Source organism: Merops nubicus, unplaced genomic scaffold, assembly GCF_000691845.1.
Source record: "Merops nubicus isolate BGI_N331 unplaced genomic scaffold, ASM69184v1 scaffold6335, whole genome shotgun sequence".
Lineage (NCBI taxonomy): Eukaryota > Metazoa > Chordata > Aves > Coraciiformes > Meropidae > Merops > Merops nubicus.
In genome coordinates, this window is record NW_008608884.1 from 1 (window position 1) to 72089 (window position 72089).

The 72089-nt window shown below is 39.1% G+C and overlaps 1 protein-coding gene across 1 annotated transcript; it reads left to right on the top strand.

Annotated features, from left to right (window-relative positions):
* Nucleotides 1-2816: 2816 nt before the first annotated feature.
* Nucleotides 2817-29564, top strand: LOC103773039 (E3 ubiquitin-protein ligase Midline-1; the record flags this gene model as incomplete). Its single annotated transcript, XM_008940390.1, has 6 exons — nt 2817-2965; nt 6522-6649; nt 16985-17128; nt 24867-25028; nt 27155-27362; nt 28936-29564. Coding segments are annotated over 6 exons (1140 nt in total), but the record flags the coding sequence as incomplete, so codon positions are not given.
* Nucleotides 29565-72089: the final 42525 nt, after the last annotated feature.

The following is a 72089-nucleotide window of genomic DNA, read 5'->3' on the forward strand; positions in this document are numbered from 1 at the left end:
CAACCTAAAGGATTCTATGATTCACTTTTGCAAAGTATCATAACATTTGATATCATGGCTGTTAATTATCTACATGAATATTTTAGTCTAGATACTTTACTTATTTATTAAGATACTATCTCATAAAGAATTTGTTTCGATCATTGTCATTCATGAGAATAGGAAGTCTAACTTATTTACAAAGTTATTAAAAAACATGTGGTAAATTAAATGAAGTATGCATTTCTAAGTACTGAAGTATTAATTATTATTATTAGTGACAAACATACTGAGAAGGAAGAGTCTCTGATATTCAAGTTTCACTGCATTTTGCTAGCTACTTGTTAACTCAGAAACACATTAGAGTTGAATTAACGTTCTTATTTTCTAGGTATGTGGTGTTTACACTTTAACTGCTAAACTAGCTAAGTCAAATATAAACACTTCTTGTGTGGGAAATTCTCAGAACAGGAACAAAGTCAAGAGCAGGTTAAATGGTTCAAGCAGCTGTCAGGACATTCCATTTACATTGAAATAAAAGGCCTGGAGGCAAGGGCTAACTTAAGCATGTTTGAAACTACAGGCCCTGTACATTGTGTGGCAGAACTTGAATTTCCTCATAGTGTTAAAAAAATATAATTCCCTTCAAAATGGAAAAGATGACCTTCTACATTAGTATTTCAAATCTGTTTCTCTATACAGTGAGACCAGCTATGCTTGCAATTAAAGAAAATTTTTCAGTCATTCAGATTTGTGCTATACACATCACTCATAAAAAAATCTATTGCTTACAAAGATGTATTCTCATGTCCATTAGAGCAGGGAAGATTTATAATACAATTGATTGCAAATTTCTTTGAATAAGGATGATAACAGAATTTGTCCCCATTCTTAATTCTTCTTTGTTTGACCAACAGTAATTCCAGTGGAGGTCCAATAAAGATCTGGGATGCTTTTCCCCAGATGTTATGTATGTTGAAAGATATCACAAATTCAAGAGACCCATGTGAAAATCCACAGGTAATTCTGCCCAGTGTACCTTCTTTTAAGAGGGTCTGTGGCTAAGAGTCTTTCTGGAAGGTAGGGTATCGCAAATTTGTCTATAAGAGTCTATATTATGGCTACAGAGCTGGAAACACTCAGGTGCAAGGCTGCAGATCCAGACACATGGGTCTGACTGTGGTACAGCTACATCTTTAATCTCACCTGTTACTCAAATACTGTAAAATCCCACAGAGCATGTAACAGGGAAAAGAAAAAGAATCAAACAGATAAGATCATTTTAATGCATATGTCACTCCTGCCACTGGGGGGGGTGAGTGGGGAGTGAGTGAGATAAGACTTTTAAAGTTTATCATGCTGTCCTCTTGACGAAAATATAAACAGGAATCAACCAAACAAAACTACCTAGTTCATAGGTGGACTGCACAAATCATGACAAGCCACCTGATTGCTGAAAGCTCACAAAGTAACATTTATTTTAGTTCATTGTTTGTTTTGTTAATTGATAAGTAAATAAAGAGATGAGCTACTTAGTATAGTAATGAACCTTTCCCTGGTTAGACTGGTGTAGTCCAATTTGCAACCTTGGCAAATTCACAGTTAGAGAAAATATTGTGGTATTAGTTCATCCTAGAAGCAGATCAGATCATCAGCATTATCAGAACCTTTATGTGTTCCCATTAATAAAGGGAGCATTTTTCTCCCTTTATTGTTTCTATCTTCAGAAGAAACATCAGTGTTACAGAACATTAATCCTTTGGCCAGTACTTTCCTTTTGAAAGGTTTCCAAAAGTTTTACTTTCCTACTGGTTTCAGGTTGTTGTTCAGCATTGTTGTCAGGTAGGTGCACTAAGACACCCTTATCTCTGCTTAGGATGTAATTATATCTGAAATTCAACTCCACAACTTCATAGTTTGTGCCTTGGTTGCTGAGTTGGGGAATATTATCTTGATCATAAATTTGAATATTTTTGCCAGACCACTTGGATGTTATTTTCCTTATTTTCCATGTAACTCAGTTTTAATGTCTTTCTGAACTCCAGAATTATTTCATTTCCTTCCTATTTCATACTCCTGTTCAAACTGTGATCCTGATGTGATAGCAATAGGCAGGACTCCCAGACCTTTCAGGAACTAGAAGTTTTGTTAGCCAACATTGTCTTTAAGTGGAGGATTGACTGTGCCCCTCCCTTACCTTTGAGCTAATGATCTACTAACATCTACTGTGTTTATCTCCAGCACGTATGTTTGCAGTAATAATAATCAGCTCTCCAGCACTACTATGCTTTTGTCCGGTTAAAGTTATCCAAAAAGAAAACACCTTGTGTTTCTGACTAAAAGTGCAGAATGGAAAGGGTAGGCATGTATTGTTAGGAGAATTGAACAGCCTTTTTCTGTCAAGTTTTCCTTTCAGATTATGTTTTATGAAACACACCTCAGTAACAGGAAAAAAAGTAGTTAATCTGTAAGCTGCCTTTAGCACAGATCTCATCACTTCAGGGAAACTCTTTTCTAAATAGCCCTTAGTTATCATGTAAGCAGAAAGTACCAGGAAATGATGTTTCTTCTGTTGGAAAACAGGCCAGCTGTGCTTGTTTTGGCTCTCCCCTGTTGTATGGAAAATACTGAGGGAGAAAGGCTATGCCTGTCCTTGTATTGAAAATGTTACATGACTAGATTGAGCTCACCATCAAGCTAGTGTGACAGAAGTTCTTGTCAGCAAAGGCATTCATCTTTAACTCCCCCTCCACATTCCAGCTTTGCTTCAGAAGTGCAAATTCAATCGTGATTTGTGACCTTAAAGATGTGACTGCTTTCTTATGTTTCCACTCAAGGTGGTGAGGTTGAGAAAACTGGCTCAGCAGATTGCAAACTGCAAACAGTGCATTGAGCGCTCAACATCCCTCATCTCTCAGGCTGAACAGTCACTGAAGGAGAACGACCACGCTCGCTTTCTGCAAACTGCTAAAAATATCACTGAAAGGTAAAGCAGACGTCCCCCTTGCAAAACCTCAGTTTAAGGCAAATGGGTTGTTCCACCACAGATGTGATCAGGTTGTGGGCTGTGTGGGGTGTGTGTTAATCGACATGTTCCCCCAAAACGCTACTTTGGGCTGTACCAGAGTAGGAAGGACCTTACTGTAATGCTAAACCAAAACATCCCGTTGAAAAGAGAAGTCAAAAAAGGATGCAAAGTAAGAGTTACAATAGTAATAGTATGCACAAATGAAGCAGACAGCATGGATGCCAAGCAGATATCTGGTGCTAAACACAATAAAAAAACAGGTTTCTTGAGGCTGCAATTCCTAGTCTGTGAAAAATTCTGAGATTAAGAAAGAAATCAGACAGTGAATACATTCCTTAGAAGAAATTTGTTATGTTCTTAATGAATTCATATTCTTCACAAAATATCCAGCAGCAAGGTAATGAAATGTGTAACTTTGGGAACCTGCAACGTGCATCTCTGAAGTAGCCCACTCAAAGAGTTGGAAATTCAATGGCCTGTGTGTCTTAGGGCATCTGCTGTGTTTGGTCCCGGGATGCAGGGAATTTTTACTGCTTCTGGGATCCTAGCTCCTCTCCCACATGTCAGATATGTCAAGGACCCAAAGACAGGGGAGTGAGTCTTTCCAGGAAACTGCTCTCAGGAGATTTGGCCTGATATTCAGTGCAACACTGTGAATGGTGGTACATTCACCCTGACTTTCAGCAGTATTTTCTGATGAAAAAATATTCTGTTCGCATTATCAGATATTTAGCCATCAGTCAGAGAAACAAAAAAAGAATAAAACTATAAGAAGTATGCTCGTTCATTCAGATATTTTTTTTATCTCTGGGTTCACATTATGTCTTCACACAGTCCAGCCAGTTTTCAGAAAATCCAAAGCATGAAATCCTCTTCTCTTATTTATTTTTTTAAAGTCTGTCATTTACTCTGGAGTGCTGTATGCAGATTCTCTAAATATCTGGCTTCAACATAGCTGTTTAATCAATTTGTAAATAAGCCAGCACTGCTGGGATGCTCATTACAGGTTCAGAAAATTGAAAATCTGTTGAGAAAGGCAAGGCAAGGCAAAGGGAGGCAATGGATTACATGTGATCTGTCAGACACAGACCCTGGTTTCTATTCTGTCACCAAGCTGCATTGTGGCAGCCCAGCTGAGGCTGTAGTGAAACTAGCTCATGAGTATCATGAGTAAAAAGCTGAAGGTCTGCCTTTTTCAGCATTCAGTGGAACAAACAGAAAGGCAGAAACCTCTGGAGACACAAAGCTTTTTAACTGACTGTGAGAGACTATTCAGACAAGTTCCATCTTGAACTTGTGAATATGAACAGTTGCATCATAAATGCAGTCACAGGAGAGACATTCAGAGAGCAGAAATGAGACCAGCTGACATTTGTGCCCAATCAAATCTAATCCTTGGCTATCACAGATGGGTGTCTGTAATAAGATGGCTGTGAATGCCCTGAAAATCAGAGAATTATTTCAAGTAGTGAATAAAACAGAGAGGAAAAAAAACCAGAAAGTGCTTGTAGACAAATTGCAAGTGGGAAAAAAGACTAAATCTGATTAATAAATTATTCCCCACAAATGACTCTCTTAGTTCTCATATGTAAGCAATACTTTGTTTGCTTCTAGACTGCTCATGTAACAGTCTCACCAGGGCCCTGGGCTCCAGCAGCTAAAACAGTCTCCTGAAATTATGTTCATTGCCTTTCTTCATGCACATATTTCAAAGTAATTGCAATATAATAGCCTCTGTTGTAAGCACAACAGGTAACTATGTATAGCAAAGACATTACACACACTACAATGATTTAGGTCATGTAGTATTTACCGTGAGTGAAATGCACTTATCCTAGAGAAACCCTTTCGAACCAAGTGCAGTATCAGATAGAGCAGGTAGAAGTACAGGAGGAAATTCAATCTTCTGAACCTCATGTGGGGGCATGTTGTCTGAATCTGTGAACTGTTGAGCTCGCCAAAAACTGACTTTGAACACTTACTCACAGTGCACCCTTTCTGTAGCCCCAAATAACAGTCCAAAGAGGGGTGGTGATATGTTCTCACAATAAATATGTGTTTTATGGAGGTATCCAAAGAAGCTCTTAGTCTTAGATACCCGCTTCCTGGTTTATTAGCAAAGCCTTTATTAGTTTTGTAGAGGTGTATTTCACCCTGGTTTTACCCTAACACAGGCCCTACAGGAAATATATTTCTTTTTTTTTCCTCTAGATGTAAAAACACCATAGTGTGACTTCAGATGAACTACTGGAGGGTGGGAGGAGAGGGGGAGAAAAAAAAGAAGAGAGAATTTTTCCCTCTAAGTACCTGGGGCAAAAGACACTTCAATTGTCCGCTCTAAAAAAAAAGACCCTAGGATCTACTTTAAGTTCTGCAACTGCAATTGCAAGGAAAACAATGCTGAAAACTGTATAAGAAGAATTATTGACTAGGAAACCTCTTCAACTCAGTTTTTGACTTGCCCAACAGTATTTCCTTAAATACTACACAAAAAAAATATATGAAAACTTAGTTCTTCATAAGCATTTGACCTGGAGCCATTTGAGTCCTATCTACAGAGATATAATCTAATTAGGAAAACTGCTAATTGAAGAACTCAAAATATTTTGATCTGACATGTCATAACTGACACACATTATGTACATGGTTGTGTGTTTACATCCAAACTGAAGCAATTAACAAATTTCTTTTGAATAACATGAGGTTTAATAATCTCTTTGCTTAAATGGACTGAACCTTCTGTAAAAATATCCAGTATCCCCCTCTCCAGCAACATGTATTTTTAGATACTGTGTTGGAGGATCTGAAAATCTGTCCTGATGGCAGTTTTCTCGTGAAAGTTCATCTCTTTATATTAGTACAGCTGGATAGACAAAAAATTGGATGTAGCTCCTGAAATAAAGTAGGCAAGGAAACTACAGTTTTGAAGGAAATGTAAGTATGCACACATGTTTTGCAGTAAAAAAAACTTTTAAAAATAAACTGTGCTGGCATCTATTTGTTTTATCTCCCCGCTGTGCTTTTTGAAGTTAACAGCAGGGTGCTGTGCTGAACAGCTGAGGAGGTGTGGGGATCTGCACCAAGCCCTTGGGACAGCAGTGCCAAGGAATGCCTGGAGCAAGAAACTGCTTGGGGAAACAAAGGTTGGGAGAGATGCAGCTTCTGTCAGGATTGCTTAAAACACAGATAAACATGGCGCTGTTGCTACTTTGATTCACTGGTTGACTAGAAAGAACAAATCAATGTATATTGTTGCTAAACCAATATTTTGTTAAAAACTTATCTGACACTGCATGTTAGGCAAAAGCTAAGTAATAAGAGATTTTTACTGGAGACTTCACTCACAAAAATAAGAGTGGCAGGAGAAGCTCCTGAGCTAAATCGTATAGATAGAATTAATGTAAACATTTTTGTCAAGGTTTTTGAAAAGCGCTAACATTCGTAATGATCAGATCCTATCCTGATGTGAAAGTCATTGTCTTGCATGCTAAAAGACTTTTTGTTTTCATTATAGGGTTTCCATGGCAACTGCATCATCCCAGGTTCTAATTCCTGAAATTAATCTCAATGATACTTTTGATACTTTCGCACTTGATTTTACCAGGGAGAAGAAATTATTGGAATGCCTTGATTACCTTACAGGTAACTTTTTTTTTCTCACGGTTCTACTGTTATAAGTTCCTCATAAAGTAACAGTAGGATTTTCTTCATTCCTCTCTATGGTCACTTAACTGGCCCCAGAGTGTCACCAAGCCACTCTTTCAATCCACTTCCTCAGCAAGACAGGGGGAGAAAATAAGATGAAAAGCTCATGGGTAGAGATAAGGCTAGGGAGATCATTCAACAATTACTGCTACAGGCAAAATAGACTCAGCTTGGGGAAGATTAATGTAATTTCTTATCTTGGGGAAGATTAATGTAATTTATAGCCAATTAATTGCAAGAGTAGGGTATTGAGAAATAAAGACGAAACTGAAAACATTTTCTCCCCACTCCATCCTTCTTCTTGGGCTCAACTTCAGTCACAACTCTTCTACCTCCTCCACCTAAATGGGACAGGGGCACATGGAATGGGGGTTATGGTCTGTTCATCACACATTGTCTTTGCTGCTCCTTATTCTTCATGCTCGTCTCCTACTTGAGCATGGGCTTCCTCCCACAGAATGCAGTTCTTCATGAACTGATCCAGCATGGGTCCTTTGCATAGAATACAGTCCTTCAGGAATGGACTAATCCATTGTGATTCCCCATGGGCCATGGTTCTTGCCAGAAAACCTGCACCTGAGTGGGCTTCACTCTGGAGGCTTCAGCTCCCTTCAGGACATAGCCACCTGCTCCAGTGTGGGTCCTCCACAGGCTGCAGCATGGATATTTGCTTCACTGTAGTTCTGCAAAAGCTGCAGGTGGACAGCCTGCTTCAACATCATCTTCTCCACAGGCTACAAGGGAATCTGCTCCAGGCATCTCCTCCCCCTCTTTATTCAGAGACCTTGGTGTCTGCAGGGCTGTTTTTCTCATATTCTATCACTCCTCTCTCTCCCAGTGGCTGTGTAGCTTTTTTTACACTTTCATAAACATGTTATCACAGAGATACTACCAGCATCAGTGATGGACTCAACTTTAGGTAGCAGCAGGTCTGTCTTAGAACTGGCTGTGTCTGACATGGTGTCAGTTTCTGGTCTTTTCTCTCAGAATTCACCCCTGCAGCCCAACTGCTTCCAAAACCTTGCCATACAAGCCAAAGACATTCTCCTTCTTGATCCTGAATATATTTACTCCAAATAGCCCCAAAAAGCCCCAGAAAGCATTTGGTGCCACAGACCACAAGTGGGAGGCATTTCCTACCTCCTCTTCTTTCATTCCTCCCTACCAAGATGGGGCAAGTGGGTGTGAGAAATGGTTAAAAGCCACTGCAGCAAAGTGAAATGAAAGAGCAGCTGGGGCTCATCCTGGAGAAGCCAGAAGAGGGAAAGCAGGGACCAAATCCCATTTCCCAGGGGGGACAGAGGCTCCATGTGTTACCCTCTCCCTTGGGGGTGTCTCCTTGCTGTGGCAGATTGCAGCCTGGCAGATTTCCCATGAGCAACCAGAAGTCATTCAAGCAACCAACATGGAGGACTCAGCAATGAAAGCTGTTTTCTCACACCGGTGACACTGGGTATTTCTCCCACCACAGAACTGGAGGACCTTGCTGTATCTGGGACTAGAGAGCATGAAGCACGCTCGCACCAGGGCATGGGCTGGGTTGTCCACAGACCAGAGCCCCAGCTTGCTTAACTGAGAGCTTTGGCCTGAAGAAGCTTACAGGATTAGACCCTTACTGAGGGCCTGAGTACTGTACAATGTCAGAGTATATAATGACTCACAAAGAGAAACAAATTACTGTAATTCAGGGTGTTTTGATTTCAATGCCAGAATTAGAACAATTCATTCCAGTTCAATTGAAAACAGAAAAGACACGAGGTAGGTTTTCATTTTGCAGGGTCTTTAAGCATCTGCCGTTAACAGCAAGAATTTGCAATGAAAGGCACAAAGCACTGTTAGAAAAGCACTTGAAAACACTTCCTGGGCCCGTTCTCTTAGCCTGGTTTGGGGGAGGTATACCCATGTTATTTCAGAAGAATGCGAGAGTGTGGAGTGTCCTCATTGGCAGCCACTAGAATTTTTCCACAGAGGGGGCTGGATTCTGGCTTTTCTTCAGAGGAAAGGCTGAGAGAGCTGGGGTTGTTCAGCCTGCAGAAGAGAAGGCCCTCAGGAAACCTTGCTGCAGCCTTTCAATACTTAAAGACGGTACATAAGAAAGATGGGGACAGACACTTTAGCAGGGCTAGTTATGAGAACAACCAGAACAAGAGGTAATGGTTTTAGACTAAAGAAGCGTAAATTCAGACTATATAGAAGGAAAGAATTTTGTGCAATGAGAATGGTAAAACCCTGAAATAGGTTGCTCAGAGAAGTGGTAGATGCCCCATCTCTGGAAACATTCAAGGTCATGCTGGACGGGGCTCTGAGCAACCTGATCTAGTTCAAGATGTTGCTGCTCACTTCAGGAGCGGGGTTGGACTAGGTGACCATTCAGGGTCCCTTACAACACAAACTATTCTATGACTCTATAAATAAGTGCACAGATTAATACTAGAAAGAGCAAGGCTGCCTGCATGTACAGGGTAGGTCCACCATTGACTTATAGAGCTGTGGGGTTCCTGCCATATCTCTAAGAGGTATTTTATCTGCAAGAAATTTCTGTATCGCTGTGTGACTTGTGAATAGAGTCAATGTTTAATACATACTCTAGCAAATAATACACAATAATAATGTGGTGAGAGTCATTTGAACATTTTATACAGTACCAGTGAAATGTTATGGTGTCTGCCTCTCCCCAAAATATGCTGCAATTTTACCACCATGTCGAGTATTCACCCCAAAATATGAAAAGGCAAAGAAATGAAAGTAAGGATTAAGAAAAATCCAGACTTATTTTCCCTAACCTAGAATCTACTGTAAAATCTACCTGTCAGCCTCAGCTTCCTTCATATTCAAAGAGGAAAACCAACCTCATTTTAAGGAACATTTCTCAATTGACTCCATTCTGGAGGTGCCTATTTTTCCCATCTGGTTCCAAACAGAGTCTAGAGAGACTCATTCAAATACAGATAATTGTGGTTTAAATATTTAAAGTCATCCGAGGTGAATTCTACCTAGCAGTCTGTTCCCACACCTGCCAGCTCTTCTCCCCTTTGTACATCATATGTTAATATTACCAGCATGATTTCTGTACACGTCAGAAAATGAAGGTTGTATCTGTGCCAAAATGAAGGGTAGTCTTGCTACAAAGATCTTTTCCATAGTCTGTTATGATGGCTGTGTCATTTACACAGCTCCCTCTCTGCCTTCTTCCTACTTCATCCACAGTCTTGAAAAATTGCTCACAGTGCAGTCTAAGGGAACTTCCAAATCAAGCAGTTTAGCTGTTTGTGCTTTTTTTTTTTTTCTTAGTCTTGTTTTTATCCTTACCCATGGTGACCAGTGAAGAACAGTTTTAGCTGCCTCTGCTTTTGTACTGTTTTTCTTCACATTAACAAATAGCATATAGCTGCAATGGCAAAATCCAAAACACATGTCCAAATTATCTGAGCATAAAAGACAACCTATGCAGACAGTTAAAATGCATTTGTGTAAATATATGCATATGTGTAATGTATATGTATAGTCCCAAGAGTCAAATGCACTTGATTATTCTCTATTGCTGTTCAGAAATTCCAGAGGAAGATTTATTTTGCTTTGCCTCTCTCACATTGGTGCATGGAAACACCACAGATCTTAAACTGAAAATTTTGTGACAGAGTGAATTGGTCTTTGCTTTTATCGTGTTGCACAGTTAAGTCAAACAAAGACCATTTGTAAGTTCCAGCGGTACATCTGTGCTGTGAATTAAGAAACCTATCTTGTATCTATCATCTGTACTGCTTCCGAACAAAATGTCAAAGCCTAAATTCCAGCTTCATTTTCTCTGCTGTGTTGCCTTTGAAGCAATTGACCTTGGTCATCTTTTGGAGATTTTCTTCTCCTTGGGTTCTTTCCAGTGTATTATTTGTCAGGTCTTCTTCATCATTCGTCTCCCTATCTCCAGTTTTCTATGTAGCACATTAAAGCTTCTGTCTTTCTTCCTAGATTATTTCTTTCCCAAACTTAAATTTAACTAGTTTGTGCCTATTTTTTATGCAGCTGTCAGTCCAAAGTTTCTGCTATCCTGATATCTCTGATATCTTTCTGAATGTTGCCAGACAGATATTAAGTTATTAAGCTCAATATATACAAATAATACCCTTAATCTTCCTCTGACTGTTCTATTCTCTGTATATATAGCCTTGACGTTTTTTGAAAGCTTTCTTATCTTGCCAGTTGCTCAGGCTCTTCATCTGGAACTTATCTTTTTCTAAACATGTTTCTAGATAGATCCAGGCAATCCATGTGACTTGCAAACGCTCTGCACAATATTACCAACATAAGGGTTTTTTTTATTGTGAATCAAAAATACTTGTTCTGTGTCTTAATACTTTGAAATCAGTTGCAGGAACATCTATAATTAGACCTTGCAATTTTCCCTGCTTCAGAAATCCCATCTGAAGAATTATAAGTTTTCTTCAGGGAAGAATGAACTGACAGCTGAATAGGAGCCAGCAGTGTGTCCAGGTGGACAAGAAGGCCAACAGCATCCTGGCTTGCATCAAAAATAGTGTGGCCAGCAGGAGTAGAGAAGGGACCATCCTCCTGCACTTGGCACTGGTGAGGCTGCACTTGTTCAGTTTTGGGGCCCTCATTACAAGAAGGACATTGAGGTGCTAGACCATGTCCAAAGGAGGGCAACGAAGCCCGTGAGGGGTCTAGAGAACAAGTCTTACAAGGAGAAGATGAGAGAACTGGGGTTGTTTAGGCTGAAAAAAAAAAAAAAGGAGGCTCAGGGGAGACCTACCTAAAAGGAGGTTGTAGAGAAGCAGGGATCAGCCTGTTCTCCCATGTAACAAGCAATAGGACAAGAGGAAATGACCTCAAGTTACACCAGAAGAGGTTTAGATTGGATATTGGGAAAATTGTTCCCCGAATAGGCTTCTCAGGGAAGTGGTGGAGTCACCATCCCTGGAAGTATTTAAAAGATGTGTAGATGCAGTGCTTAGGGATGTGGTTCAGTGGTGACCTGACAGTGCTGGGTTAACAGTTGGACTTGATGATCTTAAAAGTTTTTCCAGTTAGAACAATTCTATGTATTGCCTAGCATATGCTAACAGGTTTTTTTCACACACTAAGAGCTTCATTTTGGAAACACTTCACAACCTGTCTTTCCTCTTAACACTTTCAGTATTGAAAGATCAAAAAAACACCTTCAGGTAGCTCAGTCTCATGCTTTGCGTGTAATGTCCTCTCATTCTGTTGTTTTCAAACACTTCTGGTCTACCCAAAGATGATGTCTAGATGGTTATATGACTGAGCACTTGATATCTGCTCATGTATGACATGTTACTGATATATGAAATCCCTGCGTGCTGGTTCAGTCCAGTGTCATGATACACCATGGAGCCAGTAAACGAACAGCTGAGAGAGGTTAAGAGCAGCTTCCTCAATGCCTTCATGTTCCTGTCAGCAATATGGATATTTCTAGCACCATTAAGTCAAGGAGATGGCTTATATCTTCCTTTTTTACTCAGCATCAAAATCAGTAAGGAACCTTTACAACGTCAATCACCCAATGACAGCAGGGAGATGGAGACTGAGCAATCAAAAGAAAGTGGAGCTGACTTTAGTCAATTTCTGTGACCTTGTGCTAAGAGGATTTAGATCTGGTCTCAATAATCACCAAGAAGCCACTGCATTCGTGCTAGGATTCACCAATGAAAGATGGCAATTTCCCTAAACTGCCTCTCAGGTGTTTGGAATATGTTAGTGCTTTCAGTCTGCTTCAGAGCAAAAGCCAGGCAGACAAAATTGAAAGGAAGATGAGTTAGACTAACTTGCTTGAAAGGGAATAGATGTGCTCACAAGATGAGTTATTTCTGGGAGAAAATTTAAGAAACTACTTTTCTAATATTAGTTACTGCCTTTCAGGCAATTCAGATGTGATTCTTGACTTTTTAAGTGTGTCTGCTCAATTTTGAGTCGAAGTTGTACAAACGAACTAAAACAGCCTTCAGCAATGATTTTCTCTTTTGTCAGAGTGTTGATTCATTACTGCAGGTGGATGAAAGTTCAGAGTGACTGAAGCAGTTACCACTCCCAGATGTTTGTCCTGGTTCTCTGTGGAGATTGCCCCATGACTAAGGAGAGCTACACATGCTAGGGAGCAGTTCCTTAAAGAGCAACCTTTGTGCCTTGCTAAGTCTGCTGCCACTGATTCCAGGTTCCCTCACTGCTAAAGGGTGTAAATCTGGGTTTTTCAAGACCTGTTTCACATTCTTTTTTCAGTTCTCCCTGACACTGGGTAGCAGTTTGTAGACAGGAGGCTGCCAATAACTACGTATTAATAGCATCAGTTGTCAAGCTTCAGTCTGGTTGTGACTCGGTGGTCTGTCCTCACCTTGAAATGAACTGGAAAAGCTCACAGGCAATCACTTCTTCTCCACTGGGAAACAGGACTGAAGGGTGGATATGGGGCTTTACACCTTCCACTGCTGTGTTGGAAGCATGCTGCTCTTCCCCTTCCTGAGCAGTGGTAGAGCACACCTCTGTCAAGGCCAGGCGGGGGAAAGTTTCTGGTACAGCCTTGAGATCCGTCTGGAGTCTCTGCAGAGCTTTCCATGGGGCACTTGAGCTCTGTCTGCATCAGTACTAGTAAATTTGTTAAGCAAATTGCACACTATCAAATGCAATTATGAAGATAACTGATTAAGGTCGATCCCTTTAATTGTGTTATGGACTTACATACTCCAAAGGAGTATGTGCCGTCAAATGATGAAAATTGTCAAATGTTGAAAGTTGTAACAAAGCATTTCCATATAGACTTCCTTGCCTGTCTAGGAGAAGCAGGTATATTTTGTTTTGTTCTGAGTGATTTATGAAACTAATTTTGCTGAAGAGCTGAGTTCCATGTAGTATGGTCTCAAGTGGGTGCAGGTTAATCACAAAAGCAATGAAAAAAATGTCCTGCTTAGGTCAAATCTCTTTTCTTCTGTCATTCTCATTACATGAAGGCCTGTAAATCTCCAGCCATAAGGCCAGCCAGGTGTGCATATGAATAGAGAACTTAGCCTGTCATTTTCAAAGGAGTTGAAGACACTTAGATGCTATTGAAATGCAGTTCACAGTTCATTAAACCTTCAGTAATCATTGCTTTCCATAAATGAATATTTATTATCTGTGTTGCAGTAATAACAAGTACATTTCTCAAGTAAAAGTTTTTGCTTTGTTAGGTGCAGAAGATGACTGAAGAAGACTTTAATTGAATACTACCATAAAAAAATATATAGAGGATCAACTTGTATATTTATAACTAATTTTTTTTTTTTTTCTTTTCCTTTGGAGGGTATGCATTTGATACTGACTCCTACAGCATTCTTTTAGAGAAGCTGGTGGCTCATGGGATACACAGCTGGAATCTTTTCTGGGTTAAAAACTGGACTGGAGAGTTGTGGTGAATGGAGTTAAATCCAGTTGGTGGCCAGTCACAAGCCGTGTTCCCCATGGCTCAGTTTTGGGGACAGTATTGTTTAATATCTTTATCAATGATCTGGATGAGGGGATCGAGTGCACCCTCAGTAAATTTGTAGATGACACCAAATTGAGCAGGAGAGTTGATCTTCTCAAGGGTCAGGAGGGTCTGCCATGGAATCTAGACAGGTTGGATCTTTAGACCAAGGTCAACTGTATGAGGTGTAGTAACAAAGCCAAGTGCTGGGTCCTGCACTTGAGTCACAACAACCCCAGGCAATGCTCCAGGCCTGGGGAGGAGTGGCTGGAAAGCTCTCTGGCGGAAAAAGACCTGGGGGTGTTAGGGGACAGCCGACTGAACATTAGCCAGCTGTGTGCCCAGGTGTCCAAGAATTCCAGTGGCATCCTGGCCTGTATCAGAAATTGTGTGACCATCAGGAGGAGGGAGGTGATCATGCCCCTGTACTCAGCACTGATGAGGCCACAGCTTGAGTACTGTGTCCAGGTTGGGGTGCCACAGTATAAGAAAGACATTGAGGTGCTGGAGAGGACCCAAAGAAGGGTAACAAAGCTGGTGAAGGGTCTGGGGAGCAGGTTTTATGAGGAGCAGCTGAGGGAACTGGGATTGTTCAGTCTGGGTAAGAGGAGGCTGAGGGGAGACCTTATTGCGCTCTACAACTACCTGAAAGGAGGTTGTAGTGAAGCGGGTGTTGGTCTCTTCTCCCAGGTAACTAGTGATAGAATGAGAGGAAATGGGCTTGAGTTGTTCCAGGGGAGGTTTAGATTGGGTGTTCAGATTAATATTTTTATGGAAAGAGTATTGAGCCATTGGAACAGGCTACTCAAGGAAGTGGTGGAGTCCCCATCCCTGGAGGTCTTCAAAAAACGTGTAGGTGTGGTGCTTCAGGACATGATTTAATGGTCATGGTAGTGTTGGGTGATGGTTGGACTTGATGATCTTAGAGGTCTTTTGTACCTTTATGATTCTATGACAGGAAAAATATGGAAATGGAGCCTCAGCTAGGAAAAAAAATGAAATCTCCAGTGATTGTTCTGCTGGATAAATTTTTGAATCATAGCTGGTAGGACCAATGTGGTACTGCATAGCTCTCACAACAGTTAGTTGCCCTCATTTATGCAGAACCTTGAAACTGCAGTATTAATCTTTCCATAAGACTGCAGAGTTTTTTCTCCTCCTTTTGTTTATATTCCCCTCCTGGATTACTGTTCTTGTTTTACTTCATTTCTCTCACTTTATTAATAGCCATCTATCCCTAGGGTTCTTCTGCTGAGTTAAAAAAAAAATAAAGGCATTGGTAAGCTTCCATGCTACAATATTTAGAGCATCACAAATCATGGTCACATCATGAAACAGATTTGAACATTTCCTTATGCCACTTGGTTGAAAGAAGTTGCTTGGAAATCCATCTGCACTTTAATCTTTGGGAACATACATCAGTAAACCAGGGACATGAGCTATAAAAATTCGTAATGGAAGGTAAAATAGATGTTTCAGAAAAATAAGATGTTGCAAAATTAAAGGTGGAGTTCCTTCAGAGGGACTTATTTTATTGAGGCTATTATTTGCAGTTAACAGAAGTTAAAGAGCTGACAGCAGAGATACCATCCAGAGTTGCCTTCATTTTCCTTTAATACAGGCATATTTTGGCTGTTTCAGCTTGAGTGCTCCCCTTCCTCACTCTGTGACAGCTGGGAAGAACACTATTAAGCACAACGATTTTTTTTTTATTATTATTTTATTTTTTTTTTTAGTGGCATGTAGAGAAGATGATTAGGAATGAAGCTCCCATTAAGACAAATGTGCAGGAATGTCCACCAGTCTTTCAAAGAAAGACTCATTCGTGTCTTATTTAGGTGTTTGTAAGGAATGCAAACAAGGAAAAATTAGACCTCAGAAATTTGCTTCAAGTTTCACTTCTTTAAATAGGTTTTAAAAGAAACCTGTGTGTTAATATGGCAGAAGAATGTATAGCTTGCTACAGAGATCTTTCCTGTTGAATAAAAAGAAAAGAAACAGAGGGACAAGTTTTTAGTAAAGTGTTTGGATTGTTTTGTAAAATTATTTAATTAAAAATGACATTGGAGATTAGTTTACAATAGTCATATGGTCATGATGTTAAGATAAGAAATCTTTATGTAAGGCTGAAAAAAAAAATGAGTTGGATAACCAACAGAAATTATATGCATCTGTATTAGAAGGATAGCTACAAAATAAATAAAAAATAACTTGGAGAAAAGACAAGACTGGGTATGAAAGCAGGAGTGTTTGGAGGCTCCCTCCATATTACATTTTTTAAATACCACTTATGCCAATGTCTGGTAAGATACGCTAGGCAAGCACTGTTTACAAGTCAACACTGAAGAGTATTGACTCTCCCTCTTCATTATATGAGTCAATGAAACTGATAATTTTGGTGTGATGGTCAAAACAATCCTAGAAAAAGTAACATGTCAACTGTAGCCATTTAATCACAATTTAATGTGACCAGCAACCATAATTTCTGCTATGGCATGTGAAAGTAAAGCTACTTTAAACCACAATATTTTCAAACTCTGGACTTCCTATGTGTTTGTATTGATAGTAAGAATTTGCAAGAAGGAATCTATTGATAGTAAGAATTCCTTTTGCACTTATTGCTAATCAAAGCTACAAAGTTTATTGTTACTGAAAGTTAAATTATTGAAAGGTTGATGAAAAGTCTGTTGAACGGGCAGTTACAAATTGTATTGCATACATCACATGCATCCCCTAAATCAGGTGTAAAGGGAAATATTTTATTGATTGTGTCATTAAGCCTCCTCTCTTGCATCTCACAGCTCCCAACCCACCCACCATTCGAGAAGAGCTCTGTACAGCTTCTTATGATACTATTACTGTCCATTGGACATCAGATGATGAGTTCAGTGTGGTCTCTTACGAGCTACAGTATACCATCTTCACTGGGCAAGCTAATGTTGTTAGTAAGTATAAACCTTCTCTTTTCTAGTTCTGTTTCCTTATGGTTTCTCTGTAAATCAGGTGCCTTTAAATATAAGTGTACTTAAATGCCATGAACAAAAAGAAAAAAATATTTTCTAGGAAGATTTAAGGCCAAAATTCTATATCCAAACTAATAATGATTTCAAAATATTTTAAAACTCAGAAATAATTCATGTAAAATTTATTGTGTCTTTTCTGGATGTGCCAGGTAAGTGGGAGCTTTCAAAGGCTAAAACCAATACGTATTCCCAGAGGCACAAGTGTTGTCTGTGTTAACAGGACTTGTCTCTTGAATCCTAGGTCCCTTGTCACGGATGTATCAGGGACAAAGAGCTCCGTTCAATTATCTGGGCTAGTCAGGCACCTGGAGCCTGTTGAACTGGTCATTAGTTAGAACTGCAGCCCTGCTGTCATTTAGACCAGTAACCTTGACAAATGGACCTTTTTCAGAAATACAGATTAAGTCCTTCCCTCTGATTTTTACTGCCTTCAAGGCTAGAAAGCATAGGTCTTAGTATGCTGCAGGCTAAGGCAACAAACATCAGTGGGACAACAATTAATGTGGTAACTTTTTTTGACTTACAATGACCTTAACAATCATTGCTTTACATTTTGTGTTGTAGCATATTTTCTATTAAATGCATTCTCCAGTTTAAACCTGTGCCTTTCCTAAATGAACAAATTTACTGATTATTCCTGGGATTGTTTTTTTTGTTAAATAGCTAGTCCTCTGAGAAAAAAAAAAATGTTGTTTAATCTTTGGCCAGGAAGTCAACACTTCTGTGTTCAGTTCATAGTAATCATTGAGTATGAATTTAGAGAAGTCATTTGAATTCTTCTGTGGGAATACCACTAGCTAACACATACTTACTTTATGAAACAAGGATTCTGAAATGAACCAGATCAATCAAAAGGGGGAGTCTGGTCAGTCAACATGTATTTAAATTGGGAACTCATTGCCACAGAAAGTTGTTGTGTTTTTGACTTGAAGAAATGACTGCACAGATCATGCAGGAAAAATCCACAGAGAACAATGAAGTACAGAGACTTCCTCCTGGCTCAGGAAGTCCCAGATCTGTAAGCTTTTGAGGTCTGGGAGAGTGTGGTGAGAAACAATTGCTGTGTGCTTTCCCTGTTCCTTAACACCTTCCAACACTTTTGCTTTTGTCCACCATCAGATACCCCACCCATGCAAAGCTAGACAGGCTTTGTTCTGATTCAGTGCAGAAGTGTTTTTGTTCTTACAAAATCTGGTGACATACTTTGATGGAAGTCAGTGCTGTGGACATTGCACATGCTCTATGTCAGTGGAAAAACGATATGGTCTATGCCAAGTTTCAGCACTGAGCCAAATTCTTGCACTGACTCTCCTGCTGCTGTACGCACCTCATTTTCTCCATCGCTAAACTGTAGTTAATTTTCCAAGCCATCTGACAGGATATCTGAGGATTAATCTGCTGGGATTTTAACACCACTTTTAAGTAACATACTGTGAACGTATTATGGTATTCAGGATTGACTGAAAAATAAGCTGGACTATTGAAAATTTGATTAGAGTTTTGCCAAAACCTCCATTTAGTATTTCACAAACCAGCCTATTTCTGGACAAGACACTGTAAAATTTAAGACTGCTGGAAAGACCAAGTAAACTTCAACACATGTTCCTACATGTGAGCAGGCTAGATAACAAAAAGGTCTAATATTAATTTGGAACAAGTTGGAGCAAGGTAGATAAGGAAGGAAAAGTTTTCCTGATTAATCATTAGTAAGCAGACAGGGCTTCATGATAATACAAGTACATTTTTTGTTTTCTAATCCATTTTTATCTATGGCTTGATGCAGGAAGACTCTATGTAAGTCTTTATACTTTATGCATTTGCATTACATGTGAACACACCAGCAGAAAGGTGTGTCATTTCCACACCTTGTGATGGGGGGTTTTACTTTGCTTACTAGTGAATAAATAACAAGGTATTTAATTTTTAGGCTGTATTTTTATGCTTTCCTATGTGGAGGTGAAAACTTTATCTGCAAAACATGTATCAATTAGTCTACTTTTAGAGACGTAATATGATGATTTTGGGGTATAACATGAAGTGCTCTGTGTGCAGCCTGAACTTTCATTCTATCACTTTGCAAAAATGGTATTATTAAAAGTTTGAAGAGAAAACAAATTACCACTGTAAGTAACCTAGTTTAGAAAATGCTCTGAAGCCCTTAAATGACAGTAGAAAGAAAGAGGTAGGCTCCCCCCTCTCCCCCCTTTTCTTTTTAATGCAGCTAGCTCTTAAATATCCTGGCTGTTAGTTTCAGTTTAACTGAGAGCTATAAAGTTGACACAAATTAATTTCTTGTATTTATGTGTGGAAGGGTTTTTTAAATCTTATAAAGCTTTTTTTAAATCTCATTATTTAATGTAGACTTGAGCACCTCCAATGGAGATGTTCCTGCCAAATCTAACTACTACAGATCTGCCGAACTTTCTAGTACCTGAGACTCTCCCAGTTCATTCCAGCTTCCACTGATACTGGAGATTTTCCCACTAACCTGTAAATTTTACTAAGAACACTGCTTAGATGTTTCTTCACTTTCTTGGATTATGTTATTTGTCCTGAAGAAGAGTCTAGTAGCCCAAATTCTATAAATTATTTTCCAACATTTTCCCTAGAATATCAATGTACCTTAGTAGTGTGATTGAATGCAGTTGATTGTTTCCACTGTAAGTGGCATTAACAGGCACTGCACTGCAGTATTTATGGTTTGGTGAAGTGAAGCTAGGTGATTTTTTTTTAATTCCTGGTTTAATGGAATAGATTTTGAGTTAGCATAGATTTCTTTCTATTTATGACATTTACATACTTTTGCACATAGTTATATTTTAAAATTTAGTTCCCTGTCATATCCCAAAAAGTTTCCATTGGTACTGTGTGTTGCCTGTAGCAGATAAGATAAACAGGTTCACAGACTGCCTTCAGTTCTGTGTTTTTGTAGCTATGAATTAGTCACGAGGGAGTAGCTAGAGTTCTCCATTAAACCAACAAGCTTATTTTCCCCGGAGACAATAGGAATCACTTTGCATACATACCCACCTACTGTGCTAATGGAGGCTGTTATTTTGGAATCTGTTTCTTAAAACCACATAGCCAGACTGACTGCACTTTCCACTCCTCAGTACAGTTCCCCTACCAGAGGCATATATCATTCAGAAATTTCTAAGAATTCAGTAACAAAAACAAGCAAAGCTATGTTTTTCTAGTGTATTTTCTATCCAACATAATCAACTATATTCATTTTTATTAACTGAAAAATTGGAGAGTTAACATTTGGTGGAAAAGGTCCAAACAGAGTATTTCATTTTGAATCCTATTTCATACAGGAAAGATTATTTCCAAATGTGGCCAAAGTGCTTGGCTATTAAATGCTTGGCAGCCCTCTTCTGTGAATAAGAGCAACACAGAACTTTAAATTACAGGGGCTTTCTCTAAAGCAGTTGTTCTCAGAGTTATAGCATTTACACATTTGCATTTCTGAGAGGCAGCTAATCACCTGCAATCTGAATATTGTAGAGGTTTTTAAAATTACTTTGTCACTAGCTAGCTCGCATGTATTATAATTTCATTATCTCATTTCAATAAATTTTCAAGTATTTATTAAGTATGCATTTTTTCAACATCATGGTTTTACTTTAGTGTGCTTCAGGAAGGTGAAAATTTAAACACCCATGAAAAATACATCTCTGTCTTCAAGACAAAAAGTAGGAAATAATTGTCTCTTTCCTGGTAAATGGAATTTCGGTTAGTTAGTTACATCGGCTAAGTACTAAATCACTGTATTAAGGACACAGTGTACTGTCAGAACCTTTTCAGTGTAACATAGTCTTCCAATGAGATAGGATTAAATTTTGTTGAAGGATCTAAGACAATTAGGAGCCCAGACTTCCCTGACAAACAATGAATTTATGACTCACCAATTAATTTTTTAATATTCTAGCTTCTGTCATTTCTTGACGTTTTAATTTATTAAAAAAACTTCCTTAAAATCTTCAGATTACTTTGAGGATTTCACTGAGTGTCTTTTAATGGCACAAAAGCACATTCAAGATAAAACCAAAAAAAATGACATTTTTGAAAGTATAAAAAGAGTGTATTTCTTAAATAACATGTGATGTGTTTTGCAGAAATCCTGCATATTCTATTTTCTTCCACATGAGAATGCAGAGTGGAGTTGGAGTGCTATCTGTTGCCTTCACCTACCATATTCTACCAATTTGAAATGGTCATAATTTATTTAAATAAAATACTTAAAAATAATTAAAATACTCAAGAGATTAAGTAACCTTCCCATGGCTTTTGTGCTCCTCTCCAGTTTTCAAGAAGATATATTTTAGTAAAATCTACCAGTGTAAATTTTAGGAGGATTTACACTTTAGGATTTTTCCCATCTGTTTTTTAAAGTGTATCAACAGGGAACACTAGGGAAATAACTTTACAAATTATTACCTCCAGACTCTGAGAAACTTGTTTTGAAAACTCACACATCCTGTACGGACATCACTGTGCTCACTGCACCATTCCAGGATGTAATTTAAATTCTCGACATTTTTTGTAGGCTACAGTTTTAAAATACATTGTTTTACCACCTGCATAACCCTGTAAAAAGCCCTGGGTGTTTGAAATAAGAAACCTGAATGTAGCCCGGATTAGGAGTGGGTACAATAGGAGACCCTTAGCTCCTGCTGCTGCACCAGTGAGCAGAAGACGTGTGCTTTTCCACTCAGCCTGCTGCCAGTGGCAGGGAGGTGAGAGGGCAGATGCCACCCCTGGAAGCCTGGGAGGCGAGCTGTGGCTGAAGAGGAGACTCATAACAATGCAGCTGTACCTTTACACTCCTTCATACCTCTGTTCAGATCCAAGTTTTATACTTCATTAAGGAATGATCAGCCTCTGGAAGGTATCATAAAAAGTGTAATGCAAGCCTGAAAAAATGTGCCCTTTAGAGAGTTGTAGTGACTAACACAAATCTAATTTTGATATTTGGGCATTTCTGTGTCTGTGTAAGGGTTTGTTTATGTATGGCCTATATATGTCGTATACCTTTGTTTTCAAAGTATGGTTACGGAAGGAGAAGACACTTCCAAGAGTACTGTCTGGATCCATCTCACTGTCACGTGTTATTATATACTCCATCAGAGGAACCTGAGTTAAGGAATCTTTGGTCATCCTGGACTCCCTCTCACCCTGGTGCTTCGTCTTGTTTTATTTTAACTTGATATTTATTCTGCAATAGCACCTACGAGTCAGGTTAAGTGATGGTCTAAATGCAAAATAAATGTGGTAATTCAGCTACGGAACAAATGTGCCTTTAATACCTGTGACAAATTTATTTTTTAAAAGATGAGGATTCCTCAGAGCAGTTACTGAAATATTTTATGCCAGGAAACTGCTGCTTTTATTTTCTTTCTTCCTCTTAGGGAACCCATTCACACCCATGCTAAAAAAAAATAAGTATCATTCAGTATATATGGTTCAGTAAAACAAGATGTGGATTGATATTGCTATAAGCAGTTTAATATAAGTGCTAGGCACAACTGAGGTTTTCATGGGGTGCAACACTGCTTTTTTTTTTCAGGAGTAAGATTTTTCAGGTTGATCCATATGATGTAGTTTTTCAATAGTCTTGGGAAAAACAGTGCTGCAAGGTTGTTTTTCTTTGCTGCTCCTATCCACATATAGCAAATTATTTGAATCCGTTGTAGCTGATATCTAGGGAGGCTACATGTGGTCAAAGGGTTCACTGGTTGGAATATAAGGAATATACTAGTGTTATTTTTTCCCACTTTACACCAAGAAATTCCAACAAAGGAATTTTCTCATTCTGGTAAATTGTGTTCCAAAGACCATACCCCACGTGTGAGTTCAGCCATAGGCTTAGACTTCCAGACTTCAAATCAAGGTCATGTGGGCAGGGGTTCATGTCACTTCATCTTGGATACCTGAAGTTAGAGATCTCACTTGCATTAGTCACCTAGGCTTCCTCTGTGGCCAAGAAAAGAGAGGCATTTGTGGTAGGATGTTCACACTTGGAGAAGTGAAAGAAACTACTCACTGATTTGTGCCTTTCCTCAGAGTCCAGAAAAACAGGTTAGGCTTTGCAGTTCTTCATTAGATGATGAAGTGCTGCGAGTCCCACCTGAAGCTGTGCCTCAGTTACCCATTTGCACAGCAGGATGAATAGCTGTCTGTCTCTCAAAGAATGCTGTGTAATAGAAGAGATCGTTGACACAAAAGCTACATAATTATTAATTTGAAGTTTGAGGGTTGGGTTGTGTTTCTAATGAAAAGCATATCCCAAATTAGGAAGGAAACTCCGGATCATTATGAATTGTCTGTGAGTCTGTAAACCTATATCACAGGTCCTTTTCTTCCAAGTTTTGAGTCCAATAGCCTTTTTATTTTTACTTTACATTAAGATTTTGTATTCATACTAACTTCTAAAAGATTCTCTTCACTAGTTCTTACTGTATTTCTGGTAAAACACTAGTTAAAAGCTGAAAGCTGTTTTTTAATAACACAACTTTCATGACATGTTCTATGCCCAATAAGAGACAAAGGCAGAGACAAAGAAGTCAGTCAATCCAGTCAAGCATTTTTCTTTTAAGTTTTCCAGCCTGACATATGCATACACGTGCATACACTTCCATCTGCATGTTATCTTTTTCTAGCTGTGTAACTATATAAAAGGTTGCGAGTATATATACACTACATGAATATTTAATTTGTTATTTTTGTAAATATTTATAATACGAGAGCTATCAGGTGGGGGATCCATTAGACCAGGAGCTGTTCAAAATGTACAGTAGGTAGTATGGATGATTAACTGCCATTGCAGTTATATCACAGTAGGAAAAAATTATGTAGGTAGGTTCATCTTAAAGGAGTGTTTTCCATCTCTTTTGAAGATGATATTGTTCCTCCCTTATATTACTTACTTCCTACATATTATACTTCTGTGGTAGATAATAAATGCACCCAAAATATCTAGAAAATTATTCCAATATTCTGGTTATTCAAATATTCCAATAACTGGAAAATTATTCAGCTCTTCCTCAGTTGACATCTAACCATGAGGACATAAATCAAAAAGTTTCATCCATTAAATTTACTGGCTTAGATTACAACCTGGCGAAGTCTGGAGAGTAAGAGCCAAAGCTCACTCTGAAGTCCATGCTCTGCTTGGTTTGGCCTCCCCATGATTTGCTTCAGGTCTTAAAGAATGTATACCTGGGGGCTGTCAGCAAAGGTGCCTCCCCAGCCCTCCTAGCTTTACTGCTTACGTTAGTTTTCTGAGGCTTAAACTGAGTTCATTAATCCAAAAAGTAGATTGATGGGATCTCTGTAATCCTCTAGTTCTTAAGCAATAAAGAATTCCTTGTGCTGGGATATGAAAAATCCCAGACTGATCATGCCTCCACTGAGTCATTTCTTAAATGCCCACTTTTTATGGTTGACTTGACATAGCAAGAAATTAAAAGGTACCTTGGCGAGGGCTGATGAAATGACTTAATGGCATTAAGTAGCGACTCAGTAAATGTAACAACACTTTAAAAGGTACAGAAGCAAAATTCATATGGGTCTTTGGGTGCTTGGGAGTGCTCTAAATGTTCCTCTGTTACAAAGTGTTTAGTACATTATGACTGATGTGCTCTGTTTGAAATTGCAGGTTTGTGCAATTCAGCCGACAGCTGGATGATTGTTCCCAATATAAAACAAAACCACTACACAGTGCACGGGTTGCAGAGTGGCACTAAGTACATCTTCATTGTTAAGGCCATTAATCAGGCAGGCAGCAGAAGCAGCGAGCCCGGCAAGCTCAAGACAAACAGTGAGTAACGTGAAATCGGCACACACACGCTCGTCTCTTGCTTTCCTTTTTAGGTTTGATCTTTGGAAGATACAAGATCACAGAGCAGTTCAACTTGTTAAAAGTGCTTCGCACAATGAAAGCCACTAACTCAATTCAAGATGGTCAGTCTTCAATAGATTATTTGGGGTTCTTTTGGGAGATGCATCTATAGTTTAGTCACTGGAGATATAATTTAGGAACCAAGCCATCACATGTGAAATAACTGAAAGTACTCTTTTGTGGTTTTGTTTTAATGTCCTCTCTGTTCTTTTTCCTCTACAAAGCAAAACCTTTCTTATGTTTTCAATAAAATGTTTCAATTTTGTACGGTATTCATAAGATAATTACTAGTTTAATTTTATCCTCCAAAATTATCTCTTTCTTAGGACACTGGAAAACGTCTTAACTCCACCCCCCTCAGTTTTTTTTATGGAGTTCAACCAGGTGGTAGAGTAGCCAGAGATCCCATTTTAACAAAAGAATGGTTACACAAATTATTAGCAGATGCAGTATAACAATTTTAAGACTGGTTTTCAGCCTTTTTCTTCTTGTGTCCTAGCCAATCCCTTAGTCATGTAGTCATCATGGGCAGCTCTGAGTGCTGGAAAGGTAACCCTGGCATTTGTGCACCCTCTGAAACCTGCTTTTAGTAGGGGAAGGTCCTCAAAGAGGAGAGATACTGAGTGTTGCAAGAAGGCATGTACATATTTCTGTAAAAACTATTCATACAAACCCTACACTACATCTGCTACCAAGAATCTGCATGTTTTTAAACCTCATACCCTACAAGCAAATGCATAACCAGAGGACCCGTAAGAAAATAGAAATCTTTTATCTTTTTGTCTCTGTGACCCAGTGTAGCACAAAAGCAATCTTTAAAGTGACTGTAGGAAATTATGTGACCAGATACAATTCAGCACAGAGAAAGACATCCCTCAGATACTGCTTCAGCCACGTAAGAACTACTAACCAGTTAGAGAGGCAGGCTGTAGCCATTTTACTGCTACCAGGTAGTAAGAAAAAGCAGGTAAAATGTGTCCCCAGATACTTTCCAGTGGGTTATTTTGTACTTGGTCATGATATGTAACTAAATACACATTGCAAAAGTAATTAACTGAACGATTTATGTCTTACTTGAAGTAGACGTGTCAGTACCTCACACAGACCTCACAAGAGTGCACATTTCTGTTTTCTTTATGCCATTAAATCTTCCACTTACTTTTTTCCCCCTTGGTATGAAAGACAGTAACATGGGAAAAGGGCTTTGCTGGGCCACTTGTGGAGTCATGCTTTCCTAGTTGTCTCATGGTGAAGGTAAATGATAGTTCTGCTTTTTGACACAATGACCAATCCTGTCAGAATTGTGGTGAGCTTTATATATCTACAGGGTTCAGTTTACCAAAAAGCTTCCTGTTATTGTCTACAAACCTTCTGCTACAGCCAAAGATACTTGCCAAGAGCAACAGCCTCAGTAACGTCTTTACACCATATTATTTGAACCAAGTTACAGTCACTTCCTTCTTTTTAACACACAGTATCCAGCACCGCACGGGCATCCCTCCAAAGTGAACTGTTGACTGTGCTTATTACGAATAAAGCTGTGAGTGAATGAACAGTCAAGGCTAGGGCTTCTTCTTATTTTCAAACTCATTTTGTGGGATTTGAACTCGTACTTTTTGTAGTAACGTCTTCATTATTATGAAGCTTTATCCCCAGAGAATTAATAGAACACAATTTATTCTAAATCTAATATGCTGTGAAAAAAAGCAGCCCTCAGATCTATATTAACATGTATATTGGTTTCAATTACATTCAAGAATTAAAGTATTCAGGTTACCTCTAGGTCAGAGATAATGAGTATAATGATTATGCAGGGCCCTTTTCAGGGATTACCGACACAAGGACGATAGTGCACAATGAAATTGACAGTAAACTGACAATGCAAGCTAGCTATTGCAGGGAGCAGAATAGGTTAGTGTATCTCAAGAATGCTTCAGAGGAGGAGATTAATATGGTTATGTAACCTTAGAGGCTTTCTAATCCACTCTCCTTTTCAAAATCAAAGCCAAACTTTTCTTATTCCATCTTTGTCTCTGTGTCTCTAGGTCAGCCATTTAAACTGGATCCCAAATCTGCTCATAGAAAATTGAAAGTGTCTCATGATAACTTAACAGTAGAACGTGATGAAACATCCTCCAAAAAGAGTCACACACCAGAGCGATTCACAAGCCAAGGAAGCTATGGAGTAGCTGGCAACGTGTTCATCGACAGCGGGCGGCATTACTGGGAGGTGGTTATAAGTGGGAGTACATGGTAAGTGTATAAAAATGCATGTGAAAAGAATCACTGCTTCACACCGTGTAGGTCCTTGCACAGTTTTTCTGATAGAAACTAGTAATAGAAGCACGGGGTACAGTTCAAGAGCAGGGCAAGCATACAGTTCACATAGTTTGTCAGACTGTTTTCCCAACCTCCAGCACTTTTGGACTGTGGAGCTGAATCTGTCAGATAGAGCATCTTAATATTTAGTGGCCTTTACAGGGCTTTTACTCCATGGCTGGGGGTGGTTGTTTTTTGAACCCATATACATTTTAAGATTTTACTGAACAGGGGCGGTCAGAAAGTTTCATATTGTTTATAAGCAGAGCAAACTTCATAAGTGTGGTCATTTATTTCCTAAACATGAAAGATCTTATCATCCTTCTGTAAGAAAACAGATAAATATGAGGACAATTTGATAATCCAGTTTCACAGAGGTGGAGGTCAGATTTGCTTCTGGGGAGGGGGCGTGGAGCACCAGAGCTGTAGATCTGTGCCCCAGGGTATGAAGCAAGTGGGATGAAATGGAGAAGTGCATTCCTCCCCTCCTGAATGGTCCTCTGTGCCATACAGGGGTGGATTTCAGGGGCCCTTTAGTCAGTGGAAGAGATGTCATCCTTTGGGATTCAAAAGCAACAATCATGATGGAGGTTAATGGAGTCAGAAAATCAGTAAGTTCTTCGGGTATGCCCACTGTCTCTAACAAGAAAAATGCTATTTGCCTGTGCCAGTGCTAAGTAATGGAAATAGAGTAATTTATGGCACCTTAATCTCTGTTGGTTGAAAGCCCAACAAATACTGCAGTGTCTGTAGAACGTGAGGAACTTTCAAATTTCTGTTATATATGAGAAATCCGGTATTTGCTCACAGTATCCGTTAATGAGAACATTTGCACAGTCCTTTTACTCTGCACATCTTGCCATAAATTATGGTTTGCAGAGCAAATGTCTTTACCTACAATTGCTTCACTTGGCCCCAAGCTCAGTCTCAAAATTTCTCAGTTGAATCTAAAAACCACACCAACATCTGGCAAAATCATATTTGGGAATGGCAAAAATGTGGGTCTTTTTTAATATGTCCTTTGATGTTTACTCTTGCATTCCTTCTTCTGAGCCATATATAAAGGGAGCAAGGAGAGATCAGATTAGCTGACAGATAGCAGTGTATTTTAAAATCAATGAATTCCTCTGTATTCATATGTCTGGAAGTGGAAGTTTGAGGCCCAGTGATTTAATCTCTGAGTTGCTGAGTACTTGGTAATCTTCCTTTTGACTATCAGAGATGAGTGCTCAAAAAAATTGCCATAGCAACCAAACTACAAACAATATGAGGGACAAGAGTTTCCCTGACTTCTTAGACGCAAAAGAGAGATGGGGCAATACATTAATTAAGCCTGTGCAGATATTGTGGTGAAACATCACTTAATTAGAACTTTATTTGCAGAAGTAAAAGACTGGGGCATTCCAGTGACTAACATCTGTATTCCTCTGGACTAACATCTGACTTCACCAAGGGACAAATGTGACAGGAAGCATTTGTTTCCTTAAATTGTTTTTTTGTTTTGCAGGTATGCCATTGGTATTTCCTACAAGTCAGCACCAAAGCACGAGTGGATCGGGAAGAATTCTGCCTCCTGGGTGCTCTGCCGCTGCAATAACACCTGGGTGGTGCGGCACAACAGCAAAGAGATTCCCATCGAGCCCGCGCCTCACCTCCGGCGGGTGGGGATCTTGCTGGACTATGACAATGGTTCTCTTGCCTTTTACGATGCTTTGAACTCCCTACACCTTTACACTTTTGACATTACGTTTGGGCAGCCGGTGTGCCCCACGTTCACGGTGTGGAACAAGTGTTTGACCATTATAACCGGCTTGCCTATCCCTGACCACCTAGACTCCTCTGAGCAGCTCGCATGACTGCTAAAAGGCAAAAGGTAGGACAAGATGTCTTCCCAGGGTGGCCAGGCAGCTGCCCACAGGAGCTTGCCTGGAGCTAGCGGACTGCGTGGCATCCCAGCCGTCACTGCCAAATCCAGCCAGAACTGGAAAGGGAAGAATATCTCTTTACTGTGTGCTTTGTATGGAAGGACAAGAAGTGGCTTTAATAATATCTTAGAACTTTCTTTTGCAGTTGGTTTTCTTTGGTTGGTTTTGTATTTAGTCTCTTACAGGAAGATTTATAAATTATTTATAAAAAAAAAAAAAAAGAGGGAGAGGGAGAAGGGAGAGCTTGGTGTGGACACCTGGAAAAATGACTTGTTTTGCACATTGATGGTCCTATTAACTAAATTTTCATCAAGCCTTTACATCACTTTATTTTACAGCAGATAAAAGCATGAAATTGACAGGATGAACACTGCATGGTGGACAAGTCAGTATACTGCAGGTTTTACTCGTACCAATATTAACACTCTCATTACAGTCTTACTGAGTGCAAAATCTCCTAATTTCTACTTCGTACTTGGGAGTGTGCAGACCAAAAAGAACAAAAATATAGAAGTGAGGAGGTGGAGCTGGCCAACACAGCAGAAAAAGAAAGTTTAATTTACTTCTGTTCACAGGGCAGTGCTCTCTCTGTTCATAAAAAACATGTGGAAAGTCTCCTAGAATTTGAGTGGATAAATCATCTGGAGATTTATTTTATTGATGGCAACATTCCCATCTACCAGTGCTTTGCTTTCATCTTTGGGAAGCATTGTAAAGTGACTGAGGATGTGAAAGACTGATATCATCTCTGAGAATCAGCAACACTGGAAGAGAGCAGCCGATCCAAGTTCTGACTGTAAACTAATTTCATAAAGCACAGCATCATCTAAGGATTGATTGTAATAGAAGATGTCACGGTTCTGATGGTAGACATGTGAATGCTTATATGCTTATTGTTAGTTTTGCAAGGTTCAACACAGCAAACTCAGCCAACAATTCAAAAGTGAGATTTGCACCACTTTACCATTGATTTTAAATCAAATACAAATGTTTCATTGTCATACACATTGTGGTCTCTATAACAAAGCAAGGAAATCTGTTTTGTATGGATTGTATGAAGAACCACTGCATCTGGAGTTGGGTCATAGCTATCATTGTCCTAGGTTGTTTGGGAAAGCACGGTTCTTTTTTTGAATGAGGAGTAAATAGCAAGTTTTCAGCAGCAGTAGAAATATGCACAGGCAGGCCCTGCATTCATCCTGGTGTGGGTGGATAAACTTCAGTGAAGGTAACAGACGTTCTTCCTATTTTATCTGAAAGCTGAGTCAGGTGTGGTTTTTTTTCTCTTTTCCTTCTAAAGAGCAGAAGCTCTTTGTAATTTCTACAATGTTATGTATAAACGATTATTTTGGGAGATGCTTGAGGCATATAACAACTTGAAAAGGATGGTTTCCCTACAGTGTTTTGTTGCTACTGTGCAAGTGGTGAAAATCTGCCAATGTAGAAAAAGGATAAATGGAATATCATCTTTAAGAAAAGATTCTCTCAGTAATTCATAACCATGCTTTAGGTGTTCTTTTGAAAAGGACGCCTTAATGCACTTTGTTCACTAATGTGTCCAAAATAAAACAGTCCCAAGCTCAATTTCAGATTTTTTAAATACTGATTCTCCAGGTAAAAAGCTGTATTAGAGTTTGCCTTATGATGGTGTAGAAAACTTGTGAGCAAGATGAGGAATATGTACATGCCCATTTTTTTTTTTTCTTTTTTTTTTTTTTTTAATTGAAAATAAATGTCTATCCATATTCCTTTCATTTTCCTTTACATGCCTGGCTCACTGCTGAATTAAATGAAGAAAAGCCTGGCAGTACCTTGCTGGTACCCTGTCTTTATCTGGGGCAGCATTCCATGGTTCACAGATAAGAGACACTGATCTTTTCAGAGTTGACATAAATAAGGGAAAATATATACATATAGTGAACTGCAATGTTTATCATAGTGTCTTTAATAATCATGAAATCTGTACACTCAAAAATGAAAAAAAGAAGACCCAAACATTACATTTTACAATGTTACCAATACAATCTGATGTACATTGGCCAGTTGATCTGGCCTGCTATCTTTGGGAGGTAGCTGAGATGTCATGGAAAGTCTTATAATGAATTGACAGGAGATCACTGATGCAAAACAGTGATAAAAAGATGCAGGACAAAAGGAGTTTTAATCTAGGGTTATTGCCAAGTTTCTGCCTCAAACAAAAGGGTGTATTACCAAAGTACATGTAGTAAGGCTGAGTATCTTCTCCTTTGCCAGAAATGTTAAATCTAGAAGCTGATTTAAGCAGTGGACAAACTGAAAAAAAACTGTTTAGTGTTTGGCCATACAAAGTTGGCAGACAGAGAGCTGGATGGAAGTATATACCATCAATTTGGAAAGATCCCAAATGATCTCATGTATTTTCATTGCAAAGATAGACCATGAGTGTGAAGACAGATCATGGTTTTGGCCAATGGAAAAAGAATGGTCTGTTATCTGCAGGCCTTACTGTATCATTTTTATTTTAACACAGAATACTTCATTTGGAGCTAAACCACATTTCTCCAGGGGCTTATTAATTCAGTCAGTACTCTTTGTGCATATATGTTTGTGTATATATGTACACATATGTATGGGTACACACACACACCAGTATATGGACAAATACAGTGTGTAATTTGTGTATATGCATACATACATACACATACAAGCTGACAGCAATTAGTCAGGTGTTCCTTTTTTGCTTGTTTCTTGAACAGTTTAATATTCTGTACAACTATGAGGAAACAAGTTTGCTATAAATGTTATTCTTCTGGACATTTTTTAATGAACAAAATCTGTTTATTTTACAATACTTGATTCAATACCTGATTAATCAATAAAAACATGCGTTTGAAAATATAGCTTCTGTGGTCTGTGGCATTTTGCATGGTCCATAGTTGTCAGCTGCAATACGGGGAAAGGCTAATCATCATGTAAAAATAAAACATGATACTTTAATATAGTGTGCAGTGTTAGATGAGGGGTTTTCCCTCATTTTTGAAAGTTTTATGACTGGGAATAAGGTAGCATTGTATAATACTGTGTTTAACAAAGGCAGATTTTTGAGGAATACTCTGCTGAGATGCAAGCAATGAATGTAGTAGATAAAGCCTACGTTGGTATAATGGTTGTCTCAAAGATGTATTTAAAACCCATGTTGGGATTCAATGGAGTTAGAGCAAACTATTGCACAATCTCTTTAGAAGACAGTAGCATTGCCTCAGAGTAGTCAAAGCTTGAACTAGTGGGAAGGGTGGGGACCTTTTTTCTTTCTGAGGCCAGTTAAGATTTTCCATGTGTTAGGCTCCCATGTGTTAATGCACCTGTAATGGGGAAAAAAAAATTCAAAAATGGGCTATGTGTCATAAATAATTTAGTAGAGTGTCTCCAGCCGGCTGTAGTTTCTCATTGCTGGCTTTCAGAGGGCAGCAAAGTTGCTGTAATTTCTGCCAGGAGCTTGTTCCTTGTCTGTTTTGGATATCCCTTTCTCAGCCGCTCAGTGAAGAGACCCAAGGGTAGGAAGCATAAAAGTCCCTCAGGTGTGAGTACACTGTGAAGGGCTGGAAATCTGCAACTGAAGGTGAAAACACATGCATGTTCCTCATTATATTAAGAATAGTAGGTCACTAAACAGCACTGTGCATCATGTTTTAATCCTGTGTCTTAATTGCAAGGACTATATTCCTTCCTTGTTAGGAAACACAACAGGACACTATTGATAGCACAAATGGAAGTGTCAGTTCTTTAACCAGTTCATACCGATATGGCCAGCAGTTATAACGCTATCAATAAGTATTTGTGTGGGAGCTTTCATTAAACTATTATTTGACATTGAACACAGTATAAGTGTTTCTTAATTATTCTGATAAAGAAGGTGTCTAGGAGTTCCCCTGTTCTGTTTTTAGTTACAGCAGCACAAACTGCAGATAAGCCCATGTACCAAAGCAATGTGAGAATTGCTAGCAGCTCTTATCTGTATCACCCAAATATTCATTTTAACCGGAAACACTCTCTTCGCTTCTGGCTTAGGAGCGAAGAAGTGTTGGACCTACACAGAGAGCACACACTGGGCCACATCAGTAACTGGGCAGGGCACACCTGCCCTGAAGGCCATCTGTGGGACAGCTTTGGGAAGTCAGTGATAAAAAAAAAAAACATGCACAAGCTGCTTACGTAGCGACATATTGGCAATTTTCTTACAATGCCATCTCTAATGTCTTTTCACATACTGAATTTCCTAGTAGTGGAAGTGTGTATTACAATATAGGAATGTAAAATGCAGTATTTTTCTGTGTTATGAGGTTGTTTGCCCATTTAGAAATTAGTGCAATGTTCTGAACTTCAGTCTTAATTTTTGTATTCTCCACATGGAGGAAAACTGCGGTCACTCCTAACTGCTGATGGTGAGTGTTCTACATTATGCTGAGCTGTTTGGTTTTGTTGCGTTTTCTGAAGTGAAAGAAACTCTCTTTACATTTTAACCTTTAATTTAGCACTTGATTTTCATATTAAAAAATCAAGAAAGTAGAGACAAATGTTGTTAATGATGCTTCAATGTGGATGAAACTCTTGGTTTGGACTGTGAGGTTTAAGGGATCTGTGTACGGAAATGTCTGTGTCTGGATAGACTGATTTGTCTTTCGCTTGGGAGTTGAATAGTACAGGTGCAAGTGGTTTTGTTTTGTTTGGTTTTGTTTTTTTCTGAGGTAGGCTTTTGCATTAACTGTACTCTTGGAGTGGAATATTCTGTTTCTTTAATTTTTTTTTAATTGGCTTTCTGTTTGAAGTGCAGACCATGTTAGTAAGGCTGGAGGTAATATAATCTTTCATCATGTTACTTATTTTAGCAGGCCCTGCTATGTCACACACCTCTGGCAGGTTGCTGAACACATCAGCTGCAACCATAAGCTCTGCAACATCACCTCCAGTGTGTGGACTGGCATTTAAGCTGTTGACTAAGTACATAACTTCCCCAGATGGGCTTAATCTTACTTTGAATGAAGAACTCTAGCAAAAATGGTGATACCTGTTCAAGGAGAGAGGTTCATATATTTCACAAAGATGATATAGGGAAGGTACGGACTTGAATACCATCAGCATTGAAGCCCTTGTGGTTTAGAAGCATGACAATATAGTAGGAAGGCATAAAGTCTTCTACTACAACAGTGTCATCATCATTACTGCTGCGTGAGAGAGGAATGGAGGTAGAAAAAGAGGGAGTTCTGGAGTTGTGCTGAAAGAGATCGTTCAGAGTGACAGAACAGCTGGAAACCTGCCCTGGCACCATGCTGCAGTTCTGCAAAGCAAGTGTGCACCTATTTTTCCTTTTGTTACAGCTCAGACCCAATCCACATTCCCAAATGACAGGAAAAAAAAATATTGCAATTATATGTTTGAAATCCTAACTTGCATAAAAGCAGCAGAGAAGGGATGACAGCCCCAGGCCTTGATTTTTCTTTATTCACACAGATTTTTACATCTGTTGACTTCAAAGTGGATAGTCCTGATTTACATAGAGGTAGGTACAAGCCCATGAATCTTCAGTTTCCAAAGGGTCAAATTCAAGTGAAGCAAGAGCCCCTGTGCAAACAGCTCAGAATTCCTATTAAATCATGTCTTTGGAGAAATCACATTAGCTGCTCACAAAGCTGCAGTTTCTCATGAGCTGTTTCCCAAGGCCAGTACAGGTGTGTTTTAAGATGTATGGTTCTTTTAAAATGTATGGTTCAATAACATTCTTCTTGGGTGAATTGTTCAGGCAATACTTTGTTGTTTCCTCTAAGCAGATTGGGAACAATTCTTTTAGCAAGTGCTCTCTTATTTTTAAAGAAGTCATGAGAACGGGAGATACATAAGTTAGGATATAATGCTGCAACATAAGGCTATTGTTCTTGGGCTTCCATTTAAAAATGGATAATAACTAAAGAAGTTTAGAAGTCTACTTCCTCTCTTTGTCCTAATTCAAGTAATTATTTGAATGTATGGAGTTGTTTCAAGGAATATTGCTTCATTCCTTTTTGATACACACAGACACACAGTAATTAGGAGTATTCCTGAAAATCCGTGAATTCACAGAATAGCTCATAGTCAAGCCTTTGAAAGACAGCAAATGGAGGCTTTGTGTTTTGCGTGTTAGTCGTTGAACAGAAAAACAAAGCTATAGCTTCTTAGATCACTGAAACATCTAAAAAATTGCAGCCAACAGCCACACAAGAGAATGGGATTGTTTTCATTAGCAATTTTTAATTTCTCCCTCATTTTTATTTTATATGGAAAATGAACTATTTTACTTGAAACTGTTATCCTTCCATTTCTTCACCTTCCTTTTCTGCTTTCAGTCTCATTTTCAGATTTTAAATATTAGAGTAGAAAGAAGTGTGTGTTTTAAAATGTTGGATTTATTTTTTATTTGTTTGAAAATTACCTTTTGCAGGAGGCTCATAGAAAACAAAATGAGAAGGTAAATACTAATGCAAAATGGCAACTTGAGAATATTTTTGAAGTTAAAGAAGGAATGTAGTTAAGCTTGTCACTCGTCTACAACTACTGAATTATGTGGTTTCATTATTCTGGGCTTAATAGTATTGCTGTCTAATTAAAACAGTGTTATGAGATCTGATTAAGAAGCACAAGCAGAGGAATAGTAGGTTATTTTAGGATAACCCTGGAACAGGTTCCCTTAAATAGCAATGTATATATTCAACCTCATTAATGTTAGCTTATTTCTTGGTGGATTTTTTTAATATTTTTAAATATTGTGTTTTCTCTCCAGCAGTAGTTCCAAGACAAGAAGTATATATCTCTTTTGAGAAGTACAGGGTCTAATTCCTTATGGAATTGAGAAAAATTCCTCCCTGTGACAGGTGTAAAGGTGGTGCTAGCACAGTAAGAGCAACTCCCACTGGCAGGGAGCAATTTGATCTATAGTTCTGTCATCTTGTCTGTGCAAGCAGGAGTTATGGCCAAACTGAGGATGAAACAGGTTCATTCAGATTTGTGAGTGTGGGAAAAGGTGAAAGGCCTCTCTGATCAGTCACAACCAGTGAGTACAACTAGTGACAGACTCAACCCAGAATTAAAAACCAGCAAATGGAGATTTCTTCCTTAATATAGTCAATAACATATCCTTTTAATTTCCTCAGGTGACTGTGACCTCTCTCTCAATTTCTCCATCAGATTACATCCACATGCTCACTGAACATCTGTTAAAGTTGGAGCTGAAAATATTTTTTTATTTTAACTTTTAGCTTTTTGTCAAACTACTTGGAAAACAAACATTGTTTATACAATGCCAATAGCTTATGGCAGAATTTAGAGGTAAGGAACAACACAGGAGCTAAAAACAAATACAGATGCAGATTGAGTTCAGAGCAGCATAATGCTGTTCATAAACATAGGTTCCATCAGTCCTAACTGAAATTAATCATGTAGGTGAAGAGAGAGACACACAGTTGAATTCAACCTTGGCATCTGCGTGAGTAATGGTCAGTTCAAAGTATTCCAAGGATTGAAACAACTTTTAAAAAAAAAAAGACTGTTTTCTGTAAAATTAATAGTTGATATTCTTTCTCTTCTAACAGTTGGGTCATAGCATTCCTACATTGCATATGTTTACAGAAACAAGGGGTGTTATTAAGAAAGTGCTCTGAGTTATTCTGTTAATTCTTTAAAATACAAGACCAACTGAAGATATTCAGCTATCTTTGAATTATTTAAACAAAAAAGAATAACAGAAAAAAGAAGTTATATATTCACAATCAATAATTCAAACAGCTGTACCCAAACCATCTTTTCTTATTAGAATCCTGATGCTGCCTTCTTGTATCCCTCCATGGAGAGGATGAAACAGGAATACTTTGTCTTTCTGCTCTTATGAAGCCAGTGCTCCATATTAGTGTTTCTTGGAAATCTCTCAGGATGAATAAATTTAATAGGAAAAAGTACAGAGGTCTCACTAGTCTTGGAGTCTGAATAAGCCATTAGCCAGTTTCAAGGTTGACTTACTACCGAGTTATGAATGCTTTCATGTATTTTTAACTGCAAAAAGAAACATGTAGCATTACAAAAAAAAAAAAAAAAAGTGCCCAGTTTTATGTAGATGTGGGAATAGACGTCATTCTGTCCAGCTACAAAGCTGCTATTTGCTACAGGGACAGGAAAGTATTTTTATGGAGTTGGTATAAAGCACCTGCACTTGTGCTGGTTCTCATGTGCAGACAAAGGCTGTAGCCCTAGGTCCTGGCAATAGCCCTAGGTCCTGACAACTTTTATTCTGTTTGTGGAATTCAAAAGCTCTTCAAATCATGCTGAGGGGTAGGTTGGTGTGTGGGGATACAACTTTCCCTAAAAGCACTCCCACTGGCCAAATTTTTCCTGCTTCCCCAAAAGCAGAAGAAGCAAGCCAGCTCCCAGAGGTCTTCAGCTCTAATTTCCCCCTGACCTTTCTCATGCCAGGAACAGTGAGGCCACAGGCTGGCCCTTGTCTCCACGTCTTGTGTGCCAACAGAATTAGGCTATGAAGCTTTACAAAGGCTTCTGTGGCTAAAGAACTTGATCCCGCAGGAAAAGAGGTTAAACTACCTCTACTAGCAAGGTTCAGACATTTCTCCAGTAGCTTCTCCAGCTTCTGCTTTAGTCAAGAAACGCAAGGGAAATCTGCTGCAGGACAGGGTGTGAAGATGACTCATCTTAAAAAGGCATGCCCAAAAGGCTCAAAATGAAAAATCTTAAGTGAGATTTGTTTTCATTGGAAGGTCTGCATTAGAAGGCTTGGATCCATGAAGGTATGGAAAGGTGCCTCCTGTCTCTAGGCTTACTACTGCTTCTGGGCAGGCAGCCACCACAGTTAATTTTGAAGAGTAGAAGTTGATTGTCCTGTGGTTTTATACCCACTCTCCTAAAAGTCTGACAAATAGGAAGAAAAAAATGTCAAATTCCACTGCATGAAGGCTCATGTCACTGGTCTTCATTGTCAAAATGAAGATAACACAAAAAAGCAACCAAACCTGTCTGTGCAAAATTGCTGTTTGCTGCAGCTGACACATCTGACACATTTTTAATCAAATACTATAATACTAGCAGAAACAAAGTGGAATATTGGAATATTTATAATTACTAGAACTCTGATAATGAAAGATGGAAGTTGAAGACAGAAAACTGGGGAATGTACCTCAGAAAATAAAACCAGAAAGGGTTGCTACCACAGTGCAAGGAGTCTGGTAGAAACTCATCTGGAAGACTACAAAATTCTGGTCTACCCCAGTCAAGAAAGGTGATATTCAGTAACACAAGATCAGAGAAAGGATCAACAGAAGGGAAAGCCAAGGGAGAGCCTAGGTTAGAAGGGGAGTTGTGTATGTGGTTTATTTAGTATAACAGTTAATGGCTGAATGGAGGTGAGGTTGCAGTGTCTGTAAACAGACAATTAGGTGTAGCACCAGAAAAAGAGAGTAACAGTTTGAAGTAAAAGTGAATATTGGTATGATAATAAATGTAGTCAGTCTATTTATGGACAGTTAGGTCTGTAGAAATCAAGGTTATTTCACAGGACAGTAAGAGGGAAAAAGGAATCCTGCTGTTTCTGAGACAAAGCTTTGTGGGTGAGATTAATCACACTTCAAACTAAATGCCTAAATATTAGTTTATTAGGCCTAAGTATATTTTCTAGGCATCTTCTATAATGAATAGGAAGCAAATAGTATCTCTAAATGTTCATCCCAGACGTTCTGGCAACTGAACTCAGAGCAGGAAGATTCCTGCTCCATCACTGATCTGTCATCATTGGTCACAGGAGGAGTCCCAGGCTGATGTGTGCTTCATACCTGCCTTTTAGATAGTTAAAGGCAGATCAAGTGACTATCACTCTATATATTTAGAAAATGGGATATTAATATTTTTATGGTGGTAATTATGGAGTAAATAATTTTCTTTTATACAGCTTCTGATTTTAAATCCTTGCTGTGCTCAAGTAAGCAGGCAATTTTTCACTGACCTCTGTGAAGCCCAGATTTCACCTCTTAAATGTGAACAAGGTAAAATATTGTAAGTCAAAGCTGAACTAATTATAGACACCCCCCCTAACCAAAGACTGTTCTAGCCACTCAGCTCTTGGTTTTTATAAATAAAATTATTTATAGTAATATTTCAGTAAAATGGGCATCCAGGCAAAGCCAATGAATGAAAATTTATAGATATGACCACAGAACATACTGCCTTGGAGATTATATGTGCTCGATGATTCTGTGTGCTAAGATTCTATTGCACTGTGTACACAAGTATGTTAAACTCCAAACTGGGTTGCTTATACATTGTTGCAAAATGCTATGTATAGTTATAATTTTTCTAACATTATTGTTGAAGTTTCTTTTAATTGGTGTCATCACCAGATCTCCACTGACGTTTCCTGAATGGAATATGTAACTGTAAGACTGTATCAAAGCTAGAACAGGGAGCTGACACGGCTACCCAGTAACAGGCAGGCTGCCCAGGCAACACAGCTGCATCAGTCTTTCCTTACAGTAGTAAGAATATATAGGTATGATAGAACAGGTACAAGGATCAAACTCACAGCGCTGTGCCAAATGGATTTTGTTTATAGTATCAAGAGATCCTCAGCATAATTCTCTTCTAATGGAAAAGTAGCCAACAGTTATAAGTTAAAAGGTATGTATAAGAGATAGCTGAGAAGTGCTGTCTCTTTAACATTTAAGTTGGATGCTGAGGTCGGAAGTACTTATTTTACTATGCAATTTATTTGCATCTTCTGCAAAGGAAATAGGGCTGATTCTCTGAAGGGCAACTGAAAGTCCTTTTGATATTCATGGCAGATTGTTTTCCATGGCTACTGTCCAGAAAATCTTAATGGGGAGAGAAAAATATTCTGTGGATGGATGTAAATATCCCTTTTTCCAGGGTTTTATCTTAGATTCACCTCTCTACACTGCATAGGTTATTTTCACAGGTTTCTTTTTATCTATTTCTAAACAGCGGGAGTATTTATCTAGTGATGCTGTGGTGAGGCATGATTCACCCTTCAGGTTAATAGAGTGCACAGATGAAAAAAACCTTCACACGCAAAGTATTTTTAACTGTTTATTCTTCATAAAAGGGAAGAAAATTACTGAGGCTGGAGAAATGCTATAGTGAAGGTTGTTGGTGCTTTTCAGGATGATAGAAAAAGAACTGCTCAAATAAAAGCTGAAAGTTTCTGCAGAAGAACTTTCTGGTGGGAAAAGCAGTAGAACTCCAAGAAGGATAACTAAGGAAAGCTAACAGAAAATCATCCAAACAAGGCAAATATTTTGGAAGAGGTTGGTAAAGAGAGGTTTAATGGGGTTCAAGTCACAGTGAAAAGTGTGACCTAACTGAGATAGTCTGATGTGCTTTGGAGGGGTCAGTCTGAGGATTTCTATTTTCAAAGAGCATGGGAATAGCTTGTGAAATTGCAGTAGCCCATTGTGCTTAGGGGTCTTGAAGTCAGAAGCAGCAGCAGAATATAAAGGAGCTGAAATACAAACCAAGAAATAAGAAATGGGGAACATTTTCCTTTCCTTTTCTACTCATTAAAAAGAAATCAGAAATATCCAACAGCAGGAAACAACACAGCATGAAAAACCTTTGTAAAATAAGTGTCTTTCTTTCTCCTTACCTTTGTGATTTGTAACATCAAAGATTATTGAAATGGAGACAGCTTTTAAACTGTAACTTATTTTCACTGGTTGTGGCAATTTGCTTTATTACTTTTGTTAATTTTAACTATTTGAACAAAATATTCCTTCATTTCTGCTGCCTAAAACTCAGTGAACATGTACTCCTTATTCTTGTGCAAGCAGGGCCTCACGTCCGCAGGTGTTATCTATGCAATCTATACAAACACCGTATTAATCCTATCTCCTTATAAACCCCGTGCCCTTCTAATAGCACAGTGGAAACACAGAGCCACTTTTCCCTGTATTGGGTTGACCCTACCAAGGTTTTGGTAATTGATATAACTAGGCAGGTCTTGTGTTCGTGTGAGGCCTTCTAGGTTTGGGAGATTCATGGGACGGTGTGACAGAAGTAGGGCTCTTTTGTGTTTTACACAGAAGCAGGCACTTGATTAAGTGGCTAACAGCAACAATGGATGGGTTTGTGCTGGATTGCTGGAATGGAGTATGTCTGAAGGATTTTGAGAAAGTTTGATGCTGGATGACGAGTAAGTTTTGCCAATGCATTAGTGAAGTCTCACTATCAAAGATATTAATGAAATGTAACTACAGTCACTGTAATTCAAAAGGATTTTGACAAAATCTTTAAGGTTATTGTGCTCTGAATGGTGTTAAAGTATAGGACTTATGTAAATGTAAATTAACTGATGTTTAGTTATTGGAATAAGATACTGCAGATGTATTGTGGGATATATATAAAAAAATAAATGTGTAATCTAGATGGTTTGAGTTATAAGAGATGGTGCTTTGGCCATCTGTCAGCAATTTTCTTTTACCAGGCTAAGAAAACCATGGATATTAAAAGAAATAACAACTTATTAGCAAGTTTTGGATTGTATGAATGTGTCTTGATTTTTGTAATAAAGAATGTTAACTCTACCTCTTAATTTCTGCTAAAGTAAACATGTGACTTTCAGTAATGATTTTGGTTTGAGCAGAATTGAGTTCAAGAAAAGTGTAAGTGGTAGTTAAACCTTATATAACCTCTGTTTAAGATAATGGTCAACAGACTAGTAATCTGCTCATGAATCACTGCCTCGCTAAGGAATTCGTATTGAGGGAAAATCGGAGGGCATATGCAGCTGGAGGAAGGTTTCCTGAAATTTATCCCTGTGATAGCCTTGAAGAAAACAATGAAAGCAGTAGTGAGGAAAAACATCAGGTCAACACATGGGTTTTTAGGAGCAAAGGTAGCATCCTTCATGGCAAGGGGAAGGACAGGGCTCCCAGCCTTACACCCTTGCATTAGATAAAGGTGACTCCCTGAAATAAAGCCACTCTTCGCTGCTTGCATAAGATTTCTTCTCCATGTAATTTCATAGGAATGGACTCAGCTCTGGAGCAAAATTATTTTGTGGTGAAGAAATATTGAAGTCAAGGGTAATAACAACAAGGCTAAATTTGGAGAGGTGCACAGGTAAGGTAGAGAACAAAGGAAGTTTTTTACTGGGAGTAATGAGCTGTGGGCAAGACAAGTAAAGTTCAGAGAATTTTTTTCCTCTCTCTGTCTCTGAATCAACTTAGTTTGAGGATTATCTCTAAGTCAGAAATTCCAGCCAGCAGTATTAAAAAAAACGTTTAATTTCACTTTTCGATGAAAGACAGCTTTCCATCACAATTCCACAGCCTTGCCTCAGAGTTACCCAACCTAAACTTGCTCAGAACTTCTCATTGAGCTCATACTAGAAGAATTACAACTATTTAGTCACTTTTATTACCTACAAATGAAAAGTACATGAGCCAACTACAATGCAAGAGTTGCAAACTCTACACTTTTGTCCTGCCAGAGGCATGACATGATATGTAGTTAATCATTCCTTGAATTAGCATGCTTTATAGTTTCAAGAAGGAAAACTCTCAGTGAATCCAGTGTGCCTCCAGCTGTGTCAGTCCTGTACTGGTGGCTGATCAGCTCTCACAAGGAGGGCTAGGCCAGGCCCAAGTGCCAGGAGTGATGCCTATAGCACCCTTGCCCTTCCCAGGGTATGCGTGGAACTCCGTCATGGTCTTGTGGCATATCAATACCAATAAAGATGTTTAGGTGGAGCATATATAGGCCTACTGAATGAACTTAAATGAAACTAATTCTGACGGCTAAGGCAGGTAGGCAACATTTCACTTACTGTGCTTGAAGACTGATACCACATACCCTGTGTATTTTTTTATCTTCTTTTAAAGTCCCTATTTGATTCAGTCTTTTCCCATAAATCATGTTTTTTTGACATTGGTCATCATTTGCATTGATTCCTTGTTGTAAGCACCACACTACTCACTCACTCCTCCTTTCACCCCCAAACATGGGATGGGGAGAAGAGTCAGAAAAAAAAAACAAAACTCATGTGTTGAGATAAGAACGGTTCAATAATTGAAATAAAATAAAATAATCATCATCATTACTGTTATTGTAATGAAAAGGAAGATTAAAAGAGGAGAGAGAAGTAATCCCCAAGAAAGACAAGCTATGCACAATGCAATTGCTCACCACCTGCTGACCCATGCCTGAGCAGTGATTAGTCTCTCCTGGCCAACTCCTAGCAGTTTATGTACTGAGTATGACAATCAATGATAGGAATATTTGTTTGGCTAGTTCTGTCAGCTGTCCTGGTCATGTTTCCTCCCAGCTTCTCGTGGACCTGCTCACTGGGAGAGCATGGAAAACTGAAAAATCTTTAACTTAGGATAAGCACTGTTTATCAACAACTGAAACATCAGTGTGTTATCAACATTATTCTCACTTTAAATCCAAAACACAGCACAGTAACAGCTACTAAGAAGAAAATTAATTGTCGCAGCTGAAACCAGGACACTCGTGGATTCTTTTTAATTGATATACATTGCTTTTACCACAGAAGCAGTGCCCAAAATTGGATACAAAATTCAGTGCAAGACTTCAGCAGCTATTTGGCACAGAAGTGTAAAAACAATCATCTTTCAAGTCCTCAAACACCAATATACTGCTTGCCTTTTCTCACGACACCATGGCAACGTTGAATAACATACCTGTCACAGTCACTGCAATCCCTGTAGACTTTTCTGGAGAGATACCTCCTGTCCCTCTTCACCTTGTCAGGATCATGTCTGGTTTTAATCTCACCTTGTTAGGATCATCTTTATTTTCAGTTTTGTGCTGCAATGACTTTACAGTCTGGCTTTTTGTCAGTTGCAAATGCAATAAATGTATCCTCTGTTCCTCCTCTTTGGAGTGTCTGGGAGCTAATCAAAAAGTGTTCACCCTGAGACAGATCCTCCATTACTCTAAGGAATACTCATCAGTGCCACTATTGTGGCAATTAATTTAATGACAGTTGCCCTCTGATCAGAGTGGTTTTTTAATGACTACTTTGTGATAGTTTCAGTCAGATAGCATTTCCCTTCTTTGTTTCTAAGATGGTCACAGGAGACAGTGACACAAGCTTCACTGAGTACTAACTACGTGACAAGTACTGCCTCTTGTCTCTTCCCAGACCTGGTTATTTTACAGTGGAAAGAAATAAGATATGTCAGATATATATTTTCTTTACAAATGCATGTTAACTGCTACTCGTTTTGAGGTTATTTTCTAGGTATTTACCAATATATTTTACATGAACAGTCACATAAAGAGCTGACAATCATGACTATTATTCTAAAAAAAGTCTATGACTATTCTTCCAAAAACAACTAATACTCTTTCCAGATTTAGATGTAGTATAAAACAAACAAACAAACAAACAAACAAACAAACAAAAAAGTTCTGAGGAGATGAAAGAGGACACAGGTATTGTATGAGATGTTTGGTTCAAAACTAAGACACCTAAATGCCAACATGTGACTAGAGCTTAAGCATAAACACATGGTGCCATTTTAGAGACCCCAGGGCATGGACAATATCTACAGGTTCTGTAGGAGATGTGGCTTCTCCAGAGCAGCAGGCATGGTACTCTCTATATATAAAATGGCCCATAGTTAACAGCTGGGTCATTCCTTGGTTGACCTAAATTAATTGACCTTAATTTTGTCATGTTAATCTCTAATGGAATCTCTGCTCATTCAGTTTTATGTTAAAGCTGAACTTTGATCTTCTGTTTCTGGTAGGCCCTCTTGGGTATATCATCTTGAGGCTCAGGCTAAAAGGAAAAGGAAAACAACCTAACTTTTTTTTTTTCCCCTGCCCTTTTAGAATACAGATACTTTTATGTATAGTGGGAAGGACAGGGAGAATCTTTTCTCTTTGCTATATCTTCTTCATAACGGATTTATCAGTAGTTCTATTTAACTGCTTTTCCACCAGTAATTACAGTGAGTCAGAAACCATCCCCAGCACTGCTACTTGCATTTGAATTACTGGTGTTCTCTCAAGTTTTGAAAAAAGTCAGGAAGCAAAGGAAGGGAATTAACATAGTAGTTTGAGTTCAGAAAAGTCCTTAGCGGATACAATAAATCACGAGCCTAATCTAGGAAGAAAAAAAGAACATGAAAAAAAAAAAAAACCTACCATTAAGAATCAAGACAGCACTGTGATGCAAACAGGGAATCTTAGAATCAGAAAAGAATATGCATATGGAAAGAGTTAGCTGAAGTTATTTTTACTTGCATAGAAGAAGACAACAGGTGTCCATTATCATACCTAAAGAAGTAAATTGCAGAACATACAAATTCCTCCATCTGTGTCATGTGATTTATTCATTTAAGGCCAGATCTCTCTGGTCTCAGGACACTTTCTGCAATGTCTGGAGGTGCACAGAGGTTCAGTGCTGCCTCTGCGCTGCTCTCCTCCACCCATGTTGCGGAGGGCTAGATGAATTTGCATTTGCTGAAGGACAAGGTGCTCTGGCTGAGAAAAGCAAAGTGTCCATTCTGCACCGCTAATGGAGGCCACATATGTGTTCAGGCTGCAGCTGCCAGATCCCTGTTTGTCTGACGGTCCTGTCTACTTACAACCTGGAGGACCCCAGGGGGGAGACTCACCTTCTGCAGCAACCCCCCAGGCTCTGCAGCAGGACCACTGCCAGGGTGCCAGCCCCAGCCCCACACTCCTGCTGACCTCTGTGCACCCTGGCACAGCTCTCACAGTCTGGGGCTTGTCTCCTACGTGTTGTACATGTGGCGGGGTCAAAATTAATGGTTGCAGCATGTTGCCTTCAGCATTAGCAGGGAGACCATCTGTGTGGCAAGGACCTATTACACACTTAATTTTGTTCTCAATAGGTACGTCCACTTTGGCAGATGCCCAGTTTTTAAGCTGGCCATATAGGAACAAGTTGTGGTCTGGAAGCCGTAGAGCTATGTTAACTTTGGACTTGCCCAAGTGAACATAAAACGTTGGAGGCAAAGTGGCAGAAGTGAGTTGCTTTGTTGCAATATAACTTCTGTGCTAGAAGAGCCACATACTTCTCAGCTGAGACAGGCTTACAGGTGGTGTTCAGGAGGCCTCTATGTACACCCAACCTTCAGCTTCCAGGGGAGAAGTCAGAGCAGGGTGAGTTATGTCTAGTAGAATAAAGTGCCTGCAAGACCTTGGTGAGGATCTTAAGCCATTCAAAGAACACTTTTATCCCAATCTACTTGTAAATCACAGTGTAGAGTCAGTAAATAAACGTGTATGTGTTCATATTGTTTGTCACCTACCTTTAATATTTTTGCCTAAATAAATGAAAGTTTCACACACATAGGTATCTAGATAGCTGGACTGCTAGTTTTAAGCCCAGAGAGGAAGACTTGCAGCTTCTCTGTTTCCTGTGGAGAGTGGCCTTGGAGGCCAGCCCCTGGGCAGGGGGCTCATTAGCTATAACGGAGGACCTATCAACTGGGCATCTTTCTGCCTGTGCAAAGACTTGAAGAAGGATTATATGCACAGTCTATGAGTACACAGTATGTATTTACAAGTACACAGTATGTATTTATTGGCTAATAAGTACTAACATGTTGACCCCTCACTGGCAAGGTTCTGCTGGCCCTGCAGCCATCAGGCAGGCAGGGAAGTGCCATCTCTCATTGTATAGCTGAAGCTTTAACTTGCTGATTGACATCATCTCCCAACCAATTCTGGTTTTAAAAAATTAAATCTTGCCTCAATTCCATTTTTAATTAATCTGGCTTTATCTCTACAGGAAAACCCACAGCTCAAGATTTAAGCAAATGAAAAAATCCTTTTTCAGAAGTAGGTGCACTTGAAGCAATGGAGGTGGAAAATTTCTTAGAAGAATAATGGTTGTAGAAGTTAGCATTATACATATGATTGCTTAAAAAAAAAAGCTTTTGAGGGAAAATTTTCTATTTACCCTTCTGCTGAAATCATCAGATAATTCAATAAACAGAGAAGCACCTCTCTCTGCTTGCCATATTCTCAGCTTTAATCGCAGCTATGAAAAGCTGGTCCATTGTTAAGACTTAAAAACCTCTCCTGTGAAACGGAAATATAATAACCTTTGCTGTATATACACCAGGTGTTTTTCCCTAACAAGCACTGTTGATTGAGTAATGTTTAATCTTTGATGGTAATATCTACGATGTATTGAATTGCAATAAAAATACTTTCCAGACACAGTATCTTCCAGGATTATAAAATCTATGGACAAACCATATGATCCTGTACAATGGCATTAAATACAGACTAGTAGTGCCAGGGAAATTCAGGTAATGTTGTAAGTTTGATCTCTTACGTGGGAAAAATCCAGAGTGTTTAATAGCTTTATTAAGTGGCAAGATTTTGTTCCTGCGTATCAGATCAGCAATAAATTCTTACATTACTACTGTTATAAAACTTAGTAACAGAAATCTGAAGCTGTGTTATATGACTCTCCCCTACGAAGGGTCAGTGATTCACTTCTCTCAGTGCTACACAATAACGGTAGGAAGCACCAGATTTACAGAATAAAAAATGGAAAAATTATGATCCAAATACAGTACTACACAATTGCATTTTACTGTACCACTACTGAAAAAATTAATTTCATTATCATGGTCAAAGTGGATTCTCACTAAAAGCAGAATTTGGGAGGCAAAAATGTTATTAAAATACACTGAGAATTCTGCATGAGCTGAAAATGAAAAGGAAGAGTGGAAGAAAGGACTAGAGGCAGAATGTTGAGTAATTTACACCTATTCCCATATGACATTCTTGATCAAGCATCTAACTTGTTCATAATTTTTAAAATCCTGTCTCAGTCTAGCATCATTTTTAATCCTTATCCTGCAAGACAGGTCATGGCCTTAAATGTCTGTGGCTCAGTCTTATGCCCTGAAAAAAGCAGGAAAATCACCACCCTTATCAACGTGAAACCACTAGATAACAGACCCCAGAAAAAAAAAAGTCTCGTGTTTCTTAGAGTCTTTGGCAAGGATATCTGCATTTCTGTATGATCCAGCTCATTGTTACCACCAAAAAGTAAAATCCAGGATTCGAACCAGCCATGGCCACAAACTGGAAGCCAGGAGAAAGTTGATATAAAAGGTTAATGTCACTCCAGCATCTTAGCACAAGGCAGAGGTCTGCCTCTCTGTTTCAGAGCTTGACACACTCCTCATTTCCACCTCTAGGCAATAGTAAAATATGTGACAGAATTCTTGGGAAGGCATTAAGCATGTTGTAGCTAAGGAATTTTTAAAATGAACTGGGATTAATTATGCCTACCAATTGAACGCTACTCATTTAGCCTAAACCAGCACTTAGCTTCCTGCTATAGCCAAGGGAGAAGGACGGACACCTCCAAAGAGTGATTATCCCACCCTCTACTGAATATCCAGGGTGGGATGAATCACCTTTCATAAATGTCTGTAAGTCTCCACAGAATACAGAACAAGTCTAGATGATTAGCTAAACTCACAACTTTATTTTGAGTCAGCTTAAATTAGATGAGATTAGTTTCACTGCTGGTAATAAAAATATGGCATTTTTCACTGCTATCATCAATTTTCCAAACAATTGTCAAATACATCCACTTCTATCCAATCTTGTAAATAAAGAAAAAGATGGAAATGGAGTATGGTATTTCAGCTAGTTCATTCTTTTCTTCCAGGTAGCATTATTTAAGTCTGGCATGGATAGTGTGAGTCAGAAACTTTTCTTCCAGATGCAGATTCCTCTTAGAGAGAAAAGCAATTTTATGTTACTGGCTATGCCAGAGCATCTTCAGCCCTCTGTGAGCCTGACATCACATAACATCTCATCACAATCCCAAATATAATCTTTGTATTTTGAAAAGATTAAAAAAGAACATTTGGGCTAGAAAGACTATAATGAGGCTTTTGTTAAGGAGGAATAATTAAAACCATGGCAATGCCAATTACTCCAGGTGTGGTAACTGTAACTCATGCTCTGCAGCTCTGGACCTTCAGAGAGCCAAACAATAGGAGCTTTAGGATGCAATTATCCTAAGCAATATTATAGTAACTTGAGGAGCAGTTCAGCCCAGTTATGAAGCATGTTGGCAGATGTCACACAGTTTTCATTTCCCACCTCTCAGCAATTTTCCCAGGGTCAAGACAGGGAAATGGGTGATATGGCTTTTCCAGCTTCCTTATTATTTTGGAAACTATGGCTGTTTTCAGGGAGCTTGACAAGCTAGCTTCTTTGAAGAAGGTGTTGATAATTTCCATTAGCAGCAGACAGTAGTTTTTCTACTGGCTTTCACCAGTCAGGGAGAGTACAAATCTGCTTTGTAGCAGGAGGCAGCTGACATAATCCTAGGGTCTTCTAGAGTTTCACTGTGTTTGATAGAGTTTCATTATGCTGGGGTAGTGAGGTGGTTAATACCTACCAGACCAACTGAAAGTTTTCTGCCCCTGTGAATTCCTGTCACAATTAGTTTATTTCTTCTGCAAAGTAAGATGAGAGTTCTTTGCAACAGGCTGCTCTCAGGTTTAATTCAAAGGCATTCCGTCTTTGAATGACAGCTGTAACTGGCCTTTACTGATTAGTGCTTACACTACACTTAAGCCAGAAGTGAAACTACAGATAAATACAGCCAGATATAGATAGACAGACACACACACACATTCACACACACAAAGCCTTTACACAGATGTGTTGTACATAGAGCTTCCTACAGTCCACAATTACTCACCTTCTACATGGTGTATCCTTACTCACCACACTGTTCCCCAAAAATCAGCTTTTCTGAAGGGAAGAAATATTTAGCTAGCCAGTGTTTCACTAAGCAGCCAGCCTCTGAATGTGTGTAGAAGTCATCAGTGTTCCCAGCAAAAGCTATAGTCACATTCAAGAAAGAAAGCAGCCCCAAGGAACTACGATCTCCCCGTTTTGTGGTGAGCTATATAGCAAGGCATCTGTGGCCCTGCCTGGGGTCTTGCAGCTGGTGTGTGAGCTGGAGAAATGCTGAAGTGCTGGGCTGGGAGTCTGGTTTGCCCAGGGACACACAAAGATGACTGCAACAGGCACAGCTGGGAGGAAGAAAAACCTTTCAAGCAAGGTAAACTCTGTGCCAGTTCCTGTGTGCAGCTTGGACCAGGAGTGTGTACCCTGAAACAAAAAAGATCTGGCCTCTGCTCAGCTTCCCTGGGTGTCCTGCAAGAAACTGGCATAAAAAAAATCCAGCCTGAGCATGAATGACCAGAATCTGGACCAATTGTTTTTATACTTGCACCTAAAAACAAACCAAAACTAAATCGGGCTGGTACAGTGTTAGGGAATCAGCACAAAAGACAGGACTGCTAAAGAACATGTCAGGATTTTGCCATATGCAAGTAATCGTCTTTGTGTGATTTAAGGAGACAGTTAGCCTTCCAAATAATTTTAGCTAACTATCATTTATCTTTATTACTGTATCAGGCATAATTACAGAGCAAATTATTGACATCATGAGGAATTAAAACTAGTCATTTAGCCCCAAAGCTTCATTAAGGTTTCCTTGATCTTTTACTCCTTTTTACTATTTTGAGAGGACTTTCTCAGTAAGTTCGAGACCTTGATTGTAATATTGAGATGTCTGTAAAACAACTGTGCATTCTTCCAGTGAGACACACTATAAGGCATAAGGAAGTAAAGAAGTCTGCCTTGTGCTCAGGACCAAGAGGCGTTTGTCTCTACAGGGTATCAAATCTAAATCTAGCTACTGTCAGCAGTGGCTACCCTTCATTGTTACCCTGTGGCTCTTCGCAGCTTTACTTGGGATTTCTAATAACTATGTTGTAAATCTGTCATCATTTTCCCTTCTAATTCTGAGTTACTTTTCATCTGACAACACGCCTAAGAGTATATCATGGACCTTTTTTCAGTACCAGATGAAAGGCAGATGGGAATAATTCTTTTTGTTAGTTCCCACTCTACTCAGATCTCTCTAGTGCAAAATTAATGTCATGTGGCATAAGGCTTTATTACAAGCACGTTTTGAATGACCACATTTCTAAAAAAACGAGCATCTTTTGACTTAAATAAGCATACCATGGGGTAGTGAGGTTTGTAAAGGGACCTCTGGAGATCATCTCATTCAATCATTATGGTCAGAGCAGGGTCACCTGGAGCAGGTTGCCCAGGATCATGTCCACTCAGGCTTTGAATCTCATCACAGACAGAGCCTCCACAGACCCTTTGGGCAAACTGTGCTGTTGTTCTATCACACTCAGAGGAACAAAGTTTTTTCTTATATTTAAACGAATTTCCTGTGTTTCATTTTGTGTCCACTGCCTCTTGTCCTGTCACTGGGCAACAATAAGTAGATTCTGATTTCTTCTTTATTTCCCCCACCAGGTGTTTACATACATGGACAAGATCCCCCTGAGCTTTTGCATCTCTAGGCTGAATAGTCTCATCTCTCTCAGCCTCTCCTTGTATGGAAGACACTCTAGTCTAGTCTTTGCTGGGCTCACTCCAGTATCTCCATGTCTCTCGTGTAGCGAAGAACCCAGAACCAGACCCAGCATTAAGTGTCTCACTAGGGGTAAGTATAGATGAAGGATTGCCTTCCTTCACCTAGCGGTGACACTTCACTTAAAGCAGCCCAGAATGCTTTCAGCTGCATTTGCCATGCTGGCTCATGGTCAGCTTAATGTCCACCAGATGACCCAGGTCTTCTCCTACCATGCTGCTTCCCAGCCACTCGGCCCCCAGGTGCCTGGTGTTATTCCTCCCCAGGAATAATAAATGCAGGACTTTGCATTTGTCTTTGCTGAACTTCCTGAGGTAATTCTACAATCATTTTTCCAGCCTGTGAAGATCTCTCTGGATGGCAGCACATTCATCTAGGGTATCAGCTACTTGCCCCAGTTTTGTATCAAACACCTGCAAATTTGCTGAGAGTGAATCCTGTCCCAACATGCAGGACATTAATGAGGATACTAAACAGTAATTGTACTGATCCCCTGTGACCTGCCTCCAGCTGGGCTTTGTGCTGCTGGTCACAGCCACCTGAGTCTGGCAATTCAGCCAGTTTTTAATGTACCTCACTGTTCATTTATCTAGTTCAAATATTTTTTGCTGTCCTCTGGGCACTTCCATGCATAAATAGCATGAGACCAAGGGGAAGACTCCTACAGCTCTTCCTCTAAGGCCCTGGTGAGCAACAGCCTCCCCCAAACACAGGTCAGGCTGGCAGATGGGATCTTCCATCCCCACAGGAGCAAATTTCCTACTGCTGTCACTAGCTGCTTCTTCCAGTTGCTGCCATGGAGCTGAAGCTCAATGACTGGGGACCTAGGCTGGAGACAGCTCCCAGCCCCTTGACTGCTACCAGGGCACTGAACCCATTTTGTAGATGCAGACCTGTAGGCAGAGCAGCAGTTATTCTCCTGTTGCCCAAAGCTTCCAGCCTTTGCTATTGTGTCTCCATTTCCTAAACTGATAGCCACAGACCCTGCCTGCCCCTCAGGCTCCTTTTGTAGCCACAGAGAAGCTCAGGTCACTCTCTCTTTCATCATCCCTGAGGCCAAGCAACCCGTTGACCTTGTCTCCCAGCCCCTTTCCCTGTTGCCATAGAAGCTCCCATCCATGCACGTGGGCTGCAAGTGAGGAGCCTCGCTGTCCTGGCCCACAGAGGGAGGCACCCCTCAATGCCCTGGACCTGCATCCTCCTGGAGGAGCTCACTCTGGGTCATGGCCTCTTCTGTGCAGGGGGAGTTGCTCCAGTAGATGTTGGGGACATATCACCATCATTGCCAAACATGTATAGGGTTTCTGTCCCCCTCTTATGTAACCTTCTGCACCAGCTGCTGCACCTGTTGACTGCCTTTGCTAGCTGTGTGTTTCTCAAAGTTTGCTCAGTCTCCATTCAGGTCACCTGCCAAATCCCTCTCCATAAAAATTACCAGGTTTTTATAGCACACCATCATATATTTTATGCATGCTTACAGAGCAATAGACTAAAGCTAACCTGTTGAAGCATCACTCATAGTCTTGTCCTTGCTTTTCCGTCTATACATAATGTATAAATAACAAGTTAATAATGTAGGAATAGTGAAAATACTTCTGCATGCAAATAAATTATTAAATAAATGAAAGGACATGCCCACGTATGCACACATGTATGTCTGTGCATATGAGGAAATACCCAACAAGGCAAGCATTCAGAACAGGACTTGTGGTGATGTGCTAGGTGTTGCCACAATGCCTAAAAGCCCAGAAGCCAAATATCCTAGGGTCACTTAGGGGCTTGAAGAGCTCTAAGCCCTGTATGGGGACCCATTAGACTTTCAGACTGACTGGGGTTTGCCATTGCCAGTGCTTTGATGCCAAAGACAGGCCAGAGTTTCATGCGTGCCTATACTAGCATCAGCGTCTGTATTTACTTAGGGAGCTACCTCTATAGCAGCTGTTCTGGTAAAATGGGATTTAGTGTCTGAAATAATTTCCTTCATTTGGACAACTAGAGTAATGGTTATGTGACCTCTATAGCGAACAGAGGGCTCTGGAATGACAGGTGTCCCTCAGTGGAGCTGCTGGCCTGCTTGACACACCAGGAGAGTGCCCTGTCTGCTGGATCCAGAGGAAGAGGAGAGCCCACACCACCTTTCCTATTGAAATTCAACTGGCATGCAGCCTGGTAGGCCAAATTATGGGACTCACTTGTAGGTTTCAGATAAATAAAAGAAAGTAAACCAAGAGAATTACAACACACAAAAAAATGGAAAAGAAATATTTTTTCAATCAAAATATTTCAGGATGGTAAATAACTCCAGCCCAATGAGCACTACCATTTTCACAGACAGAGTGGAATAAGCGCTTAAAGAGAAAAAAAAAAATGCAACTAGAGGTGACTTGTTTTATCTTTAAGAGCACTAGGCTTTTATAAGTGGGACTGGGCTAGAAGTTTGCCGGGACCAGTAGTTGCTTGTTTCTTTTTAATGTGCTATCATGCACAAGTACTGTAATGATGAGGCAGTAAGTGTTATCAATGCAGCCACCACTGAAATACTCCTGAAAACATTCTAGAAATTTCAGGTTACATTAGAACTCTGAACTTTTTTTATTTTAACACTTTTACTGAAAGAGATATTACTGTTTCACAAATATAAGAAAAATATCATGTATGTGTTTTCTGAGTTGTTTTTTTGGGAAAAGAAAAACTTAATTTAGAAAGAAAACAAAGGCAACAGATGCACAGTTACACCAATGGCTACAAAAATCTTACCTAAGAAATGTATCAGTGAAAAAATATATACAGCAAGTCAAACATAGAATTGGCAATTGTCTATCATGTTTTTCCAAACAGGATGGGTGTTAATTACTAAGTAGTGTATCCAAGGACTCTTTGTGCTGAATTCTTTTTCTATTTTGGGATTCTGAGATTTCCAGCTATGTCTATAACCTCTCAAAGAAACTGAATTTGTATTTCTGAAGAAAATTTCTTATAGCACTTCTGCATCCTTAAAAATCGTTGTCAGGAAATAGTATCTCTGACAGATATCGCTGAACTGAAGTTAAAGTCCAGTCCAATTAGTCATTTCCTTGACTGCGAATGACTGTTCCCTATACACCTGTTTTTAAAATGTATAGCTCAGTCCAATTTTCAAAAGACCTCAGAGCCTTTAAAAAATCTTCATGACAGAGCTGAACAGTGCTGTCATAGAAATATATCTCAACAGAAGAGTAAGTTTATTGACCTTTTGAATATTCAGGAATGCAATACAACAGTGCATGACTTGAATTATGTGAATCTTTGCATATAATTAAACATACTTTAAGTGTCCCTATTGTGAATTCTACATCAGAGTTCAAACCAGAACTAGTATGTTGATATATTTATTGTCTGCCAGTAACACAATATATGTTTTCGTCAGGTAAGGGGAACAACACCCAAGGAATTGATTATTAGAATGGGAATAGATTATTTATCCATGCTGAGATGGGCCTAATCTCAGAGTTTGAACTGTCAGGGAAGGAAACCATGTTTAAAATTATAAGTTTTTACTATTTCAGTGACATATTCTGGATTCACACCAGACTCCAGTTTTTCATATTCTAAGCCTGATATGAAGCTCCCATTATGACTGGAATAAAGTCTGTAACATCTCCTATATTTCATTAAAACTTGTGCTTATTTATATGCTCTTTCCTTCCATATCCTTTAGCATATGTTGCCTCAAACTGACCATTTGTTTAGCATATAACTAGATGGATTTGCACTTTTAGGCCAGTTGTTGTGGAGAAACAAGGATCTTGAGTGACTTTCTGTGGGTTTTCTTCAGGTTTGGTCAGCTAAGCAGCTGCCTCTGGCATCACTTCAACAGTTGTCGTTTGAGAAGCTCCATGGGTTGGGAGGAGATTTGGGTCTTAGCCTATAACCACCTTTTTGATTCTACGTGCTGATCAAACTTTTCACAGTGTAAAATCTATGAGTGCCAGTGAACCTCAGGGCTCTGTCCTGAGCCTTTCAGATCTTTCATTAAATTTAAATCTCCTTGAAGCATTGATTGTGTCATATGGCTTTCATTATCATAAGCATGCTGATGATATTCAGATTCGTGGTTCATGTTAACCTTTCCTACTGAGGTCAGTAACAGTATCTCTGAGCGCCTAACAGCTGTCTCCCTGTGGATGTCTCATAATTTTTTGACATTAAACACAGGCAGTAAGAGGCTCTGTTAATTGGGTCCGAGAGTTTCTATTCTTCTTTTGGTTTGCATTTCACGGAATTTGCTCAGTACTTTTAGCTGGGAATTTAGGTCTTATTACTGACAATAATTTCTCATTTACTGCTTTTTTTTTTTCAGCAGAAAACCACTTCATTACTTAACATCTCATAAATTTGCATGTACTTAATCATTACATCAATTAAAAATATCCATCTGTATGCTTGTGGTTTTGTGTTTAGAGTTTGCCCTTATTCAAAATCATATTTGTCATGTCATCATATGGATACTTTTCTGCTTGTGCCATCTCTCATTATACTGGTGGCATCTCTCATTATTCCACATTTGCCCAGGTCAGTAGGTAGTATGTGCTTAGTGGCAATGTATATGAGCTTGGACATGGTGTGCCCCCAGTGCACAGGGCACTGGAGCGTGTTTGACCAGCTTGGAGTATGGGCAAAGGAGATCAACAGAGACAAATCTTTCTGTAATTCAACTGAATTGTCTCTGTGGGCGTGAAAGAACAGCATATGGTCTGCACCCTGCTTCTCAATGTGGGACTTTTGCTCTCAAGCAGGGTATTAAATAAAACAGTACTGCATTCTCTGATGGTCCTTGAAGTAATTAGAGGAATACTGTTGTGTCTGACCGGCAGCTTTTCTCCTGAGTGACAGCACTGGGACAAGTAAGAATTTTCTGTTCAAACAGACTAGTAGAGGGAATACACATGTGGTTTTCCTGTATCAAAGGTTGAAAAAAAAGGTATTAAAGTTTTTTATTTGGTGTCTACGGAGAAGTGATATAGATGGTTTTAATTTTCTCTTTATGCTCAGTTCTAAGTAGATGCCCATTGGCCCACCAGAGTCCTGATCTGGGCAAATATCACCTTGTACTTCTCTTCATTTTAAAATCAGAGGTAACCTTCAGCCTGTAGTAAAAAGAAGCCAACACATTACAAAGGTTTGAAGGTCTAGAGATGGAACGTATTGCTGTATATTCAAGAATAAGGATGAATATCAGGTAAACGGTATGTGAATTTTCTGGTGTTGCATGACTTGGGTGTCCTTTACAATGGGGAGACTTGAGAGAGACACAGGACATAAATTTGTCTCATGATAATGGACACAGTAAGTTCTTTGCATCTGTATTGTGCTGCTCTACGCATACTCAGCTCTCTTCTTAGAGAGCTCAGCTCTGAACTCAGCATTCTCTCTCTTCCCAACAGGGAATATGGGAAAATATAAAATCTAGATATGTTCTAAGAGCAGAGTCCTTACACAGGCACAAACATTAGCCCTGAGCTGAGCAGGTCACCAAGTAGTGTCTAAGGAATTGTGTCAGAAACATGTGACAAAAAGCAGTGCTTGAACTGTTCTCCAAAAGATTAGTCTGTGACAGATTTGGGTGCATTGGGACTGTCAGACTGTACTGTTGGGCTTTCTGCTGGCTACTGGCATGAGCAGCTTCTATACGGGTGACCTGTTCCCTCTTCACTTTGTGGAGAGAGGGTGGTACCCAGAGCATTAACCTCCAGGAGGCAGGTTGTCAGTGAGAAATACCCCCAGGAAGGTTTGGTTGTGGAGATCAGCTCCTTCCTGCTGAGAGAGTGGACAACTCTTCATGCTCAGGCCTGCTGCCAAGCACCCTCACCTGAAGCTTCGGGCAGGTCATTGCTTTCTCAAATAAACTCAAGGCTAATTGCAGTGATGGGGGATTTTCACTTGTACATACATCCGCTTCCATCACAATCTGGGAACAAGCATCCTCTACTTGATTTAAAACTGGGATATGAACCTCAACGTGTCACCCAAGTTCCCCAGATCCTATATTGTTCATAGGCAAACGTCCCCTATTACAGGTAGGTATTTGTTATAAGCAGCCATTATCCCATGAAGCAGTACAATAAAAGTGTCTCACCCACCAGGCAGTGATAAGTCTTACTTTTTATGCCTTCCTCTGTTCAGTGAGCAGGAAATAATTCTGACATTTAGAATCAAGAAAAAGCATAGAAAGTAAGTTTTCTACTTTATTTTACTAAGAAATGTTTCACTTCTTATATATTTACACTTACACAACAAGGAATCAAAAGAAGCTAAGACAGAATTCCCTATTCATTGAAGCATTTTGTGGATGAAGATGGAAGAGAAAATTCTGGGGAAAAGCACAATGTGTATTTCTCTTCTATTGTAATACAGTCTTCTTTAGTTGGATCTAAGTTTGGTTTCTCCACTGCAAGGATGGCAAACGGCACCATGAATCTTCACCTGAAAAAGAATATTTCAAGATGACTTGCAAATGAAACTAAAGTCATTACAAGATGAAGGAATGGAATCAGACATTTTTACCAGTATTGTGCTGCAGGGAATAAAAAAGTTTTAACTAGTCCAGTATTTTCTGGGGAATTAGAAGAAAGATTTGGGAGAATTTTGTGGGAAGCTTGATTTACAGTTATTTGAAGGAGCAGGTAAGGACAATGGGTTTATTTTCAAATTTCATAGCATTTTTTAAAACATTACTAACTGAAATCTGGAGAAAAATAAAAGAATAGAGAAAAAACTTCCAACACTGACTGTGAAATTAGTAACCACAGAAAAAAAACTTACCCTGAATTTAACTGTCTCTACCTGATACCGCTAGATCATTTGCAGATATTTTCGGTGGTTGGTATAGTTATATTTTTTTCTATTTTTTGGAAAAATATTCCCTTGCCTCCCAGTAATCTTAAAAGAATTTATGTCTGTTCAGCAAGTAGGAAGGCCATATCAAGACCTAATAAAAACAGTTACAGTGAATGAACCTATAAATATAGATTTTGAGGTAAAATTACAAAAAACTTTACCCATTTATTTATCTTCTACATATTTCACTGATGAAAGTTCTGGATACATCTATTAGCTTGAATCCTAGGACTTTCCCTTCTTAGACTCTGTATACAAATAATTTCTAGGGTGGTTTCATTTGTCAGAAAAGTCTCTTTCACTGACCTCTTATAAATAATTTTTACATTTCTTCCTTTCTAAGGTCATTTCCTTTTGGGAATACCCATACAAGCAGAAGCAAACAGTTCCTGGGGACTACCTCAAAATAAATGTATCTCCAAACTGCCTGGGACAAAGTGACCTAAGAACTTTCTTAACAAACATCCTCAAAATACAGTTGTAAAATTTCCTAATCCCAGTCCCATTTCTCTTTATGGCCCATAAAGCTTTTAAGATAAGCAAAACACTAGTGTATAATTAAAAGCATATAAAAGTATAGACCCAAATATGCTATTCCATTCTTCTATGAAAGAGTTGTCACAGTGAAACATGATCTTATACATCCATTGCTTTCCATATTAACTGTGCACAGCTACCCTACTTGTTCTAAACAGCTGGTGGTTTTGAACAACAATCCGATAGAGAAACTACCTTCATTATATGGCAAATGTATCACAACAAATTTAGAAAGCAAACTGAAAGTAATTTTGGTCATGTGAATATTGATATATTCTAATATGTCATTGCCACCATTCCTATTATGACAAATTTTTGCTAAAGAAAATGTATGGCCAAGACTGTGGTTCATATATCAAAATTTTCACATTTCTTTACTTCTAATAATATTTCCCTTAGACTTTTCTTTCTGCAGAGTTTTACAGAGTATTCTTGACATTTTACTAAACTAAGTTCCGCTTTATAAAATCTAAATTAGAAAAAGAAATCTAAAGTATATGGTCTAAAACATTACACATATAAAAATTGTCAAGTTAGAAAAATAAGCTAAACCTGAAGATATTTTATTTATATAACAAACAGGCACATAAGAGCATTTAAATTCAAGTTAAACCTTAGGGGTAGTTCGGCCATTCTTGTAAGACTGACAAATCTTACATTTGGGAGCTATAAATTTGGTAAAGAAATGAAGGACTAACTTAGACTTGATTTGGTTTATTTGACTTGACCATGTAAGCGAGAACTACATTTTCCCCATCTTAACTATTCTTTTTAGAAGTTGTTATTCAAAGCTACCTTTTTTTGGCTCATGTAGTTGGATATATTCAGTTCGCTTTTTTGGTCTAGGCAGGAATGTATCCTAAAAACACCCAGAATTCCAAATTATTAACATGTAACTGAAGAATAAAAAAGCTGTGTGTCTTCCAGGACCCATCAGAAAAATCTCCGTATCAGAACCACAGATAATGTAGGGCCAGATCAGTAAAGACCTAAAGCATATGCAGATTATGTAAGGTATATATGTTAGAGGCTTGGCTTTCAAATAGGGATCTGAAATGTTGAGTGAAGACTAAGAATTTCTTCTCAGTGCACGTGTCAAGCAAGATGCTTCAGAGAAGCTTTCCAGAGAAACCCATGCCCTGAGTGCTCCAACTTGTTGCTAAGAAAGATGAATGTTCTCCTGCAATCAAACAGGAACTTCATTTACATTAGGTCTTTGTGAAGTGGCTCACTTTGAGTAGGTGTCCATACACATAGCACCATAGAGGGCACGGCCCCACTGAGCAGCAGAGCTTTAAAGCAGAGAACTGGCAGAGGGCACATCACCCTGCCCCTGCAAGACACCTAGAGACCAGCAGGCGCATTTCCTGAGCTGCATGTGGACTAGACATGCTCACATCTGCATAGATTTAGTTTACCCTGTACAGACAGATATGATGCCCAGGCAGGCAACTAGAACAGCTCAACCCTTTTTTGCGCTCTTCACTGCTTGTCCCCTGATGTGTTTTAATGTGCTAGTCTCCTTCTGACCACTTGCCCAGCCTATAGTAATAGTATCACTAACAGGCAGGCCAGCAGGCAAGCTCCTCCCTCCACCCCCACATCACACACAAGAGATCCAGAGCGACAGACAGCTAGGTGGAGGAACAAGTCAATGCACTCACCCATCACAGCGGACACAAAGAAAACATGAGAGATGACAGCAGCCAGGCCATGAGCCCAGCTTTATAGTACGGACTCAGGGACACCCCTACTGTACTGCAAACAGAGTCAGCTCTTATAGAGGTGGCTTTTTGCCCCACCTCCAAGTTAATGTGGAAGGCAGGGGAACCTGGTGGTGATCTCCTAATCAGTTCCCACCAAAGTCTGGCCAGGTCCTGGGTGAAAACCAATCAGGAGGGTCTTTCTTGCCTGGTTGTGGACTTTATCCACAAGCCAACCCTCATTCAAGCCTGGGGGTTTAACCCCAGCACTTCAGTTAGAATATGTTTCACTAACCCTTGCAAACACCAGTCTTTTGCCATGTTCACATATGCCTTGGAGACATAATGTCATCATGACATTGCTCAGCCTTCCCCTTAAGGACACTATAGCTCATGCAAAATATAGCAAATATCAAATTCTGTAATATCCTTTCTTGTTTTTAGTTATACTAATTTCTGTTCATAATACCCCGGTACCTCTATTTTCCATCTTCTTTTAATCAATGGTTTATGATTAGCAAGCTCTAGGGCTTAAGGCAACCTCTTTGTTTGTTTGTTTGTTTTTTTCCTGATAATTTCCAGACGTTTCCTACGGCAATTTGTCCTGTGATGCAAGAATTCCATCTGTTCTTTCCTATACATTGGCTCTGCTTTACTTTGCATCTGCATCACATTGTGATTCAGAGGGTTTGAATTAGTACCTCTTATTTGCTGTACTGCCTGCTTATCATAGTTTCTGCATTTGCAGATTGTTTTTTCCACTTGTCTGAGTTAATTATTGCAATAAATCATTCATCAAAATGTATTAGGCACTTTTCTATAAACCTCAGTGTACGTTTAATCTCATATTTGAAACTCCTTGCAAAAAGCTATTCCTCACCTTAAGAGAGTTCCTAAATGGGTACTTAGAAGGTGACAATTAATAAAGACATTTGGGGTAGCATTTATACACAGATATGAGAAACACAAACACTCCTAGAAAGAACATAAACCTCCATTTGTTTAGCGCAAAATAATACAGACAAGTTAGTACTCAAAACTTAATTCTAGAAAGCCAATAGTTTTCTGAAAGTTGTTAGTAGCACTCAGAAGTACTAGTTCATTAGCAGGACAATTTATCTTCAGTAAATAGCTGTGTTTGTAGGCAAGACCCCTGCCTGGCTTTGACCCAGCAAATTTTAAAAATATCTCAATGCAGAAGAGACGTAAGACTCCAACGGTCAGCCAGCAGTTGCAAGATATGGTAAAACTGACACCTCAATAAAGTTTATTAATCATAAAAACACAAGCTAGGAAGAATTCCTTAGTAATGGATCACTCTGTATGGAACCAAATATATGAAGGACTTTTGCCTCTGTGCATTATCCTGCTCAGAAAAAAAACATCCCCATTGACAGCTGACAGCTTTTTAGTTGAAATAGGAGTAGGAAACACTTACTTACAGAGCTTACCAAAATCTAGAGTCAACAGGTATGGTTTTTACCTATCTTTGTGCATCCCTCTTTAAACATGATAATTACTTTGTAATCCTTGCAATTATTACAAAATTATTTATGCTACGCTTTTTTCACACTAAATATGACTTTAGGATGACTGGCTAAACCTGAGGAAATTTGCTCTCCAAAGGAGTGTTTCTAAACAAGTTATTGGTCCATTTTTGTCATGTCCAGAAGCCCCAAAAAGACTGGGCAGCAACAATGTCTGAGATAAGGAGGTCGGTTTGATTACGCAGGGCAGCAGCCCAGAGAAAGCATTTCTGATGAGTGAAATACGTCAGGTATCAAAGGCGGAAGCCTAACATATCATGGGAAATTTCTTGAAAATGTAAAATTAGTTTTTAAGGTCCCCACACAAATCCTTGGAGTTATAAAGAACGTAAAACTTATCTTTTAAAATTAACTTGGCAGGTTAAACTCAATCAAAACGGTGATCAGCAAAAGATGAGCGAGTGCTTACTGAAATTGTTTATTTAAGGATGTGAAGTGGTTGACTGAAGATAGGAGAAAAAATGGCATTCAAACCTTAAGAACAGTAAAAGATTTACCATTTAATTTTAAAATTAAATAAATCATTTTCAAATTCAATAAATGGTAAAAATATTTACCCAGAAACAATTATAATGCATTTCTTTCATGCAATGCCTTTGATCTCATCAGCAAGACACCAGCTTTGCTATATTAACCTTTCACATAGATTTCTTAATACAAGTGTGAATCAGTAATAAAGGATGGAAGAAATCCTGTCTTATGCTCCTACAGCCATTTTGAACTAAAAAAAAAAAAAAACCAAACCAAACCAAAACCAATCACCAAAATCCAACCAAACTTTAAAAACTTGCCAAAAATTATGTTAAACAGATTGACTCCCCAGTAGAGGTAACGGCCTATCTGTTCAAGAAACTGTGCAGGTAAACTCAGGAAAAGATGATAAAGGAAGTACCCACAACCAAGACTGCTGGCAGAGACTTCACTGTGAAACCACAGGCCCTGCATATTCCTGAGAGGAGAATATCTAATTGATGTGGCCCAGGTCATTGTGTTCTTTACTGAAAGGTTTAAGTCTTCTCCTCATACTTTCTTTGGCACTCTTACTGCTTTAGAAAAAAAAATATTCAAGAATTAAGTTCTTAGATTTTGTGTGTCACCAGTTATCCAGTTCATCAAATCAGATTCACTTCTTCATTGACCTAGTATTTTCATAAGTGCCCATATTCCAATTTTGGCATTTTAATTTATCTCTAAACTGCATAGTTGCAGAACAATGTAAGGGATTTTACATTTGTATTTTTTAAAAACTTCAGGTCTTTACCATATCCCCATTGAACATTAATCTCATGTCCAAAAGGTCATCTAGAAGTTTATCTCTCTTCTGTGCAGTCTGTTGGTACTAAATATATTCTTCTTTATTCCAGGGACTTCTCAAATGAATTCCATTTTGCAGACTGCTAATGCAGTAAAGACAAAACATTTGGATTGTATATATAATGTGATTTGTATGGCCTATGTTAAAATAACTTGCTCTTACTAGCACACTCCTGGTAAGGCTTTACAGAATCCAGTCTGCTTCCAACATTTTTTTATTAGCATTTAAAAGAGGCAAGTGAGTTGCTATCTTTTCTGACTATAGTGTATGATCTCTGTTTTGGACACTCATAGAAAAGTGAGCCAGATACAGAAAAAAATTCCACTAAAATTATAAAAAAAAAAGAAAATAAATTAGTGGATGTGTTGTTTATCCAGAAACATAAAGTATAAATCCCCAAATAACCACATAAATTTTCAGAAGTTTGCTTACATATTCAACTTCATCATTATGTCTTTTTTTTTTCTCTCTCACCCTAATAAAGCATAAAGCCTCCTTTATCCCTCCCAACCCTTTGCCATAGAGAGATTTCATCAGCGGAAACCCAATCCGGCCATTCCTGTCAATTTACAACAGAAATCCTTTTCTTCCTTCCTTCCCTCTGTTTGTTGGTTTTTCCATGTAAACTGTTTGGAAAGGCTACTGAGATTAGACTGCTCCTTGTATCAGTAGGCATTGCTTTCCCAGAGTGACAGGTTAATTTCCTTCTTTTCTCCTGGTAGCCTTGCTCCCTGCTAGCACTGTCGTGGGAACCAGAGGGTTCACCATTAGCATCCTGGAAAGGTTTACCTAGGTCTTCATTTGTATGCATTGGCTGCCGAAAAATGCAGGGCTAAAACTGAAATATGTGGGGTAGGGAGGTGGGGCTTCACTGCCTCGGGACAAAAATATAGCATTTGAGGCTCTAACACAGCTATGGCTATTTTACAAAATGTAAAGAATTACATGATGGCAATGTTTTCAAAAATATGAGTTTTAAACCAACTCAGAGGATATTTTTATGAGAGGAATGCAATCATCCTTTCTGGGAAAAAAAAAACCATAAGGTAGTACACAGCAGTCTGACAGACTGGCACACTGTGGCTCTTCCTCCCAGCATCGCACAATGCGGTTTGGTTTCTGTTTCCACACCAGAACATCAAACTGTGAGTTTTCAGAACCGAGCCAATACAGGAACATCTAATGGAGGGGAGGGGATATGACTGAACACAAGTGCACTGCTGCTGGTTTTGTCCACATCAGGCTGTCAGATGCCCATTAGATGTTACCAGGTCCTTGCTCAGCCATGAAAAGGGCTGCAGGGAGGAATACTGAAACTGAGCTGAAAGGCGTCTCACCAGCTTCTCCTCAGGGCAAGATGTTCTGCTCCCATGAATCCCCTCCTGGACGATGGTTACACAGGGGGCTTGCCCTGTCCTTCTGGCATGTGGCACAGCCTGCAATGGCACTTCCTCTCTTTACTGGGTGATCACTGTGGAAAAGTGGATAACAATGAAGTTTTGATTTCAGCTGCTGTCTCACCCCAGTGAAGTTCTCCGTCATATTCAAATAGGCCAAAAGGAGATCTAGAATCTAAAGTTTTAGCTGAATCCTGAATCTGCTCTGAATCAAAATGAGGTGTTCTCCTTGTCCTAAAAGCTAGAGCTAAGATGCCTATTTTCCGCCAGATCCCATTGTTAACTCCCTTCACATTTTATGCCCATATTTTAACAAATCACAATTGTATTCTCATACTGATTTTGCCCTCAGCATGATATTCTTGTTTCAATTTCACAGTAAATTGTAACACTGATCTTATTAAACAACACTGAAAACCCTTATCCTATGCACTTACATCATAATGCTTCATGATAAATAGCATTAAAAATGTATCTGATATCAACTGCATGTACTTCTTACCTAGTATGACCACAACATGGTTATAAATCACTTGAAAAACTGCTGTTTTGAGAACATGTTTAGTCAAACACTATGAGATCTTCCTGACAGAAAAATAATTCACAACTGAGTTGGGATCAATCCAGATTAGTACTAAAATACAGATGACATTCGGTATTTTTATAGTAAAATCCATAGAAATCTAATCTGGAGTACAAAGTAAAACTATTTAACACAGCAATTTAAATTAATTTAGTAGAGCAGTACATTGATTATTTCTTTTATTTGCTTCTGGAACCTTAGAACTGTGTATTTTAGATAAGTAAAGACACAATACTCAGTCTAAAGTGTCCAGCTGCTCAATTGTCAGAGTCCACAAAAATTTTTCTTTAATGTCTGTTTTAAGGAGACGGTGTCCTCTATCTAAGGCAGATAATGGGGATGGTATTTGCTGCAGCAAACAGCTTCTTCCCTTAGGGTTTGGGTTTTGGGGGGTTTTCGTGGCTTTGTAAAAAACATGAAACAAAGATGAGCTTTTCATTTTTACTATGATTCTTACTTCCAAGGGAGGCATGAAATAAAAATATGGTCCAGAAGCAGTCACAAAACTGGCTTGGGTGTTTGTGTTTTAAAAGATCAAAAATTTTCATAAGGTAGAAAAACAGTTTCTGTCTTCAAATTGTTTTAAAGGGTAGAATCAACCTTGCTTTAAAAAGAGATTGTTACAGCTTGACAACAGCATTAGGCAGAGGTAGGATACCTCTGTACCTCCACGTGGCTTTTGCAGGAGAATTTACGTCTCCTTGCAAAGATCTTCTGAAAATGACAGTAAGAGGCTGTAGAGGAACACCACTGGCCAATTTAATCTCTAGGTAGCCCATGTGAGAATATAAAGGCAAAAGGATTCAGTATCAAGTGTGGTTCTGTTACAATTGCCCAGAAATTCAATGTATTGCAAATACAAGCCCACAAAGTATTTCACTTACAACAGGTGGCCCATAAAAGCACAACAGCCTGGCATATTGTTACACAGAACTCCTTTTAAGTTCAGTGAGCTGAATCCTCTTTGGACCTACATATGTTCTCATTAAAACTTAAAGATTTTCCTTTGAACTCAGAGATCTTATCTGAACCAATACAAAGGGAAGGGGCTGATGTGTTGAAATAATAATAGACAATATAGATGACATTTTTCTCATCTCCCCTTTGTTGTTTTCCTTATGCTTTTCATATAGCTTCCCCTGTAATCAATACAGAGTGGGCAACATTTTTCTGCAGAAAAGTTCATGCCATGCTTAAAATAAACATCTAAGGAAAGGGGTCTTGGACATCTCTCTGCTGACTACAGAGAGAGTTGAGATAACCAGCTTAAACACAGGACTCAACTAGAAAAGCAGTTCCAGATCCAGAGTCTTGTGTTCCTGTTACAATTAGTGAAAACTGACAGCTCGATTCAGTTGTCTCAACTGAGCACCCAGTGCCTTTTAAGATGCCCTAGGTAAGATATTTTGTGTGCCTACAAGCTGCCAGCCCATCATAATGTGGGTCATCCTTAAGGCCTGACCCATATTTGCCTACATTAATAGATCTTCCTGAGATCTTGAGTCCTCTGAAATGGCCTATTTTTAGGTCACCCTTATATAGGCTACTGAACTGAGCCTTTAGTAATCACACCAAACAAAAAAATTAGATTCAGTTCTCTAAACTTTGGCAGCTAGTGCCAAATGAGATGCCCTAGGGCACCCGAGGTCCTCACTGCTCAGGGCTGGCAGATCCAACCCAAGAATTTCTGCAGCAGCAGCTGCAACCATGCAGAATAATTGCAAATGTCAGAAGAGAGAAAACATTTACCTTCATGAGAGGTCTGTTCAGGCAACTGAGCTCTCCTCCTCCCCAAAGATCTATTCAGACAAAGAAAAGTCATTCTGGATGCTGAGTTCAACTCATTGCGACACTTTACTTGCATCCAGAGGGTAGGTTAGACACCTAAATAAATTTCTTTGAATATTTGGCTCAATCTTTAGATGAGATGAAGCCCACTGCAGTTGCTTTATGCAGATTAAGTTATATATAAACCTTTGCTGATCTGGCAGTGATTGCCATGATTACAATTTGCAGCGTACACATGTTTCTACTGTCAATTGCAAAAAGAATACCTCACAAAATACGCACATTATTTAATTCCACTTTACTCTCTAGCACTGTGGTAGTTGTGGCTTGTCAGCATTTCCCTTTACCTGGCTTTTCTCAGTGAGTTTTACAGCATTAGAGTAATTTCTTTTCAAATTAAATTACACTCTGCTTTGCTTGCATCAACCTAAATAAATTTTCAACCAAACATTGTAAATCAGGGAAAAGAGTTTAACCTCAGTCAGGTTAGTTCCTCCAGACACATTTTTGTCACACTATATATAAAAATTTGGGATCAAAACAGAAACCAAGCATCACAATTTTAGTTCCTCCAAAAGACTGTATAAGGCTAAATGATCCTTTTAGAAGCTGTGATCAGGACTGAGACAAAACTTACTTTTTCCACTTAGGTTTAAACTGTTTGGAGGGATAGGTTCTTTTTTCAAAAGCCAAAGCTATGAGTCTGAAAGTCAAAAAATTCAAACTATTATCACTTATTAGCAGCAGTTCTCACAATCTAGGACCCATTTTTCATTTTATTGACTAATTTCTCGTTACACTTTTACTTCCTTACTTGATTCTGCCTTACATTTATCTACACATGCCTGTGTAGTACATACTAATTTGTGGTTACCAAGTTAGCAGTCCTATGAAAAAAAAAAAAAGATTATTATAGATGTTGGAATGGGAAAACAAGAAAATTAAATTATGTGAACTGCTTGTAGGTCCAGGGAAAAGGCCTAGGATGTTAGTACTAGTCACATACCTCAGCCATAACAATGATTTTGCTTCTAGGGTTATAGAAACAAGCATCTCGGATATCTTGCTTTTGGATGAATTGGGTAAGGATACTGACTATCTTCTTCTCTTATTAGGATGTATAGCAGATGTGGCATGTTAACTTAATTGTTGCATCAGAAGCACTGAAAGATGACATGGGGAAATATGCTGTCTTTTTTATCCTAATATGTCAGAAAAAGAAAAAACATGTTTTGATGGGACCAAAATAGCTACTTTGGGAAATTTTACCCTTAATGACACTTTGTTTGTTTGTTTTGTTTTGTTTTGTTTTTTGTTTTCTTTATAAATTCTTATTGCATGGTTTAGGATAAACGACCTGCATGCTACAACTTGACATGTAACTAGTAAAACTGATCCAAGAAAGGACTCAATACCCACAATAATACTGTGCCTTTTCTTAGATAGCCAGCAAGCATTCCCAAGGGGTCCTGAGACATTTTCTGCAATCGATTCAAGGGTGGATGGGAAGAAAAGTCTTGGTGCTTTCTGAAGTCCAAAAGGAAGTCCAAAATGAGAACTGAAGATCTCCTTGGAAAGGATGTGACTGCAAGTGCTGGAAAGTGTCTCCTTGTGTGTGGTTTCCAGTGGCTGGGGTCATGGTTTCTCACTGCCAGATGTTCATTCTCCGTGCTGCCTCTTCGGAGCCCAGCTCCTCCCAGCATTCCCCTCAGCTGTCTTCCACATCCAGCTCACTGCCAGGAAATGCTGGCAGCTTGCATTTTAAAGGCATCAGACTGCTGCAGAACAGACAACTCTTTGTGAACTGAATTTTCTTTGTCCTGAAAGAGTGATACTTTTCAGCAGTAAAAAACCACTTCCAACATGCATGGGCAGTCATGTTCCCTGAGCAGGATAAATAGTGACTGGTCCATTTGCTTAAGCATTGCTTTGATTTACTGCTGGCTGGATGGGACGGGAACTTTCACAGAAGAACCATGCTGTCTGCTGAGCAGTTTAGTAGTTTTGCAGCTGAATCTAACCTACTCCGCAGAATGTGTATTTATTGCCTGTGATATGCAACTGTATCACCTCTTGACAAAGATCTTAAATCAGCGCAGTATTGTAGAAGTTGCACTCTGCAGCTAGTGAATCTAATCAGAATAACACTTTTTTTGTATCAGATTTTAAATTCCTCCGAAAAGTCCATAGCAAGCACTACCTCGTATATTCTAGGCTACCTTAAAATAGCTATAATTTTATTTCTGACTCCTGGGGAATTTTCATAAGCACTAGAAAACTCTTGGCTGAATCCTATTTTCCTTACTCAGAGCTGTAGTCTGGGTCTTACTGAAATTACCAGAAAAGTTTGCATGAGTAAGGCAGGAAACATTTTATGCTATCCCCACAAGATATGCGATAGGGAAATTTGTCAGCCAGGCTTTCCAGGAATGATTGCATTGATTTATCTTCAGTGTGGTATGTCTCAACAAGATTTCTTCAAACACTTCATTCTTAAAGCTATTTCCCTTTAAGATACTCCTGACATCTGCAGCTTTTATAGCTCGAAGCGCTAGAAGCTTGCTCCTCAGATGGTCGTTACTTCACAAACAGTTGTGGTTTTGACCGTCATGGGCTATGCACTGCAAAATCCTAAATCTCTGCATCACAGACTGGAATTCTTCTTTTAAGGAATAATTCTGACTTTCTCCAATGCTTTCTTCTATTTTGCTGTTTCTTGTTACGCTCCCTGAAGCCATAAAGGGGCTCTTTACCCCTTCCCATGAGCTTGCTACATATCAGGCTTGTGAGTATGCTCTCTCCTGTGCCTGTTCTCAAAAAAATTTCTCTGCCATGACAGTTCACTATGTTACAAGTGGAGAACAAAGAATAACAATATCCGCTAGGCCCCTTTACCCCAGGGTAAAACCTGCATGGCAGTGACAGTCCCTAGTTGTGCAGGATAGTTGCAGCAGGACAGATAAGAAAGGCATGTGGGCTCTGGGGAGCCTCCAAGAGAGGCAGGGCCCTCCATAAAAGTGGAGCACCAGGAGGGAAGTGCCTGGGATGTGTCCCATTCATACAGACCAGAAAACAAGGAGATATCCTAATTCCAAAGTGAGTTCAATTTTTTTTTCCATTACAGACCTTATAGCTTGAAATGGTTCAGGTTTTAATTTGGAGCCTCCTCCAGTAACACCACAATGGCATTCATCCTGAGCTGTGAAGAAAGCACTTTTGAAAGCTCAGGCTTGGCAGCTCTGTCTGGAAAAGCTTTGCTGCTGCCATAATGCCCTGAGAGAATGATGGAGAAAATGTAGGCTGCTAAAAATTAGAAGGATGAATAATGTAAACAAGCTGATTAATTCTGTAACCTCTTCAACTTCATGGCTCTAGGGTGGCTTATGTCCCATTATAACAAATGGATTCTGCAAGCTGGGAGGAGGAAATTAGGGTTGTCTAATAGGAAAAAAAAAAAAAAAAAAAAAAAAAACAAACAAGCAGTGTGCAGCAAAAGAAAGCACAAATAGCTGAAGAGAAATTGCTGTTTTATTTTCTCCATCTGGCCTACCCTTGTGGTGATTTGCCTCCTCATTTCATGGGTAAGAACGTGATAAGTGCCTATAGACAAGGCTTCACAGAATGCAGGATATTTTTTCTACCTAGTTATCCGATGCTGTTTAAAGCAGGTTTAAAGGATACTATGTCCAGAGCACTTTCCAGGGTAATTGTGTCCATCCAAATCTAAAATACTTTAATAAGACAAAATTCCTATTCTCTCCTATTTTAAAATACCTGAAATGCAAGGTGCCTGCAACTTAAGAAAAGTATGAAGCATGAAACTTCTTGCCAACCATTTCTTTATATCACGGGCTTGTTTTCACAAAGATTAATAGGTGTGACTCCATATAATAAGGCAGGAGAAAGAGAGAGTAAACAAACGATAAGGCACGCCAGAGGTCGTCATTTTTATGTATGTGACCTTAGAAGAGGCATGGGATGTTTTGTGTCTCTGTTCTATGCAAGAAGTTTTGGCAGTCTGGGAAGCTTTATCTTCTCTGGGATATCCCAAAGTACCTACACAATGGCAATCCCATGATGTATGTTCCCACTTTGGCTGCAGTTGGACACAGATGCAGCAGGAGAGCTGGTTTTGGTGTTACCATTAACATGCTTTATAAGCCCTGTGGAGGGCAATATAATGAAAATGCATGGTAATAGGTTCCCTGGGGATCCTTGAGGTTTGGAGGTGCTTTCCACTGCAGGAGGACATATGAACCAGTAAGGATGCAGACAGGTGGTTGGCCCTGCTGTCTCAGATAGGAGGTGCAGGTGATGTGATGTGATGTGATGTCATACTTTAAGCATGCCAAAATGGCAAATGTGTATCCATGGCAATGGCTTAAGTTAGAGGAAACTTCCCTGTTCCTCAAGAAAGTGCAGGGAAAATCATCACTGAAAGAAATCTGTGCAAGTCTTGAGA